This window comes from Lepeophtheirus salmonis, chromosome 1 (genome assembly GCF_016086655.4).
Source record: "Lepeophtheirus salmonis chromosome 1, UVic_Lsal_1.4, whole genome shotgun sequence".
Classification (NCBI taxonomy): domain Eukaryota; kingdom Metazoa; phylum Arthropoda; class Copepoda; order Siphonostomatoida; family Caligidae; genus Lepeophtheirus; species Lepeophtheirus salmonis.
In genome coordinates, this window is record NC_052131.2 from 17,683,794 (window position 1) to 17,755,882 (window position 72,089).

A 72,089-nucleotide genomic window follows, 5' to 3' on the forward strand; every position below is an offset into this window, starting at 1 on the left:
TCATGAAATGGAGTTCAAAACTCTAAGCAGGATTTACTTAAAGATTATAAATTTTATTTTTGATGGTCTCTATAATAGGTTATTTAGCATACCAAATTTTATTCTAAACGGATGAAAACATAAAAATAAATGAAATTTTCCATTGAATGACCTATTTATATATCATGTTCCTAATGTTTCATTCTCAATAGCAAAAAGGTTATCTTTATAAAAATCAATGAGTTGTGTCTTTCCTAATTGATTTGGCCTTAGAAAACTCCATAGTTATGAATGTAAAAGTTCTGATGATTTTATGTACATTTATTATTTCGTATTGTAATTTATGTTGTCAGTTTGGCAATGATGGAAATGTTTCTTAATTCTGCCGTTAATATTCAATTTCCAATGACCCAAATAGTTATTTGGGTATGTAGTCTTTGAACAATGAGGCTATTTCTTGAGAATTTCTTAATCTAACAAATATCTAAAACATCGCTATATACAGACACAGTCTTCTAATAATAAGTAAAAGTTGATATACTGCAAGGAGCATTGAAGAATATACATCCCGACAATATTTGAAGTTACCAAGTGAATCGCTTCCATCTCTTACTTTTAAAATTGAACCCATGATTCTCTTCTTCCACGACATGGGCATACCTAATATTTTTTAAAACTTGTCGCAAATTTTGTCAGCTTCCTCCTTATAATTTAATGCAAAAGACAATCTCAAATGCCATGGATTGTCTGCAGCTCTCTATAGTGATCACAATACTACAAATACTATCCATCTTTTATGAGCACAATCAAATGTTCAATGTAAATAATTTTATATATATCAATGATAGCTTATAGAAATAGAAAAGGAAGTTCATTCCTCATGAATTGAATAATAATAAAATCAGCTTAGGAAAAAAATCACTCTTCTTGTTGCGACCTCAAAAAAAAAAAAAAAAAAAAAAAAAATGACCTAAAAATGCAACTGATTAGCGTAATTGGAAATATAACATTAAAAAAGAGCATTAGGGTACACTGATATTTGGAACTTCTAACAAATAGTGGTGAAATTTTGTGTTACATGAATAGTTTTCTCTTGTCTTATTAAAAATAATTGCTATAAATAGCAAAACTGCCTTAAATATAAATAAATTAGCATTTTGATAAGTGATGTATCGTAAACCGAAGCAATGATATGTAAGTAAAATACATTATTGAAAAGTTATCCGTTAGCTAAACAAAGCTTATGTCATAATATTAAAAAAATTGTAATGTTGAGTCATGACTTTAGTTTTTCACCTTAAATATTTTGAGGTTACAGGTTTTTGATTTTTTGAAATTTTAACCATTTAAAGATAAAACACTTGTATCTATATGTTTTTTTTAAAGAAGTGGGATTTATGAAAATAATAATGTTATTTATTAAATTAAACAAAGAATAAAGTTTCAATGAACATACACATTTATAGTAAAATATATTAAAGGTACGAAAAATACTATACATGGTAAAAAGATACTTCCGGGGAAAAGCTGAGTGACGTCACCAAGAGGTCCCAAAAGCCCCAAAGCGACAAGAAGAGAACCCAAACATTCCCTGTTCTCGATGAATATATCAATTGAGGTGAGTCTGAAAAGTCTAATGTCAGTGCCTACCAAAAAAACCTTTTATAAGTACGATAATGTGAATAGGACCATGAAGGACTTGGGTCTCACGTCCTATGTACTAACCAATCATCTAGGTGGTTTGTTGGTTCTCTCCAAATCATCGGCACACCAAATTTGAGCATGGCATTTTTCCTTGAGACCAAGACCTCAGAGTTTCGAAACAAGTCATGCATACTATGTGAGGTGCCCATTTTTGGTTTTGGTCTTCAAGCGGTACTTTAAAATAAGCTCACTCTTAACGAAGTGAGTTATGTTCCGTCTTTGAGGTGATAAAGTGAAGCATCTACAGATATAGAAGAATATATCTGGGTCGCTACAGCACTTTCGTCTCCGTGAGGATGTAGACTTGGCTAGCTTATACACTTATACAGATGTGTTCGGAGTTCGTAAACAGCTATGATGGTAATTTAGAAAGTATTTAATATATAATCTCCAACGTTTACTAAATCCAAATGAGAGCAACACAAGAAATAATATCCAATGAGAGTTTTACTGGTATAGATTGGATTAAATAAAGGATATATTGATTGCTAAAGGAAGAGCTGTCACATATCGATATATATATAAACACGTTAAGTACTCGAGTCAAAGAGAGAGAAAGATACATACATAACAGGAACAGGTGGTATCATTATAGGTTTTTTTATGTAATCATCCACAAATATTAAATATCAGATATCACAAAAACTTGATGTGATGTGGCAAATCTAAGCATATATTCGGAATTAGCACCCCAGATCCCATAATTATCCGTTGTCAAAGTCCACGCAAGAAAAAAAAATGTTGACCAATGTTATTTAGTTAACAATGTTAATTTTTACAATAATTTGGTCCTATATTTTTCAGGACTATCATTTTATTGTCAATTTATAATTTCCTACAGCTTTCAAAGGATATTAAAAAAAACCAGATCTGTTGTAGACAAATGAATAAATTATCCCCTTTTGAGAGCAATCGTCAACCGCCACAGCCTAGAATCTTTTATCGCTGCCAACAAGTGGTCATATTCAAGATTAACTTATTTTTGTTTTCTGCTTTTCTGCGACTCTTTCATATAAAAATCGTAACAAGATGGATGATGTCTTTTTTCAGATATGGTGATTAGATCTGTCTAATAATGAAATCCTTCATCCTGTAATGTTTATTATAGGAAAATGTTGCTGAACAGAATCTGGCACAAATGAATGTTATTAAGATGACGCTCGATTAAAATAACTTTTCTCAAATATGCGGACAAAATATATTTTTTATCTACAGTTGCACTTCTGTAATTTACATACAAACTGCAAGTTATTTTGATGAAGGTCTCTTAAATGGCACCCACTGCACAAGAAGAAAGTCCTTTAAAGTCTCAACATTGGATGTTGAACTCTACAAGCTTGTCACTTTCCACTAGATACTTGAATCCAGAGGATTCAGATCTGATGCTTTAGGACGTCTAATAATGAGCCATGCATCTTGTAATGGTTATTATATTAAAACTCAATCAAATGAAAGGATACGGTATATTTATTTTATTTTACCACATTAAAACGCAGAGCCTATGAAAAATGTTTTAAACATTCATATTATGTTTAAAAACAGGAGCTTTCCCTTAGATCGGATATGAAAGTAAGTACTTTTGGAATGAATATGTTTTGAATAATTTTTTTGTTCTTGAAACTTTTATAATATATTATCACAATAAAATAATAGTAGTATTAGTAATTAAGAAGAATATAATTTTAAGAATTACAACATGAACTAAATACAGATTATTTATTATTATCAATATAATAGTTATTTTGAAATAAAAAGAGTAAGAGAAATGAGAACACAGGTTGTTGATTTTTTATTTGTTAAATTTTTTTTTTTTTTTACTTTTGAGCATAGTAATTAGTGTTTTTATTCTTTAATTTTTTAGGTGACTTATTACTTATAACCATTATTTATTCATATAGATATTTTGTGTGTCTTTTGAAAAAAAAAATCATTAAAATTTAGCAAAAAGTGTGAGATAAAGAGATAAAAACCAATGTTTTTTTTTTTAAATTTAATTTTTTTTCTATATATTTATATATAAAACTCTTGGTTTTTTTGTCAATAAATGATGATTAAATGCGTCAAAACTATTTAATTATTCAATATTTTTGTTAATAGAGGAGAAAGGAACTTTCAATAGAATTAAAGAAGAGAGAGAGAGAGAGGTTGTTTTGAAATGTGGGGTTGTTATGTTTTATTTTTTTCTTGATTATTTTATCATTAATGTTTTTTAGAAAATATATAGAAATATAAATAAAAGTTAAATGGTATTAATTTTATATATAATAGACTATATTGTAGATAGATATACTCGAACGAATAGTAAACTTTCCATCTCTTAAAGTGTATATATTTAGCTTCGTCATTCTTTCTTGTTGAAAGATAAGCTGCATTGCGGATGTAGAATATGGAGAGAGGATATATATATATATAAGTGTGTTGTAGAGAGTGAGAGGAAGAGAGAAGGAAAGAGAATTTGGTTGATGGCCAAAGTTCTTGAGGGTTTTTTACTTTTTACTTAAATGTCTTAATTATTTCTTTATATATATACGAGGGCCAATTATGTATTATAAAACCTGGACCAATATATACATATATATATTTCAAAAATGATATCATCAGCTGTCTAACAGAGAGAGAAAATAAGAGATGAATCCATAACGACCCAGACTACATATTATGATTTATGTAATTATGATAATATGTTTAGAAATGCGAGTCGCCATTTTTTTTCGTTTTCTTTTTTTTATTTCTATTTTCACTACTTCTTCTTCCTCCTATCAAAATTTGAATAATAGCTCTGGTTTTCCCGCTCCGAATTCTAATCGTTCTTATTCTTTTCCTTCCCCGTCCCCATTGACAAACAGAGACTATCAATTGGGAAAGGAAAGACGATCGTAGAGCTTTGCTCAGTGGAAATGGCATTAAGGGTCTGTAAATATCGTAGTTGAAGAGCGGATTGCGACTCTTCGAGTACAAGGGCCGCCTCCTTTAAATGTGTACTCGCCTTTTGTTCTCCTTCGGCCGCTACAACTTTAGCTCTCGCCTCTCTTGCTGCCTCAGCTTCTGCAGCCATGGCTCTTTGAAGTTGGACAGGCACACGTACATCTTTGATTTCTACTCGCTCTACTTTGACACCCCAGGGTCGCGTAGCTTCATCCAGAATATGCTCCATAACATGGCAAATTGTTTCTCTTTCGGAAAGGATTTCAGCGAGTGTTTTTGTTCCGAGTACGTTACGTAGAGATGTTGCGACGAGGAGATTCGTGGAATGTGTGTAATTGCCGACATTGCATACTGCAGCGAGAGGATTGGAGATCTTGTAGAAACATACGGCGTCGACGGATACAGTCACAGAGTCACGGGATAACATTTCCTGTGGCGGGACTTCGTAGGATACCGTTCGAAGATCAACACATCTGCAAAAGAATAATACGAAAATAAGTCATTATTTAAGGCATTGTTTAGTTAATCAGTGAAAATAAGTCATTATTTAAGGCACTGTTAAATTAATCAATGAAAATAAATTTGGGCATATAAATTGAATTTATTGATATAACAAGCAGGAATACATTTGCTCGAGTTATTAGGCGTCGGGGAACCGACTAAAGAAAGACAAACTTGGATTTTATAATGTTAACATTATAAAATAAACATAGATTAAGTGGTCAAAAAGAAAGTTGAAGAAAACAAAGGTGTATTTTTTCTATTATATTATTGAAATTATATTTAAAAAGATTTTTAACTTCCATGCAACATCCAGACAAACTTTGCTTTATGAATATAGGTTGCAATAAGTATTTATATATTCTATGTCCGAGACTCAGATATATTACAGAGTGGGGACTTAAAACTGGACTAAATTACGAAAACGTGATTTTGATGGAATGAAGAAAAGATACCTCAAAACCAATATGGGGCATGTCTAAATATTATATTAAGCAATATTAGATATGTGGTACTTCAGCAGCAATAAGAGGCTCGATACACCTGAGAACAGATTGAGAACTCTTACAAATTTGGATGAGAAGTGTGGAATACATTCTTATCCAATACTCTTAGGACTACAAACTCCAGGGGGGGTGAGGTAAGAGCAAGGAGCAGGCCTGAAGTAGCTACAGAATGTTGTGTATCTTCTTGATGATTTGGGGATATAACGGATTTCTTTATGTTGTAGTCAGTCAGGATGGAGAAGCCAACGGTGGCTGAAGCTTTTCTCTCTTTTGCTGTTTCTCCAATATTTTTACACTTATAGTCATAAAATAACAATGAAGCTTGTATATTTATGTTTTACCTATCGTTTATTTTCATACTAATTAAACCTCGTAATTAAAAGTAGGGGAATAAAATCCTTATTAAGTGCTACCACATGTTTTGTGTCCCCACTCGGTATGGTTTCGTTGCCTGCTTATTTTGTTTTTTGTACAACGTGAGAATGTCATATTATTAATTCTACGTAGATATGCAATGCATACATGGATAACTAGATTGCTCTCCCTACTTTGTATATATTGTACATGCATAGTTTTTCAGTTTTAACGTTACATTAAAAAATAGCAAATATACAGTTTTTATTTTAAGGAGAATAAATATTAAATATAACTTACATTTTTGTTCTCTCTCTCTCAAACCCATGCCCACGTATAAATATATACATATGTATTTTGAGTCATATATAAGTATATATTTAGCAATAAATTATGCGTATATACCCAGTCTTTATTTTATATACACATACAAAATAAAAAATATATATAAAAATGTGGAAAAATGAGGGAAGGAGAAGATGATGAAGATGTACAAAAAGTATGAAAATTAGATGAGGTTCCTAATTATGGCTCCGCTTTTATAAGTCCTTGAGAATACCAATAGAAATAATTTATAATATACTGGACTTAAAGATGAAATCATCGCCCTCTTTGGGTCACCATGGAAGTAAAGGTTGTCGTCATATCATTTTTTTTAAATCCTCCGTAAAATACAGATAAAACACATTCATTCCTTTTCATTTCGTCACAATGGAAGAACTATACTCGAATCTCCTGGAAATTCGGTTCACAGAGGAAGAGCCGAGATGTACCGCAGTTATATGTTTAATTAACAATCAAGGAAAAATCAGCAACCCCCACATCTGTAACAACACAGGGCTCACAATCCATTAGATCCAGGAAACCAGGAAGAAACTGGAGGATTCGAAGATCCTCAGGAGGACTATTTTGAGATTGCAGAGGTTACAAGAGGACTCCAGGGATGCAAAATTAATCTAGAAGGTACTCACCATCATTGAGCAGTACTGAACGAGGTCCTTTGTCACCATTGGAAAGGAACTTGATATCAGGTACAAGAAAGATAGGGCAAGTGCTAACAAGGATCTTAAATACCTGTCTTACAAGATAAAAACTGGACAGATTAATGGTCCCCAGCAGGCCAAATCTTAATATAATATATTATTTTGTCTGGGGCTACCTTGCGTCACATATTTGTAGACGTCCCCATAAAACTAAGGCAAGTCTTGTGGTTTTTATAAAGGAACACTTCACATCCATACCTTAGCCGTCATTATGTTTAATTAGTTTAGCTGCTAGCACCCATTCTGATTATGGAAATAAACACAAAAACTACAACGTATCTAGCAATGATAGGCAGGATATACCGTGATGCCGATCATCAATTATACTCCGAGTCCTACATGGACTTAAACTGCAATTAATCCTTAGAGTTACTCTTCGTCTTTCATAAAGTTGTAAGCATTTTATATTTATGTTTTTCTTCAAGAGTAAAATAATATTGGTAACAGCTTTGGAAAAAAAAATGTTCCGGCTGCAATTACAAAAAAGTTATATACATTTTAATTTTGTGGAAGTAGATAATTGAGACTCGGTATAAAGATTTATATTTATAACTTTGAAGTAAAAGGTTTTTTAATTTATGCGATTTTTTTATATTCACCATCATTAGAAGGGGCTATAGGTATTGGTTATCCAATAAATCCATTATCCAATGACTGAAGAAAAACCCTTTATTTTAGACATAAATAGTAGATAAGTATACAAAAGTTATTGAACCAATTATTTCCTATGTTTAAAAGCAATACTTATTCCTTGTACGAGTCCAAGTAGATGTATGTTACTTCTTTTTCTTCTTTAGATGAAGCAAGGACTTCTCTCTATGTAATTGCCCTTGGATAATTATTATATATAAAAGGAACAAAATTAATGTATTATTCAGAAAATCTAAGGACGTCTATTAAACAAACTCCTATTATTACAATTAGTAGTGTTAGATCAGTCCTAAGGACAGATACCTCAGTCCTTCAGTATTACGGTCCTAACTATATTAATAGCTATTCTTCACTCATAGCTAGTATTGAATAATATAAAATCGAAGAAAATAATAAATGATAGCTAGAGCGTATAGTAAAAAGTTATAGGGACTTAAACTTCAGCTATCTTGTCTCTTGAAAGAAGTTATGTTAAACAGCTGATAGAACATAGTTTGTAAATACGTCATTTCAGCTATTGTAGTAGCTATTAAAAAACTAAGATGTACCACTCCTAGGACTCACAAATTTTATTAGCACTGGAATGATAGGACCACCTTCTTTTTAGACCCACCCAATACTTAGTACAAGACATTTAATTGACAACGTATGTTTATATACATGAATGGATAATGAGTACCTTACAATTATTAGGGATTGAGTAGACATTATACCAATAAAGATAACTATATTTTACTCAACGAGAATAATTTATTTTTTAGACAAATTATAGTGACTCATGAAGAGGATAAATATTAAAATTGAGGACAATGGTTGGTATATTATATAGGTTGTATATAGTACTACGTATTATGTACAAGGAGATACTTAATGGGTCTATAAACATATGTAACTATGTATAAATGCCATTAAGAAGATATTCCATTATACATCATATCTACAATGTACATATCAATATTTAAAATCACAATGATATCCACGGTTAACCATCAGATCACCTCTCAACCTCGACTGTCAAAAGGGAAAGGAAAATTTTGAAAGAAAAAAACATATGGTAGCTGGTTTTCTGTATTTTGTTTTTGTTTTTCAACTGTTCATTATTATTTGAAACAGTGATTGGGAAGCTGTGGGTCTCAACTCCAAACGATAAACAAGGTTGCGACACCAATGCCAGGGAGTCACTGATTGATTTTGATCCGCAGGACCATATTATTAGATAAAACACGGTGAAAATATATCACTCAACTCTACGCTCGAGCCAGTATTGAACTTTTCTAGTTTCTGCTTGGTTTTTTTTGCACTACAGCTGTGGCTTCTCAAACTAGTGCTGCCAAATTAGCCGATTTCCAAGTAGGCTTAATCAATTTTTTTAATTGTTCAGTTTATGACTTTTTACTTTTGTCATGAAACTAATGTGTTTTGTCAAATTTGTTTATGAGCTATAATGAAAAAAGCACAACAATCATCCATTCCAGAATCTTTTAATTTGAAGGAATACCAAAAAATGTTATAATCTAAGTTATTTTTAACCTTGACGATACTCAAACAAAAAATTTCAATTCTACTCAATTTCTACTCATCATGGTAAAAAAAAAGGAGTAAAATGAGGATTGGCATCAGCTTGATGTATGCACACAGTGAAGGAAAGGGTAACAAGAATATTTCCTTGTAGTATGATCTCCCTGTGGCAGCTAAACAGAGTATAATAGACAAGAACAAGAGGTTCAACACGGTGAAAAACCTCAGCGGGATAAAAATAAGTTTAATTTATCCTTGCTACTGTCAGTCTGCCTGGAGTGGTAGAAAAAAGGATGATTGATATACTTAGTCTCTATGTATCTTGGTTTTTTTTGTAGGATTTATAATAAATTAGCAGGAGTTCAAGGAAGCGGATGCAAATAAATTTAACCTAAGCTCAGGAGTTCACCTGCACAACCTTTGGGCCGTGGTGTATTATAGCATAATCTAAGAGGTAATATACACGTTAAACCTGTAATAATTCATTAATACAACTAAATTGTTATTTCTTAAATGAAAATTTGTTTATTTTACATCATTGATTACTATACGAGTGCACCCTGTGACTTTTTTTTTCATATATACAGACATTCATACATATTGAGAGCCAGAAATGCAAACATTGCTTTATTAATATAGATAAATTAATGATATAGACTCATTACATATATACAAACAACATTCCAAAACTACCACATAAAATGTCAGGCCTTTCTTTCTCTTTTTTGGAGGAATGGATGGCTGTGTGGAGCGATAAAGATGTCTCTGCTACCTTTTTAGACATTACTGTACATTATTTCACCCCTAGAATAATCCTCTGCAAAGGATAAGTTTTTAATAGAACTAGAGTAAAATATTATTCCTTATGCAGAAAAAATAAATAATCCCATAATGAGGTAAAAGAAGTAGAATAAAAGACTATAGATAATTAAATAATGCCTTTCATATACGCCTTGTATTGATTTTATATATGTTATGTTTGTGAAGGGTCGGTTTTATATTGAGTGGACTCTGGGGCAAATATAAACATACATGAACTTTTTTTTTATAAATATAAATAGACAAATGCATAAAATTGTAGAGTTGTTTAAAATTACAAAAAAGTAAATAAATAAAACAAGTAGTGTTCTCCAGTTATTTAAAAACACAAGAAAGAATCAAAAGTGATTAAAAAAATGGGGAGAGGTCCCCTTTATACAATTAAAATATTAAATAGTTTAAAAGTCCATTGAGTCCATAAATATCACAATTGTTGTGTTCAGACCCACTGGAAGAGGAGTCCTTTTTGATCTACATGCATAAATTATCTTGATTGCCTTTCCTATTATAGCCTTCACTTTCAAGTCATTTTCTCTTCTCATTATAAGAGCAAAAAGCCAGTCAGACGACTAGAGACTAATGTAGAAACTATTGTTAATGATAATCTCCACTATAGATGAATGAAATCTCACTCAATCACAAAATAAAATAAATTGAACGAAGACTCCACAGCTTATTTGCAGAAAAAACATCCATGGTCCACTTTATTCGAATTACTTTTATATATCAAGGATGTCACCAAAATGTAACAAAACCACTCCTTGACCATGCAGTAAAGGGGTTTCAGTGTACTATTCTTGGGTTGATTGCTTCTTCTTTCATATTAAGACTCTTCCAGTGCTTTGCCACAAACGAACTTGGTATTATTTTTGTCATGACTTTTGGGTTTTTATCCCTTTCCACTGAACCAATTCCAATACAAAAGGGGATTGGCGGGCCTAGTCGTAGGAAATTAGTAGCACCAGTCAAGCGAGTGACCCTGCATGAAGAATTTCATTGGTAATGTTTCTTGTGAATCTTTACAGTTCACATGTTCATGTTAGCCTATGTTTTTGATAGTATTTATCGACAGTTCTAAGGCATGGGTTATGGTTGAATGGCTCATCAGGACCTAAGGCAATGAGAGAATCAAGGAATAAACTTTCCCCAGAAGCTGTGGTTATATACCAATAATTACCCAAGGTCTCTGTTGTTTTAAAAACTTTATACTGTCCAGAAAATATTCTATCAAAGAATCCATATCCAGTTGATCTTTTGAAAGCGTATTTGATTTTTTATGTCCAAACGTCTTTGCTTTTCAAGAGTCTTTTTTGCCTACTAAAGTTAAGATTTTTCCAAAAAAAACTTCGGTGTCGAACTGCCTGAACCCAGTCTCCACCTATTAAGTGAGGTAATAAGGTGGTCCTTGGAGATAAATTGTCGTTTATCTCCAAAGACAACGTATTTCTTGAGACAGTCTAGTTGACAGTTGAATTTTCGGACATATTTCATTGGAAAAGGTTGTACCAGATTTGGAGTTTTTTAATTTTGTAATATTCAAATAAGGATATCTGGTGACTTTCTTTTTCACTTTCTTTTTCAATTTCCACCTTTCCTTTTTATACTTTTTGAGATCAGATTTTTTTAAAATATATTTTCACTCTGATTTAAAATAAAATGTCGAGCTTGTTCTTGACTTTTTAAAGAATAAAAATATAACATCTTTTATAAAAAATATCAATACATTTATTGAAAGCATTCTTTTTTTTTTTGAAAATAAACGTTTTACTATTTTTAAAATATTTTTTTTTAAAGGTAATACTACAACAATTTTATTTTTTTCCTTTCTACAGAGTGTCCAGACTCTCTCTTTTTTATTTACGTCAAATTCAAAACATTAGAGAGTATTATCATGTCGTCGCAAGAACAACAAAGGTGAAAGATTGCAACCCTGCTTCCTTCTGGAATGTCTTTAAAAGACGTCATTGTGGTCAAATATGGCTCAAAGGCAAAAGTTTACTTTGTATAGCAGCGCCTGGGTAAGAAGGAGGATCTCAAAGAGGCTTCCATGAGTTGTTTTCCTAGAAAATTGACTGCTTAAGCTGTCGTCAAAGCCTCTATAGAGTAACTGGATTTTTCCGAGACTGAAATGACAGCGGACGTTTCAAAGTGCATCATAGAGGATGGTGGTATCTCTCAATCAATTATTAGAGACCTCCAATATCAGAAGCCGACATCAAAATCGACTGCAGCATATTCTGGCGCCACCTGGAGGCCGTTATAGCTGCCTTCGTGTGTCATGTTCAATATTAACTATCATTGCTGTAAATCTCTATAAATAGAACAAAGTTGCACTCCTTGGTATAATAACATAAATTCCTGCTTCTTTTCTAAAAGGATGTCTCATAAAAGTATTTGGGGCATTAACTATATGACCATGAGATACAATTTGAGTTATCTTAGAGGCGATATAATTTGACTGAATTGAGTTCTTTTGCCAAAAACCTATATAATTGTCGTGAAAGTCTTTAAAAAGTAACATTGATTCAACTAAATTCCTTGTTAGCGAATAAAAAATAATATTTGCATGTATGAAAAAACTTCACCCGGTGCACTGTAAATAGTTCTCTCTAACTCATATAACAATACAGTAAAAAAGTGAGTATAATATACAGGGAGCACTATTCAAAATGAATAAAATCACACAGACGTTTAGTTCAACTCATATTAAAAACGAGAAAAAAAGAGGGAAGCACTTTACATAAAATTACAACAAAATGAATGAGACTATAAATGAGGTTTAGCAACGAGCTAAAGTACTCCCTGGCTCATCAAATTATATTAAAAGAAAAAAAATATTAAGTGAATAGCTATTACTGTTGAGACTCCGTCCAACACTTATTTATTATTTATTTTTTTCGGTTCGGTCTTAAGTTATTTTTTCTGGACCAATTTGGGCCGATTTTTCGGTCCAGACTGCGGGTTAAGACTGTGGACCGATTTTTTCGATCTACCTTTTAGACGGGTTTGATTCGGTCTCACTTTAAGGACCGATTTTTATTCAGTCTCAATTTATGGTCCGATTTTTTTATCTCAATTATTATGAGAGACCAATTTTTTTTTTTGATCAACTGTCATTCTTTTTTTCCCGAAAAAATCATAAGCACACGATAAGTTCTAGAAAAAATACTGTATACATAGAAGAGACGACGAAATCAAAATTAATCTGAGCTATCTCTGTTTAAACTTCGTATAACTTCATTGTACTTTAAAAAAACATATGACGTCATGTTATAAACAATTTATTTGTAAAATTGATAGACCGAATTTTTTGTTTAGACCGAATTTTTTGTTTAGACCGATCTAGACCGAACTTTTCTTTTGGACCAATGCAGACCGAGTTTTTATTTGAGACCGGCTCAGACCGAGCTTTTTTGTTTGACCGAACTAATTCAATCTTACCAAAAATATAATATAGACAGTCGAGTGATAAATTGAAAAAAGAAATAAGTATTTTGTTCATGCTTAAGCTACCTAATTACACAAAGTCATAAAAAAAGGGAGAGCACAAAAAAAACTTTTACATGTATAAATAAAGTTTTTTGCTTTTTACTACATCATGTTTGTATAATTAATTTATTATATTTGCAAAAGTGTTCAACAGAGTTTTTTATTCATTGTATATTATATATAAATATTTATACAGATTTTTTGACACGTTAAAGGATATTACGCCTTTAATATATATTCTATCTAACAGTATATTTATAGTTTTTTTTATATTTCTATAACATATATAAAAAGAATATTATAAAGAAAATGAAAATAATAGTTGTGAAAATGTTTGCCAAGAAACTAAATTATTATAAAATATGTATGTGTATAAAATTAGGGTGGAGCTTGTTCCCAGCAAATCCTTCAACTTTGACAAAATACATTTAACTAAAGTTTTAAAAGTTATAGCCTTAGATGAGTGCAAGTCATTTTCTAGTTGATACAAAGATATACAGAGACACTTTATCAGAATGAGTGTTTTTGCGAAAAAAGATTAAAAGCACGCCCAGTTTTGTGACGTAATAAGTATAAATCTTACGTTACAAATATAAGAGAAAAACTACAATTATTGCCAAATACATATCTCTCATTCAACGCATGGATTAAGATAAATTTTATCTTCCTTACGTCAAATCTTCTTGGTGTACTATGGTATGAAAAAATGATGAATGATTAGTGTTGTATCGTTCATAGGGCCGTTTACCTCCGATTATATGTAGGTATACGGAAGTTATTGTTGTCAGGACGTCAACAACTAACTTTTTCTTATTTTATCGTCAAAAGGACTCAAACATAGTATTAATTGAAACTATATTATGATATGACATTTTCTTTGGGCCATTTCCTACTGGGGCAAAAGTCATCATAATTTATGATGTGAATGAAGAAGGAAGGAAGGACTCTGATATAGATAGAAAATATGTAAAAATATTATATACTGACAAACATAGTAGTTACCTACCCCTACATATAAATGCAAGGAAATGTCGTTATATCGTTTCCTTTTAGTGGAGTTAATAACAAATACGTAATAGAAAAATGCCCTGGAGTAATGGCCCATAACTTCTTCTTTTTTTTTTTTTCTTTTTTCATTGAACATAATTTGTTCACTAGAGGGCATGCCTTGAATATAAAAATACATATATTTGTACGTTACACTGATAAATGAGTGCTATAAGTGAATGGAAGAAAAATTGTAAATGATATATTGATGATGAAAGAGTGGGGGAAATTGGATCCCTTTTGAAAAAAAGGGGGAAAGAGACCTCTTTATAGTTTGATTAACAAGGGGTCCACTGCACATAAATATACATAGTTCATAGAAACATGTATGTTGACGGACTCGCAACGTTTCTTTTGTTCCCATATTATTATTATTCTTTTTACAATTTGACAAAATTGAAATAACAGGGTGCGACCTCTATTTTACAAACAACACTCTTGTGCGTTTTAAATGGATTTCTCTTCAACTAATAATCCGATTTAAAAAACAAAAAATACATTCAATATAATCGCCTTTGGCGTCAATAACGGTCTCAACTCCACCTCGGAAACGGGAGCAGTTTCTGTTTGATAGTCTCCTACTGGATTCTGGACTTCACCTCAGGTTTTGTGTTGAATGATAATCTGTTGACATGTCCTCAACTGCACACTACATAAAGTCCACGGCGTTTGATGTCTGGTGAGCTTGTAGGTCACAAACACTTGGTCCAACAAATTTTTTTTTTTAAATCTGACCTGATTATGTTATTGATTCATAATCCCCTCCAGACTTTTCCAGTTTCTTCCTGACTCTCCAGACAAAAAAAGTTAGCCATGTTTAAGAAGTTTGTCGTTTCAACATTGTCTTACCAGAACGAATTGCAACAAGGACACTCTGCCTTTTCCACGATTGTGGAATAATTACTTTGTAGATCAATACCTTTCATTTTTTAACTTACGCCAAATAATTCTGCCTATCTGTCAAAACAGGAAAAAAAACGTCGTACCGGCTATAGCAGGTGATCAAAGTTATTTGTTAAACAGCACCTTCAGGTTGTAGAATTTAACATTTGATGAACTTTTAAATACTACATTTTCATTAATATACTCAGATAATATTTAGAACTAGATTTTAAAATATTTAAAGAAAACTTTGAAACAGCCATAAAATACAAATCATTAGAACTGAATGTTAGCATCAATTAAGCACAAATTTTGTTTTATTTATTTATTTTTATTATACGTTAAGAGGAGAGTTTTTGTAGCAAAAAAAATTAAAGAATAAATATGAAGAATACATAAAGAATGGCTTTTTCAACCGTTCTCTATTTATATATAGTTTATTGATACTTTAATCGATATCAGAACAAAGTTTTATTGTTAGAATGTAAAAAAAAAATTGTGTTATCTTAATTTTCCGTGCATGGTCAAGAGCAGCATTATATAATCCGAAGGATGGGATGAGGCAATCAACATAGATACAAATAATATTATCCAATGGCATGCTAAAAAAATAAACTGAAAGTGAGCACCTTTTTGGATTTGAAGGGCGCGGGACTACCTCAGATTCTAAAGCAATGGAGTTTACCATTCTCAATACAAAGGCTCTTATTCCACAGAAGATACAATGTACGAGCCGCTACAGCCCTACGAAATGAGGAGTATTTTACTAGTAGTTGCAGCAAGATATGCAGCTTTATCACTGAAGATACCTTCCCTGGGACTCGACGATTCCTAGACGATGGCTGGGAGAGAGATAAAATACTTCCCAACTCTCTCTTTGTAATATCATAAGATTATAAGGAAGATTTTTGAAAAAATTTACAAACCCTTTTAGTCCATTTTATGTTTTTGATTGTTTGGATGTTGTTGGTTTTTTAATGTCTCGCTGAAAATTAAATTTGACATTGTGATATGAATTGTATTCTATTATTATCCAAGTATTACTTTTGGATGTGTTTAAATGTACAAAACCTAGAATTTTGATGTAAATTTAACCCCGAAGCTAAAAATTTAAACTATAATGATTATGCATGTATCTGTATATACGCATTACCTACGGGTTTATGTATTAACATATAACAATGAACGGTGAATATATATATATAAAGTGAACATGGTCACTCTGATCATTTGGAGAATGTTTGGGATAAGAATAGCTTGGATGTAATGAAGTTTTATTAAATTAGTTGCGAGAAGGTATACAATGAAGGAAATAAACCCAAATAGCAATTATATGTAGGAATTACTACAATATCGATTCTACATTCTACGCCAAGAACAACAAACACTTACACTAATAAAGTCACAATAAATATTTATTGTTTTTTTTTCGTATTTCATACACATTTACTTATTTTTTACTAATGAGTTATATGTTCTCTTTTCAAGAATAAGGACGACAGCTTTGGAAAAGAAAAAATAATATATTTATGTAGCAACTATAAAAATCCAGGCCCTGTTCCATTATAGTATTATTTACATCTATTATTATGATTAGTGATTAAAATTGCTTGTATTTTGTGGATATTAAAAAAACAAACCGAAAATCAACATGGTAACCCTCACAATGTGAGGAAGGTTTTGGTGGAGATCAGCTACAATCAGTTGTGACGAGGGAGGAGGGGGAGAAGGAAATAAACAAGGCCTTTGGCAAGAATTACTCAGATATTTTGTCTCAATTCTACTTTGAGTCCAACACCCACTCTCAAATATAACTCCGCAATAAATCCTCAGGTTTACTCTCCATCTTTGATGAGTAAACACGAATGTTCAATCAGGTTTGGAATATCAATAGTGGAATGTAGTAGAAAATGAAGTTTACTACTCAGGAGTTAAATAATAACGGCAATAGCTGAGACAAAAAAAGAAGTCCTTTTTCATAACTAATTCCAAAAAAACGGGTGAGCTAAAAAATACACACAATTTTCATCACTAATTATGATGTTTCTAAAACGGTCTCTGAAAATATATCAGGAAGATATCTGGAATTTTAAAGATAATGATTCTATCATTAACCTTATAGCAAATGATTTGCTTTCAACAGGATAAGACGCCTGCTCATACACCTTTAAATATACAATCCTGTTGTAAGAATTTTTTTTAATATTTATAGAACATGAACAGTTGACATTTTTCTTCAGTAGATCTGAAGAACATATACTTTTCCCATGTCAAAGGAAGGCTTTTATCTTGGTACAAATCCCAGGAAGAAAACTATGTGAGCCAGTTTTAAAGTGTTAAGTAGATGGTCAAAGGTTCACATTTTGTTTAAATCTTCAAAATGTATGAAATAATTTCTTTATTTGTTTATTAATTTACATTAGGAAAAAATCCAAAAGCCACCCTGTATCTTTATTTGATGAACAAACATAAAAAAATTACAAACGACAGAAAGTTTACGCTAAAAATGGATTTGTATAATAATATTTTCATTATTTTTTTGACGTCTTAAAAAATAAGAGGAATATTAAAATATCAAAATTCACCTCTAATAGATTGAATGTAATAAAATTAATACAAGTCATAATAAATTAGGGTTTTACTTTGTTTTAAATATCTTACTAACTCATTTGTTGTGTAATTTGGCTCTAAATGAGACTAAAACACATTTTTACGGCTATATAAATACAAATTATCATGGTTAATACCGCAAAATCATTGGAACCTAGAATATAGTAGTCAAAAAATGTGTCAAATAAAAATTAAGGAATATTTGTTGAATAGTAAGAAGGGGTTGAAGGGGGAAATTATAGCGTTCTATATTTTTCATCACTTATTTGTGTAAATTGTTATTTATAATGTACTTTTAAGATTTTTCTACAGAAACACTTTTCTGTATAATTCAGACACGTCCATAATATTTAGGATGAGAACGGAAGAAACATAAAAATAAATATATTTTTTGTAAATACCAAAGGATTTATGAACTTTTTATCCAAAAAATTTAAGCTTTTAAATTATTTTTGCTTAGCTATGGAATTTTTTCCCAAATAATTTAATATTTGAAATTTATTTTCAAATTTTTTTAATTGGGTTAAGTTGCATTTATATTTAAAATAACGGTTATAAAAACGTAATTAAATGTTAATGCAAGTTATGGGTTCCGGCTCTGTAGTACAACGTTAATTTATATGTTTCTATCTACTGACAATGTCATTTTTCAGCTTCATAACAGCTAATTTTAGTTTAACCATTCAACATATAATACACTAATCATAAAAGGAAAGGAATTATAAGCTCAACAGCTGCCATAAAAACTGTTGATATTTTGAGACTACCATTGTGAAATAGTATGATTGCTACTCATTACCAAACTTCTGACGTGAATGTGTAAAATAACATGAAATATTGCCAAAAAGGAATCATAATATGTTTAATACTATTAGTAATAGCAGTATTTCAATAGTACATAAATATATTTCGATTTTTACACAGTATTTTCTTATTGATATTTTATTATTTTCCTTTCAACTTTCTTTTCTTTCTTTCTATCTTTCATTCTTTCTTTTAAGCATATCAAAGCGAGGAAAAGTAATGAAATAAGAAACGGATTTCTTCTTTGATCAAAAAGAAGAGTTAAATCAATCAAAATATAGTTCAGCAACGGATACGTGCATATACCTGAATATATACAAAGTATTCACGTAGGAAATCGTGAAAGTAGTACAATATACAATATTGTACCTACTGGGTGTATCAAAACTATTTCCTGTTTCGGAATCCGGACTTAATCCAGCATGATGCACTTCATGAGAGTAATTTTGTTACACACTTTGTTATGTAGGTACTTTTTAAAATAGATTTTATGTTTATTACAGCTTTATGACCTCTATTGGCCTTAATGATGGCCTCTGACTTGGGATTGAAGGTAAAGCATCACCTCCTGATCAAATCCTTGTCTATATTGTCCCTAATCTCAATGACAGAGGCTTTCAGGGGCTCAGTATGGGGGTGGTTTTTTCCACAGGCCTTTTACTCTACATTCGTAAAGAAGGCAAAGTCCAACATTTTCAACTCTGGTGAGTATTTCTTCTGGAGAAAGGACTAAGTCAATTTGGCAATATCTACGGGTATTGCATACTGTTGGAGAACCGAATTGTTGTAGGAGAAGCTGGCCTTGACTCCTGGTATTTACTGGGACCTCAATGGGATGATGTAGTCCGCTGTCCTGAGACTTTACCCGGCAGGGATCCAAATCAAAGCTTCTTGGGGCCATTTGATGAAACAAATTTATGGGGAAATCACCTCCAGCCTTCCTTTCCCTGCGATTAGACAGCTATAGACGTTTTTTAGGGTCCACACCGCTCTGCTTGACAATGTTCTTTTTGTAACTCCAACACAGAGAAATTCAACAATTGTTACGCAATTTACTTGCTCCATAGTTCATCTCCCGTACGAAGATTTAAAATCAGTCAATGCAATCTTTGCACTTTAGAATTTAAGTGACTGAGAAATAGTTTTGATACACCTAAGTTAGGAACAATTGAGTAACGGGTATTGCAAGGCATCATTTTTTTCATATTATATGAATATATGAGGAATAAACAGTTAGTTAAGTTAGACTATTTATCCCCTTAAAATTGATATTTACTCATCTATTACTTTCTTTGAATCCTAACGCGATAACTTGATGAAAATCGATATTTATTAATAAAAAACTTTATGTGCCTTTTATGAGTTACTACTCATTATACCATAAACACATTTATTTTTAAAAAGATGAACTCTTCTTTTCATTTCTTTTTAATATCATATGCTGAGCTTAAGCTACCAACGCTCGTTGCTACATTGTATTGCATTAAGTATGGCTATTAATACCCCAGTCTGCTGTAACTCTTATAATTCGAGGTTGTATAAATTAATTTCAAAGTTTGAAATTGTGTCAGAAACTAGTGAAACTATGTTTGTTACTCTCGTGGTAAGAGTAAGCTCAGAAAGAGCCGTTCGTTTCTAGATTTCTACAATTTTTTGGGAAGGAATAACTCCCGTAGAGATTTCTGACCTCCTCAAGGTGACCAAGAATACAGTCTACCTCTTCAAACTTCGGCTTGCCTGCTGTGACGTGTTTGTCTTCCTCCTTTGAGGGTTAAAGGAGGATAAGTGCAAAAATGATTACTATTGATTAAATACATTTCAATATTATGACTCATAAACTTAGCAGACTTATTAATACTCAAAGGCAACTGCAGGACTTTTTTTTGAAAGGGGGCTTGTTTTTCGGAATTTTTTTTTCCGAAAAAAACTCCAAACAATTGGAAATAATTCAATTTCCCTAATTAAATTTTTAAGTAAAAAAATTCCAAAATCGACAGCTATTCACAAAAATAATTATTTTTTGGAAAAATAATTAAAAAATCCACTGCTTTTTACAAAAAAAAATTGAATCTTATAACAAAATATTTAAAATATTATATTTTTTTTGAAAAACAAAATAAAAAGTCCACAACTTTTTTGGAAAAAAATTTAAATATGAAATTTCCTAGTAAAAAGGAAAAATTTCTTTATATATATTTTTTTTTTTTTGGGGGACTCCAACCCAGCCCTATAGACGCCCCTAATATTAAATGCATATTTCTATCATCAACTGATTGGTAGCTCCACCTAATGAAATGCTTTATACAAAAATTTAACAATATTAAATAACTACGTGGCGTTATTCTTATAATATGTTATTAAATATCCCATTTCCCAAATTCCTTTCTTTAAATAACTTTATTACTAGGGGCTAGTACCTGACATTATCCGGGGTTAGTAGGCGTTGACAAATAGGACTATTTTGCTTTAATTAATATTGAAGATAACTCCACACCATCTCCTCAGTTAGACTCTCATTTTATCCTGAGCAGTATACTCACACTTACTTATGCAATAATACTTTGATGCCTCTTCTCAAGAATGAAAGAATAATAATAATAACAGGCTGATCATTATGTTTTAATTTGACGTGATGAGTCCGGGAGGACTTTAGTTGACACCTGGATGAGCTTTATTTACACACGCTCGTTGATAAACTTCGTTTAGAGACACATTCCTTACTTTACAATGTGCTTCCCTTTTTATTAACAGCCCTTGCACGCTGTTAAAAATGAGTTCTGAACTAATGTTATACACTATAATATAGAGTTGTATAAATTATGAGTTGATTCATACTGTGCAGTTCCTTTATTGGTGACCTATAAAGGAACTACACAATATGATTTCTGACTAGAGACTGAATATATTTCTTAAATCAAAAGTACATAGTATATCAATAATAAAACCTGTTCATTCACATGAACTCATCCAAAAATTTGGTTTGCTACATATATGTCTCACGGTATGTAAGAATTATAAACAGAACACTAAAGGGAAAAATATATGGGAGGAATAACAGCTTAGCTGTCATGACATTTTCTTATAGCAAGCAGCCGTAAGAAGAAATAAATAAACACAAATCCTTTTTCTTATATAGCAAAGAATTACTTCAATGTCGATCCTCAATCCTACTCCTACTCCAACAAGGACTTAACCTTATAATTCCCGAGCACACACTATTATTGTTACTCTTTTCACAAAAAGTAGTCATTACTTTAAATTAAATTCTGCCTTCAAAAATTAAATAATAATGATAACACAAAATAAAATAGCCTGTTCAGATTACTAACTAGAAACAGCCACTCCCGATTCTTAAGACATATTTTAAATACCTTAAAAATTGTCATTTTTAAAATGACAAACACTCAATTATAGTGTGTCTTTTCATTATTTAGGTTCAGTATTGGTACGGTCTGGTTCAGTCCTAAATATCAATGCTAAAAACTTATCAAGTTAGGTCTTTGATAATGTCACTAAACTTTTTTTAATTTTTTTAATAAGTTGTAGTACTGACAGTCCGAATGACTGATAGGACCGGTCTTGAGAATGGAGTGACCGAATAAATAAGGACAGATACAACACTTCTCAATTATAATATTATTTCTAAGATAAAGTATCTCACATATTTATCATGCATCAAGTCAATTTAATTGTAAAAAGGAAGCAGAGAGACACAAAAATATAAACGTTTGAGAAACACTCTGTCATAGTCTTTTAATTTGTCTAAATGATATATTTATTATGGCCTTATAAATATTTGTACATATGTGAGTATATACATATTAAGTCCATGACAACACAACGCTCATTTTTCTTATACTTAATTACATTAGAACACGCAATATAAATTTGAGTACTCAGTACTATCTCTAGTTAACGAGTTATATTCGTGACTAAAGTTCAAAAAGGAAGAAAATAGTAACGACTAACCTTGCTAAAATAATATTCCTGACTACAAAAATACATATGTGAATATGAAAAGATAAATGTATATTATTATAAGTATATTAGGGCTATTGAACCCTTCGTTAGTAAAATAGGATTTTTATAAATTTTAATAAAGGTCCGTTAAATTTGTGGAAAATAGATTTATGGGCAGAAAATTTGAGTATACTCCTAAAACAAACTAAAAAATCAAAAAAAAATTCAACGTTCAATTGTAGTATAAATGAATTTTCATGGAATTATTCATAAATTTTGCAATTTTTAATACAGTTTTGGTGAATTTGATTAATTTGTTTTTTTTAAGTCATTCTCTTCCTATTTCTTTTTCTTTTTTTTTCAATTTAAGGTAACCACATTGTTACCTTTCTAAATTCACGTTACGTTAGGGATTGTTCGTATCTTAATATAAAAATCTTGTGATTTTATACATGCTACAACTATTGATTACTTTTGTTTGATTATGTTTTAAATATATCTTCACAATTTGTTTATCTAAAGTAGGGATCCTCAACTTTTTTTGAGTAATGTACCACTTGTAAAATATTTATTTAACCCAAGTGACCCCTTAAAAAATTTCATATTTTTAATTTTTTTTTTGAAAAAAAAAAATTAAAAATCCTTAGCTAATCACAAAAAATTTCAAAAATCCTTATTTATTCTCAAAAAATCCACTTGTTTTTTTTTTTGAAAAAAACGAAAATCCACTGTTGCTCACACAAAAAAATAAAAAATAAATAAAATATTAAATTTTTTGGAGAAAAAATTCAAAAATCCGTAACTATTCACAGAAAATTATATTAAAGTTTAAACATTCAATTTAAAAAAAAAAAAAAAAAAATAAGCAATAAATTTTCTAGTAAAATACAAAAATTCTTGGGTGCTACAGCACCAACACCTCACCTCCTGCGGACTCCCCTGAGTTATGTACCACTTGTAAAATATTTTCTTTCAAAATCTCAAGGGGGTATGCGTACTCCCATTTGAGAATCAGTTATCTAAAGTGTTAAGAGTTCAGCATTAGTTGTTCTTGTTTCGTCTGAGTTTAACTGCGGTTAAATAATATTTTATAAAGTACTGTGGAACATGTTCAAATTGGCAGCCTCCTATAGCTTTAATTATGAAACTTGAAGAGAGAAATGTTCATCTAGAATACAAACAAAGGCTTAAAATACATAAAGAAAATGATTCTATACAATGATCAGCAGATACTTTTGAAGGGAAAATATGAAATATAACTAATTCAAGATGAGTGTCAAATTATATTGATATTCGGAAAACTTTTATTTTTTTATGGAATTTTTAAGGAGGAAATAAATTCTGACAGGCCATCCCTAGTTGTTAATAATTTGATATCAGCTGTTGTTATATACATCCTACACAACCTCATCTAATTTAACAACTTCATTTTTGTACCAGAAATTTGTAACAACGTAGAGCGAGACATATGGTACGACTGAATTAATATCAACTGCCTGTAATATAATTTAGGGAAGATAAATTGAATAACTGCTTTAAAGAGAATAACTTTCTACATTAAAATTGCATTAGTGCAGGAAAAGTATTATAATTATTTTTAAATTCTTATATATTTATTTTTAAAACAATTTACACCGAACATATGTGAGAATTCTTCTTTTAGATGGAATGTTAGCACATACACGACTTTTTCATTAAATTCATTTAATTATACAACACGATCATTAACTACATATTACAGAACTGTTAAGCATAATGGCTTCTTTGAAGTATTAATTTTAATGGTTACTTACACTATTTATAGATATAACTATCTAAATTGTTTGAATAAAAAGGTTTCTTTTATAATAATTAAAAATTATATTCTTCACAGAGATTATACGGTTACGTTTTATTTTAGTTATATTGGGATTGTACAATACATATCCAATGTGCATTCATATCTTTAAAAAAACATACACAGATTTTAAATAAATAATGTATATTCCATCTGAAAGACCCGGAGGTCAGTAAGTGAAAGGCAATGAAGTAATATCCTTAGTTGAATGATTCATTCAGTTTATGTAAATCTATGGGTTCGTATAAGTAAAGATCTAGAGAAAGAGTGGACATCAATGATTCAAATTTATTTAAAAAAATAAAGGACTTAAACGTTTCCAACTTTGTATGATAAAGAGGAAGCATTTATGAATACAAAGAAAAAGTATGCTCGTCTAGTCTGAGTCATAATGAGAAGTATTTATTTTTCGAGAGTGTGCGGAGGAGCGGGGAATGAGAAATTACGGGACTTTGGGGGCAGAAAATGAATTACTGCTATAAATAGAATATATTATGTTCAAGTATTGCGATTAGAAAAGGAAAAATGTTTTATACGTGTGCTCTTTCTTCTTTTTTGTTCATTATTTAATAAGTCGTGTTTGTGTTAACATCTCCCTCTAAATAAGAATTCACGCTCATCTTTGGAGTAACTTGATTTAAAAATAGATAAATATGAATTTAAATATAGTTACAATATTTTCCATGCACTAAGGCTATTTTGAATTTAAAAGGTTCTCCTCTTTATAGCAGTAATTTTTTTTTCTACTCCCAAATCAAACAACAGGGTTTTAATTCTGTAATATACCATAAGTCTATCTCCCGCCTTCTCCTTACACTATTAAAAATATCCATTTTCTATATGTAGGTCACTAGTGGGTCCTGAAAATTTTTAAAGAAAGAAGTTCATAGGAACAAAGTATCATTAATATATTAAAAAAGACTCATAGCATATTATCAACAACTTGTTAGATAAAAGGATAAACCGTAGTTGAAATCTGGACACTCATAAAAGAGGAGAATGTATCATTCCTTCCATCAGCTGACAAATTGTCTGTATGGAAACCTACGTAAAAATTAAAACAATTAATCAAAACTTGGCCTTATAAAGAGACAAAAAAATTGCTCGGAACACAAACCAACAGAGATCCAAAACTTGGCAACTAGGCAGTCTATTTACAACTTAATGATGGAATTGTCATCGAGACAAGAATGAACAATATGGTACACCGGCATACATAGTCTTTTTCAGAGACCATTCTGGCCAAACACAATGCCAACCTGTTCGACTGATTGCATGTCGAGACCAGATTGATTCTTAAGGCTCTCTAGATTCCAGTTGATAAGTATTTGAACTCCATAAGTCCCAATTTCAATATTAACATTTGTCAGAGCTTCCAGTGGCGCATCAAGGTCATTATCAAAGTCCATGCAGGCTACATTAAAGATTAGCAATGGCAACATATGTGCCAACATCTGTACCTAGTGTAGTTAATGTAGCTCTCCTAGTTTCGCCCAAATTAAACTTATTGAAATGCTGGATTCAAAAAGTTTCATTTTCAATTACAGCTCATCACAAAACTCTTTGATAATTCTTAAATATATGTGTGTTCACGGATACAAGCTAAAGGAAGAAGGGGAGATAGAAAGCTCCCCTCAACCCTCCCCTTTTGGGGAATATAATTATCTGAAAAAATAAAAAAATGTCATGTATTCCCCGTTACAGATTCATCTTCCTTCCATTCTACCTGAGTGCAATTAAAACCATGATAATAATAACAACTCCATCTATTATGACATAGGTATATGTATTACAATTGGCGTGGGGGGGAAGTTTAACTATTTGTACAATATACATATGTGGCCTGCCAACACAAAAACAAGATTTTTTTAAAATTGAGAGTGGATTAAATTTGTATTCTCTGATAAATATTTTGTCAATTACAATCAAGAGATGATTCTTATAAACCCTGTAGGTGTGTCTCAAATTGTACTTAAATTAGCCAAAATGTATCACTACAACAAAATGATTGAGAATTGTATATATTTTCTTTCAATGGCGCAATATTGGGACTTAAATAATGCTACAACAATTTGATTATTAGTTTTCCTTTTACAGATATCTCGTTGTTGTTTTTTATTGTTACCGCTAAATTCAAAATATTTAAGTTTAATATCATGCAACAAGAACAATAACGTGAAAGATTGCAACCTTGATTACCACTAAAGTGTCTCCAAAAGCAGTTATTACTGCCAAATATGCTTGAAAAGCAACCGTTGACCGTATCAAGGAGCGCCTGGATAAGGGTGAGGATCTGAGAGAAGCATCCAGAAGTGGTCATCAAAAAACCATTTAAACAGTAGCTGGATCTCTCTATGACGGTGATGACCACGGACGTCAATGTCTCAAGTTGCACCATGTCAAGGTGCATCCCAGAGAGTGGCTGTGTCTCTCTATGACTCCAAAAAGTACACCATCTGAAATCTGACATGGTGCACCTAATTTCTACTCCAATCAGAATAAAATTAAAATTAAGATAGGAAAAGATGTCTCAAAAACAGAATGTGGTGATGATTTTCCTTGAGTTAGTTCCAAAAAAACTCTTCCAAAAATCCCTCTTGATATGTTTTTATTTTAAGTGAAGAGGTTCAATTAAAATATGAGGAAAGTATTCAAAAAAAAATAATAATAATAAGATGATACTTTTTCATTAAAACTTTTCTCATATCCTCTGTCTTTCATGCTCGTTTTTATTATTATTATTATTATAAACGAATAGGCTTGAACTTATGAAATTGTATAACCATGTATTTTTATACCATATGTAAAAATTAGTGTTGGGGTTAGGTCTGCTTAGACCGTTTTAGGAGATTGGACAAATCACTGGGGAGAAATTATTCTTCTGAACTCAATGTGGATAGGTTCGATAGTCGGTCGATTCTAGAGACATTGTTTATATGGACTTCAAAGACAATTCCAATGTCAGATGGATTAATTGTAGTACTATAATATTTACTTATACTTAATCAGTGCAACTCCATCGAACAATTATAGAGTATTAAAAATAATCGATAAGGCCCAAATAAAAATTGGTCTCATTTAAAATTCGTTGTAGACCAATTTAGTGGATAAATTGTTGATTGTGTCATGTGTGTTTCAAACATAGAAAATACATTTATAGAATTGACAAGGGCACTTTGCTTAGTTAGGCAGACGTATAATAAATATTCTGATTTTAAGGAGTTGTATGTAGTTGTGGTGCTTGGTCTACTAACAGATATTATGTTAAAATCCAGAGGGGAAAATCAACCTATTAAATAAATGCTGGTTTTGGCAGAATATTAAAAAGGTCGGAAACTCCGGTGGGGCTTTATAATTGTAGTTACTATCGGCGAATTAATGCTGAGTTTTAAAAATATCAGACTCCAATAACAAAACTATGATTACGATGCGACTAAAGTATATCAATGTTAACAACCTAAGGAAATGGTTCAGTCTTTTGTATTTTCACCTCTATATATTTATATCTCTACAGAGTGAGGGGCCAAAACTTTTATGGAATCAAGAAAAGACGACTCAAAACCATATTTTTATACCCTAAATTTAACCATATTTTTTATTTAATTTGTTCTTCTCCAAGAGCAATAACAGTCTTAACAGATTGACAGCTCTTGACGACGAAGACCATCTCTCTGGTACACTATGCTGTTTGATTGGGAGGTGTGGAAAACATTATTCTCTAAGACACCCAATACAGCAAAGTGCCTTTGAGCACTGATACCGGCGCAGAGGAGATTGTAGTCGCGATGCCTTTTTTATTGTTGCTCCGACATTTTGACACTTAGAAACATGGAATAACAATAAAAATAGTTTACGTCCGTCTCAGCACTCGTTTGATTGCATAAATATTAAAATATCGGATATACAAACGTAATTAAATCCTATGACATGTTTAGGATCCTCACTCTTTATAGTTTCAAAATTGTAAACATCGACCTACAATGACGTCATATGAAGTCAATTGTGTCACAGGGATAAAATTAGTCCATAGATTGAGACCAAAAAAAATAAGTTCCCAACTTGGGAACGATTGAAGGTTGGTCAACGGTCTGACATCGCAGTTTGAAAATAATCCCTTGATTCCAAACCGAACCAAAGTTCGGTCTTGGACCAAGTCTCAACACTAGTGAATATATACATATCTTTTTCTTGATTGAGTAAAAATGTCATGATAGTTTCTTTTATACATATATATTATATATGTTCCCCAATACAAAGATACTCTTCAAAACATCAAGAATGTGTCTTGTTATCAGAGAAAAAAAGGTAAAAAGAAATTGGAAAAAAAGGGAGTGAAAAAAAATATATATAGAATGCATCAAAATAGAGAAACTTATATAAGACATTGTGAGTGAGACCTACGATACGAGCAAAAAAGACGGGGTTTGTCAATACAAAATCTACATCAAAGATGCATTAAATCCTAATAATATATTGTTCGTTTTCTGTTTGGAATACCCGGCAAAAGTTTTGAGATGCTTTTTAAAAATTAATAATTCAGCTTATACTGCAACAACAATTGGATTGTTTTTCCCTTCAACAGAAAGCCCACGTCTACGTTAAACTCAAAAAGTTAGAGTGTATTATCATGAAGCAAGAACTACAAAGGCGAAATATTACAACCTTGATTGCCGCCGGAATGTCTCCAAAGACAGTTATTACGACCAAATATGACTTAAAGGCAACTGTCCGCCGTGTTAAGGAGTTATTGTTTATTGAAGGGGCTTATACTCCTTGTGTAGTTAAATTTTGATTCTACTCCAATGAGAAGCACATCTTGAGAATTATAGGGTCAGAGACAACCTCAAGATGGAGGTGTATCGATCAGGGCTTGACCCGATATATAGGAGCTTCTACACATTCAATGCAAAAGAATGATTTATTTGCATTGTATCTCAATCAACAATCATTTATTGATCGACTCCCTCGTCTCTCTTCTTTATACATTTTCTTGCTTTCCAATCCATTTATTGAGCGATTGTCATGACTTTGTTAAAAAGCTCTAATAACACACAGTTTGAGCCAATTTTTAAAATATCCCCACAATTATAAGTCAATTGACACTTAATCATTGCAATTCGTGGCAAATAATTAAACATTGTATCTTTTAAAATTAGAGTGACATGAATGGAAATATATAATATTTCAGCATGAATCATCATCAAATATATTCACAATTTTTTTCGGCAATGTGTCGTTTCTGTCCTCCAAAATATTCTACAAATTATTATGTTAATTTTCCGGTCTTACATGAGACCAAGAAAAAAAAATAGATCGTCATCTTATTTATTTACTTTATAAAATTTGGTATTGTCATGAATATAAGATGGATCATGACCGATATCGAGAATTCCATCACTATTTTGATTTGTATATCTTTAGTACATAATTTTACAAGAGCCATATATGTACAATTAATATCTAGAGGATATATATTATAAATGTAAAAAAATTTTAGACCCATTTCCTCCTAATATTGTCTCAAAACTTATCTTTTAAAAAATCTGTCAAGATATTAGACTAATTTACTCTGTTGTAAAACTATTTTCAAAAGTGCATTACTTGGTTGAAAAATATTACAAATGGAAGGATCAGAAAGTTTTTCAATGATTATATGATAAGTAATTATCTTTTTGAGATAGGAATTTGTTACATTATATATTGAATATAATATATATCACTTTGAAGTCGTAGAAATACTTGCATTTTTTTCTTTATCTATCGCAACCAACCCTTTTTTTTTGGCTTCTTTAGTGCTTTTTTTTTCAAAAAACACTTTTCACAAACGATTTCTAAAAATTTGCTCACCTTGAGAAAGCTGAAACAAACACGTAAATGTTATAATCATTTTCTAAAATCAAAAAATACACATGCAACCAATAACAATAAACCACTCAGCCAGAACTAAAAACTAAATTAAAGAGTATTCATAATAATAATAAAAGACTCAAGGGGCGTTTATCCCATTCTTCTTCTTTTTTTTTAGAATGTATCTATTATGGCGTTTAGTTAAGCCACTATGTATGAGAATATCCAAATGCACCTGAGGCAAAGTCTAAATCTAAGGAATTTACCCTAGAAATACAAAAAAAAGGGCGGGTTATCTTGCTATAGATGCTATGACTACCTTTCTAATTTGTTTAAATCCCTGTTTTTTGTATTAAGTGTATATTGTATAATTCTAAATTTGTAGACTTTTAACTCTTTTGTAGAAGAATCCCAAACAACTTTCATTTGGTTTGATAGCCAACCCACCAAGCCCAACAACTCAGTAATATACTTTTATACAGAGGGGGGACCCAAATTTTTTTATTAGCATGACTAAATTACGAAAAACGTATTTTTTATTACATCAAGAAAAGACAGCTTCAAACCAATTTGTGATATGTTTAAATACTGTATTTAGTTATATTTGATATTTAAGTCCTCTTTCGCAAGCAATAGCAGTCTAGACATCCCGGCAAACAGATTGGCAGCTCTTGACGATGAATTCCGTGTCTATGGTGTGCCACGCTGTGACAATGGCAGATTGAAGCAAATCTAAATTTGAAATAGAGGTGTGACAGATACAGTCGAACGGGAACGCCACGTAAACCGTATCTGCCGCACTTTCAATCCAAATTTAGATTTAATGGGCCCTCACTATCCTATTCGTCACTTTTTTTTAAAGTTTGGATGAATTGATAAGAGCCGCGACTGCTTCAGCCAAAAATGTTTTGTCTATTTTACCATTTAAATTACAGAAAAATTGGCTTTTATGAGTATGGATGTGACCAGAGAAAATTGCGAACAATTCTTTGACAATTTTAGTTGATTGTGTGCCTCTTTTGTCCCATAGTGGTGGCAAATCTAGAATCTATATATATTTCCTGTATACAACTCCAGGATCAGAATCAATGCTAGGCATATATATTATTTTTAAAGTCCATGGTATTGGGTATAAAAGGAGTTTGGCTAACCAAAGTAGCAAATATCTAAATTTTTCAAATATTGGTGTAATTGTTTCAATGGTTCTCATATCATAAATCATAAGATTTGCTTTACTCTGAGCTTCTGTTTCTTGTATTTCAGAGTTTTCATTCACTCCAAACAAAGTTTTCTTCATTATATTTTACCTTATTACGTCAATTGTGAAGCTCAAGTCAAACATTGGAGGGTCTCACAATATTATTATTTTTGAAAAGCACCCCGCACCCCCCATGAGGGATAAAATGCACAAATTTCGGATTTTATAGATCAATTCGAATCTTGATGTAGTAATAAACTGAGCTCCACTCCTCTTCTGAGTCACAGGACATATTAATTAATACCTTATTATACATTATCTTTTTCAAGACATGGCCTAAATGAATAAGACCTCCACCTAATTGATTTTTTTTTTGCCCCTTAAGTGCTGTAATATATTTTCTAGTACTTTCATACACAATTTGGTTGTCATGGTAACATTGTTAAACATTCATGACTGAATGTTTGTTTTTCCATTTTCTTTGTTTAGTTGTTCTTTAAACTCTTTTCCCTGAGTATGATGACAAGTTATTAGATTAAAGGTACAAAGAGAGGGACATTTGTGTCAACATGGTTTGATTTGATGCTTTGATTACTCAAGCTGGTGGCATGCTTTGTAAGCCGAAAAAATTTGTCAATTTACGTTTATTTATTAGCTTAATTTGTTTTTGATTCCATAATGTTGAGGAGCATAGTATACAAAAAAAATCCACCTGGTACTTTGAGCCGTATTGATCATATCAATTTTTAGATGTTTTTAAGGCCTTTAAATGTGTAACTTTCAAAATTTTAGGGAAACAATTGAATTATTAGCTGAAAGTAATCTAAATGAGTCAAAATAAAACAACCTACTATAGCCTAAAGATAGTACCTTGCACTGCCCAAAGTTATTAGTCTTCGACGAATACAATACTTTTGCTTTAATTGTTATTGAAAATAACTCTTCAACATATCCTCAGTGTTAATCTCCGTTTTTCATCAGCACACATTCATCAGGAATAGTTCCTCATTACTTAACTGCTCTCTCATAAGAAATGAAATAATCTCTAAATTAATTATGCTGTCAAATCTGGTCCAACAGCCCAAACGTTTTAATCGTGTCAACGATGGTTACAAAAACTCTTTTTTACTCAAGTCTACAATTTTTGAAAATCCTTCCTTGGTGGTTTTAGGGTATAAGTAAAATTGATAGACAACATTCAAGATGACTTATTTATTAAAGCCACACTAACACGATTTACAATACGTTAGGTAGAGATTGAGCGTTCTTCGTTTTTGTTGCCATTATAATTTATCGTCGATTTAGAAATCATATTTTGATTTTCTCCTGTCTACTTTTGAGTACATTCTAGAATTTTAAATTAGGCCAGTTGGTCTAGATCAAGTAGTTAGAATCAACTCTGGGAACGTTTATAAAAGATTAAAAACATTTTTAGGAAGTAAATGGTTACAATCGTTTTTATTTTATAAATTCATATAATTACAAATTTGCAATCTAAGAGTTGAAATATGATGGAATGTCAGGGATATCAACAATTTTAAATGGTACCACAAGGCCTAATACAGTTTTTTTCATTCAGCTTCATAACCTTGAAAAAGTGCAAGACAGAGAAAAATGGAAAGCTAAGCTAGAGAATATAAACTGTGTATATTCAAAAGATCTACTAATGCTAAAATCATAATTTGACTGTAAAGTCAATATTACAACTCCGGGATCGTTTATGCGAGACTAATATTTTCTTTATCAAGTAAAATGGTTTCTCAGGTGGGGAACCGAGGAAGTTATTGAGGCCCATGGAGGTCATATTGAAAATGCCATTGAAAATGCCATATACATATATGCTTTTCAATAAAACCCAAAAATTCATCTCATTCCATTTGTTCAGGATCTGGATGAGGTTAAAGTTTGTTCCAATTGTAGCGCACGACTCTGTTTATACTTGTAGAAATGGTGCCATTTTTTACTATTTCAATACAAATGACTAAAATATATTATTACTCTGAATCACATTATAAATTTCAACTGCCCACATTTACATTACTCATAAATACATAATAAACGTGTAATTTTCATGGGCCAAAATGAAATGATACTATCAATTAATAGTTGGAAATGGGAATGACCAATGTTGTAATTAAATAATACATTTTATGATAAAGAAATTGCAACTTTTACAAAATTGCAACACTGGTATTGAATATTTACATATAACAAAAATACTGACAACAAGGGCTGATATGAAGCCCTTCAATCCCTAACAGCACCCTAAAGTTTAACTTCGTCACACTATATATTCATTATAAGCACAATCACTCTACATATTATGTTGCGATATATATCAAAGTTTTCGAGATAGAGACACTCAAATATATCAACTAACCCATTTACTAAGTAAGGATAATTTATGGACCTAATAAGGTAGCTTGATACATCCGAATTTTCACCATTCCAAATTAAAATACAAAGTGAAATGTCCTATAATTTGTATTCATTCTGCTATCCTACTTGGTTAGCCTAAATCTACATAGTAGAAAGATTTCTTGATGTTTCGAACAAGCTTTCATTATGTAGCAACTCTCAATTTATTCGTTTTTTTTGTTTATTTGGTTAGAGAACAAAAGGCTTGTTGTATTTTATTGGCATATAATATCAATACACTTATCATATACAAAAAATACACAATAGTCCAACTAAAATAAGAATTACTTACATAAGGATAATCAATTCTACTCTGAGTCTAACAAGGTCTTACAATTATAACTTTGCAACAAATCCTTATGGTTTCTCTCCGTCTTTTGTGAGCACTCACAAATGTTTAATCAAATTTTGACTATAGTAGAAAAGTAAGTTCACTACACAGGTGTTAAGACAACAGCTTAGGAAAATAAAATTATGTCTTTCGCTTAGTAATTTAAAAAAACACTCAGCTCCTTTCTCCTACACTTATCAAATTTACTTTTTTAGAGAGGCGTGATTTTTGTTGAATTCGAGGAAAAGGAGGGGATGAGACTTTTGGTATAACTCAATCATTGTCAACATCAGCTTCTTTCTAATATGATTTTGGAGGGAAAAATAAATTGCATCTATAATGAGTTGAACCTTCTACATTTAAAATAGCATAAGTAGAGGGGAAATATTATAATAATATTTCAATGCATGTGTCTATAATGCATTATGCATTTTTAAAACAATTTACAGCAAAGAAAGTACAAAATAGTGTGGACTAAGTCCTAATTTAGGACGACTTAAATAATCAAATTTTATATAAATGAAAAGCCTTTTTCATCTTATATTACGGAAAATATGGAATTATAAGAGCACGTCAAAATAGGAACAACGAAATAAATGCCTTAAACCTTACTGTCTACCATGAATTTATTTACTTAGCTGCTTCATATATCTGCCCCAAAAATTTGTTAAATTTAAATTATTACATCGTCATACGTCATATTCATATTGTAGATCCAAAATCACTTTTACAATGGAAATAATGACTTATTTCTTTATAATTATCCTATTTCTCTCGTCCCTAATCGATCACAAGAAAAAAGACCCGATTTAGAGATTTCATTGGGATTTTTAGTACATATTACATTGATTATATTTATCTATGACATCAAGTAGTATTCAATGCAGATGTAAAGTTGTTTTCTTTTTCTTAAAGGCATTAATTGATAAAGTTTCATCAAGACTCTTTTGAAATTTGTCGATTTTATGGAGTAAAACTATCGACTTCAAGCCCCAAGATAGCGGTTTTTTCAATAATGATGCAATTTGTAACGTCACTGAAAATTTTCTATTGAATGGAATACTCCTGAACGTTTATAGTTATTTTATCCATCTATTGCCTATTTTATTATATATCTGACCCTAACAAGTATTAAAAATAGGTCATTACATCGTTATACAGGCTTATTTCCATATTGTAGATAAAATGGACTATTAAAATGGGAAAAATAATATATTTTTCTCCAATTATTTTACTTTTCTCATCCCTAGTCAATCCAAAAAATAATAAGTGTACAATTGAGCCATTTTATAGGAGTTTTGAGTACATATTACTTTGACTATATTCAAATATCACTCGTTATCATTGATATCAAGTAGTGCTCAATGTAACTGTTTAGTATTTTTCTATTCAAAAATAAACTTGAGGAATTCTCATCCAGATTTATACATGAAATATATTATATATTTCCAAAAATATTAACAAAAAGACGCCAAAATGACGTCAGTGAAAATGCTCTTTAGAGTTGTATAAAATATGAGTTGACCTAAATGGCTGTGAGATTTCATTCATTTTTACGTTTTATAAAACAATATACATATACTCCGTTTTTCTTAAATATGTGACCCGTACGCTCAATGTTATTATTATTTCTTAGATCAAGTATCTACGCAGTCTTAACCTACGTAGTACGTTGACATATACAAACTTTGCTTTATATACATTTATAGATCATTATAAATGGCTTTTTAGGTATAAATTTATTTTAATGTATGACCCACAATCAAGCAAGACTTTATTTTATGTAGTAAAAATATCAACTTAGACCCCCCAAAATGACTTCTCATTCAAACGGAACAAAAACGATGGGACCAAACTTTCCTTTTTCTCTACGTTATACCCATCCCTACAAACAATTAATCCTTGGAACTCCTTTCGACCAATTAAAGGAACATTTTAAATAAATACATATTTACAAATAGGTTATATATTGCAAAAGAGTTTCTATAAGACAAAGGAATAAAATATATTTATTTTATTCCTTTGGTCCTTCACGAAGAAGACCACACAGAAAGTGTACAAAATACTCTTTTGGGACCTGAATGCATTATTGTGGAAGCAAACATTATGTTAATTTTCCAGCAATAAACGCGTGAGTTGAATCATTTTTTACCTTTTCAATTAAATTTCAAGGGAAGAAATAATATATTTTTAAATTTAAAAGATAAAATAATTTGTCAAACGTCAGTTTTATGTTTATTTTTAAGCATTCCATGTACGTTATGTATCTGTCTTACGAAGAACTTATTTATAAATTTATTTAAAATATATCGATGGTTAGAAATAAATATGAATCCTATTAAAAATGTAATACTTCAATGTAAGAAGGACAAGGAATCACAATAGGACTGTAAAGCCTTTGAAATGCGCATATTAAGTATATATGTACAAGGATAGGATAGTGTCACAACTGGCTTCCCGAATTTTAATTTTTTTTGTTCTATTTCATAAACCATTATTATTTAGATTTTTGCAGAGTAACATTTTTCTCTTTAATTTCATGGATCATTAAGATGTTGTTTTTCGTTTTTAGAAAAGAAAGCAGAATGATGTCCTCTGTTGCTGGGTTTCAAAATGTAATCGCTCTCGAAAAAAATATATATAATTCATAATGAGCTGAAAAAAGACAATTAATCTTACAGCAATATACTATGTACTCTGATAAAAAGAAACCGTTAGCTTATCATTCCGAATTCAATTTGATCCTCAAAAAGTTATTTTTTCCACATGTAAAAAATGTATCTTTGTTTTGTTTTGGTTTTCTGCCTTTTTTCCTATTTCAACTTTTTTTAGCACAATACTAAACACTTCCCAACAAGAAATTTATAAAAAAAAAATAACTAAAATCTTTGACCTTAAGTAGGAGCTAAGACTAAGCAGAAGATTGATAATTGAGTCTATCCAGAGACAGCAAAAAGGCTCCTATTTTCCCCAAACGACTCCAACTTTTCCCACCAACTTATGGAATCCTGTAGGAATCGTGGACTTATTTGAACGAGCGGAGTAGAGGATAAGTAGTACTTTTGAAATGATTAAATCGAGTTTATAAAGTTTTTATAGAAAGGGATGAGATCACCAACCAATGAGTTTCTGAGATCAATTCACAAAGTATCATGTCATGACAATATCCTTCATTTTTAATTGTTAGTTTGTGTTTGACACACCAAAGAGTTTAGATATCTGTTGATGTGCTGAGATTTTCTACTATTGAAAAATATGGATAGAAAAAAATAATTGTGGATAATTTTTTTAACACTTTTATAGTTATCATTTACAAAATATTAAATTTTGTAGAATAAAAAATCGTTGAAAAGTTTTTGAATTGATTTTTCTTTCCACAATCAAGGAGCACACCAATATCTGTCAAAAACAAACTATCAAATTATATCTTTAATATATTCTCCTTCCCCATTCAAAACAGTGTTATGAACACTCACCTGCCTAATATCTCATAATTCGAGTTACAGCTGTCATACAATCATGCATGAATTAACAATACACATAAGGTAAGGCAAAAAAAAAAAAAAGATTGCATGACAACTACTAAAATAAATAAAAATATCCAACTAAAAAAAACACACGAAATGAAAGTTAAAAAAAACAAACAAAATAAGAACGAAGAAAACTTGTAATTATATATTTATTTCAATTGTAGTGGTTCTATTTTCGCAAAAATATGTATGTATTACCTATTATCTTGCATAATAAAGAATTGGCTATATAGATAGGTTTGTAGGTGTGTTCTTTGCAAGTATACAGTTTGTATTCACTTTGTGATACTTTTTTTAGGTGAACTTGAACCATAAAGTTACAAAAAGTACCACACGGTTGATGTTCAATTGAAATTAAGTTTTTCTCTTTTTTTTTGTGTCTTCAACGTGATAAAAACAATCATTTGGGAAAAGAAAATTGCAGCAGGCTAAAATAATTATAGGTTTCTCGTAATGTGTATATTTATGATAAAACATATTTAAGATTGAATTCGAAATTAAAAAATAACGATTTCTGTTGGAACATAGTAGAACATAACATATTTTAACTATGCTTACAACTTTATTTTCTAATAAATGTAATTCCCTAAAGGGTACTTGTCACAAACCCCATTCTATTAGTGTTGGATCAGTCTTTTTCTACCACCCCTCTCAGTCATTTTTTTATCAGTCCAATCTTTTCTACTAATCAAAGATCCTAAGGACTAATACATCAATATTTCAGTCCTAGCTATCATTTTATTTTCTTCACTTGTAGCTAGGATTGAAGAATATAGAACTTATTTATAGAATATGTAAACTGCAGTCTTTTTAATTTTTTTAGATCAATTCAACACTACTTCCTATTCTTAGTCTCAAATTTTGTACACATATTCGCTTACTACTTAAATATATGTAGAATGTATTAAGATTTTTTTTTAAATATGTCTAACAAAATAGGGGGAAAAAATTGTCCTCTATTCTTTCATTTTCAATTTTTTAAATTAAATCCCATGAATAAAGCTACAAATAGAAATGTTAAAATTACTTCATATCTAAAGAAGAAGAATAAAAATACTGTTAAAATCATCATAGTAGTTAGCAAAAAAAAAAAAATTATATGAATAAATATTCATGGAGATATTTAATGTTTAAACTAGTTTGAATACTGAGGTGCTTAAACACCCCCATCAGCACTAATGGGTTGAAGTACGGTATTACGTAGACAAACAGGCAAGATAAAAGCCAACTTGAACTAGCTCGTCTGGTTTTTTTAGTAGCCACCGGATAGCGTGGATGTTGAGCTCTGCTTTAAATATTGATTTTTAGGGACGCATAACGACTTTTGTGGGTGAAAATCCATTCCTAATTATCAAAAAACGTTTGCCCATGATTACTCTGGCGATTCTACGTATCATTTCCCTCTTTATCCAGCAGATAAGATACTGATCTACCAAGATTTTGAGACATCCCTATGATGTGTTACCTGATAATTTTGAAACTGTTGATTGATAATCGGATACAAGACGTTCTATTTTTTTGATAGAAAAATATCGATAATAATTGACAACTTTGGCTCATTACTGATTGCTAATAATATACCAATTTCATTGACTTGCATAAACTATATCTATCGAACACTAGAGTCTAAAATCTGTCAAATAAGCATCTCACTGTAACTTTTTACTTACTACGTATTAATTTTAAGTTAATTTTTTCATTTTGCATAGAAGTCTGTAATTTCTTCCTCTTTTTTCAGCGTAAATTCATTATTTATCATCCTTATATGAGATAGTTAAGTATATTATTTTGAAATATTCATGTAGTTATTTCTCTATTATCATTGTTTTCCCTCTTTCAGATCGAGGATCTCATCAAGTTTTGTTTGTTTTTCAATAAAAGCTGAAGGTTCTAACTTACATAACATTATTTTATTTCATTAGAAAACCACACGAAATACTCTATATTCAAGGCCATTGTTAATATACAATATAAACCCAAGACACGATGAGATGCGAAGTTGAGACACTCAAATTGTTCTTTAATACATGGACAAACACACGTTAAAATGGATAGTGATGTAAATCGTGTGTATTTTTGAACCGGTCCAATTTTTTTGGAATTTGCAATCTGAAGAATGAATTTTCTTTCCCCTAGCTGTTGTCATTATTATTTAACTTCCTTTTCTACTTCATTTATTTATATTCAAAACCTGAATGAATATTGGTGTGTGCTCATAAAAGACGAAGAGTAACCTTGATAAATTGTTGTGAAGTTGTGATTGTAAGTCCTTGTTGAGCTCGGAGTAGAATTGAGGATAGACAACGGAATATTTCTTGGCAATGCCCTTGTTGATTTTCTTCTCCCTCTCATTCCTCATCACAACTAGTAGTAGCTGATATATTGATACGTCATGACACCTAAGCTTTCAAATTGTCAGGTTTACCAAATTTATTTTCGGTTTCTTTTATTTTTACGGTTTTTATCTCAAGAAATGGAATATCTTGAAGGCAGAAATTATTTTCACAGAGGTCAGAATAAGACATTTCGGTGCTGTGTTAATGAAGATCCCTTTGATTGTGTACGCGTTAAGATTTGAAGGAAAACTAATGAAGGGTTATTAATAAAGCTCTTTACATTCTTCGATGTCATTTCAAAACAATCTAGATACATGATTAATGTACAGGCTGTTAACTAAAAAAGTAAAATGCATATTGCCGAGGCAGTACTAAATTAGCCTTCCTTTCTATAACCACATTATGTTTGTATCAGCATTTTAATTTTTTGTTATGTTGTTATTTTCATCTTTTTCCCCTTTTGCTCCTATTTTCATCAAATCATCTTTATTTCAATGCCCTAAGGCGTTCATATTTACATTATAGTACATATTATAAAAGATGAGTATTTTTGAAGATATTTGAATCAAATTCATATTAGCGTTTGGATATATGTATTTAGATACAGGGTGCTGCTAGCTGTATTTAAAAACCACCACGATATTTTTGTATAAACTAATCATCCAATTTTAATAAAAAACAATGACAAGTGAGAGCTGAATCGAACAAATTGATGTCAATAACCGCCTCAACTCGACCTCAAAAACGTGAGCAGATCTTAATGACAGTCTCCTCTGGCAGATTCTGGAATTCGTCTTGGGCATCATCTCGTATTTTGTATTGCAGGAGGATCTAATGTTGGGTCGCTTAACTGAGCCCAACATAAAGAAGTCCATGGGATTAAGGTCTACTTCCAACAAAGTCAAAAAAAAAATATCGATGTTTTCTTTCCGGTGTGGTATACAGCTGAGTCTTGCAATCATCTCCAGACTCTTCGAGTTCCTCCTGACTCTCCAGACAAAGGGCATGTCTAGGTTTAAGAAGTTTGTACTCTCAACATTGGCTCGTACGACGCTGATCGAAAAAAGGGCACTCTGTTTTTCCACGGTTGTGGAATAAATACTTGCTTGAACAATGCTATTTTTTTTTAAATGACGCCAAACACTTCTGGTTAGCTGTCAATTTAACATAGAACGTCCTGCCTGAACAGTCAGGGGCGCTCAAAATTCCTTGTTAAAAAACGGCCGTAACCTAAAAATATTATGTTCTTACTCGTTAGTATTCCCAATTTTGAACATTCATACGGAATCAGCATGTAAGGCGCACAATGGGAATCTCTGTAAGCACTGTTAAGCTAGTAATGAACACAAAAAAATCTTAAACAAAAATCCAGAAAAGGATGAATACTCTTTTTTATATATCATATACATATATACTGCCCGATATTTTATAGACATATTTCGGTTAATTATATACTCTGTATTCATATCTATGATATAAGTTGAGACACTCAGAAATGTTAGCAAAAAATACGAACCTTCATTCAATTTATGAGACTTCATTTTGGGTGCTCTCGAATATGATCTATCTACTTGATACTTTTTCATTGTGACGAAGCATTTTTTGTTACTTTAAGTGCAATTTGCTCCACTTCCAAAGGATTAATATCAGAAGCATTCTTGTATTTTTATAACGAGGTATAACTCATTCTTCTTTATTATTTCTTAGCTATGCAATATAAAAAATTATTCCCACTTTACGTTTTAAATGTCATGGAATCGTAATTTTAATACATACCACAAATCTTATAAAGAAAATGGAAGAAATCACCTCCTAAAGGAGTCCTTCTACTTCTAAATTTATAGAACATGCTTGCTAATTTTATAATGGTAAAATTAATCATTTTCTTGATGGGGCCCAATATATATCAAACAAAAATGGTTTGCCTTCAATCTAACTCTGTATCTCTCATACAATATCTCAGTCACTCGACCCCTTATCCATGCAAGATCTTTACATTTTGAGAAAAAATCTTTTTGGGACACTTTTTTAATTTGACAGAAAAAAACATTGTCTCTCCACCAGAGTTTTTCCATAAATGTTTCCAAAGAGTAAAGTGTTCGTTATGGTTCTGATCATTGCATGAAAAAATCCAGTCAGTTACAATTTATAGCAGACAATATTCCCTTCACTGAAGTATTTTGGCCCATAAATTCTCGTTTTTTATTTATTGATATTATATGTATATTGTATTTTTCTACATTCAAGGACCTGTAATCTCCAAATCTGTCAGTTTCTCAAACTCTTTACGAAAAAAATTAAAAACTATCGCTCCATCAAATCTCCCTACCACACATTGTTATTCTTTAAGAGCTCCTCGAGGAAGATCAAATTAAGATGTTCATTGAAAATCATGCCAACATAATCAAAGTTTATTTTTATTGACATCTCTGTCACAAATTTCAATTGAAGTATTTTCTTTCTCGAAATAAATTAATAATTGCTCAATGCAAGTATAGTCCAGCTTCAATTTAGCAAAAAATAATAATAATTCTATTTTTTTTTTGTTTTGTTTTGTTTTGTCAACAGCCTATAGATACCTTTTAATAAAAAATTAGCTAATTCTACGAATCTAGTTACAAACTTAGTTTATCTTCTGCATTTAAAATTAAAAGATGGCTGATAAATAAAAACTGAGCTTCAATTTTTCTAATTGATTAAATGCTTTCCTGCTCCTCACCGTCTATTTGAAGTATGTATGTAATTAATGAAAATATCAAATTATTTTTTACTTTTTAACAAAAAAAAATATATTAAAGAAGAAGCTTATTATGAAAAGATCGCATCTTTTTTCTTTTGGAATAATAGTAGTTTTTGGCACCGGGGAAATTTAATGTGAGATTTGCTTTAAAAAAAAGTATTGTTTTAATCTGTAATGTATGTGACCTGGCAAAGAAGATTTTATTATCATTATTGTGTCTATCACTTTGTACCTTTCATAGCTTTCTTCTTATGACAAGCTTTGTAAAGTCGAAAGAAAAAGTTTTTTAGATATTTATTATTATTAAATAACTCTGGAAAATTTCTTCTTTTTCTTACATGTACAGATATGTAGGGACATACTAGTGTTGAGACTCAGTCTCAGACCGAACTTTTTATTTGTTCCGTGTTATGTGATTGTGTTTAGAGCAATTTGGACTGATATTTCGGTGTTCTAGATCGCGATCTCAGAACAAAAACCACAATGTATTTTTTTTCCATATCGTGGACCAATTTTTGGTCTCAAGAAATAAACCAACTTTTTCAGTTTCAATTTATAGACCTATTTTTCCGCTTTCAATCTATGCACCCATTTTCCTTACTGTCCTGATTTACGAGTTATACAAATATTACATATGCAACACATTTAACTTTTATATTACATTATTGTAAGTTGATGTTCACAATTTTGAAACACACATGACGTCATCAACTATCCATATACAGTATCCGTCCGGACCGAATTATATATAAGACCGATCCAAACCATTTCTTCTTTTTTTTAAGACCCTTCCAGACCAAAGTTTTTTAATGACCGAAATAGTTTGGTCTGCGAAAAAAAACGTAAGGGCTTCACAACGATCTATATATTTCAAACTACAATCCAACACTTATATACAATACCTACATCAAAAATAAAAGAAAAGAGAAGAAGAGGGGGGAATTGAAGGTTGGGTTTAAATTGTTGAGATAAAATCAAATTGTTCATATCTCTCTACCTATTTATTCTTTTTGTGGAGGTGGTTTGGCCTTTTTTTTCTTTCTCTTAAGCCTTTTTATTGAGTCATCAAGAAACTATTCTCCCCATCTTCTTTTTTATTTTTTCAAGTCCTTATTCCCTTCTTTTATTTCTAATACATAGTGATGCATAAAATAGGTTCTGCCACTATGTAAAAATGAAAGAAACCATAAATGAATGGGTAATCCTGACAGTTTGAAGAATGTTTAGGAGGAAAGCAGCTTAGTTGTCATGACGTTTTATTAAACAAGCTGTTACTCTCCGTCTTCCATGAGCACATACATTAGTTATTTCTTAATTATGCATAATGTATTTCCCGTCTATACGTAAAAATAAAAGAAACCGAAAATGAGCATGGTAATCCTGACTATTTGGAGAATGTTTGTGAAGAGAGCAGCTTAGTTGTTACAGTATTGTATTAAATCAGTTGCAAGCATCCTTGAGATATCCAACTCCATATCTTTCAAGGACATGAACGAGAATTAATCTAATGGTGTCCCTAAATTATACTTTGAATCCAACAAGGACTTACATTTATAACTCCAGAGAAACCCTCATTGTTACTCTCCGTCTTCCATTAGTAGTGATAAAAATCGTGTTTATTTTGGGGCAATTAAAATAAAAGAAACCAAAAATCAACATGGTAAGTAGGACAATTTCAAAAATGTTTTGAAGGAGAGCATCTTGGTTGTCATGACATTCCATTAAATCGGCTAGAACAAGGGAGGAGGGATAGAGAAATAAAAAAAGACATTTGCATGAATTACTCCGATGTCGATCCTCAATTCTACTCTGAGTCCAACAAGGATTTATAATTATAACTCTGCAACAAATCCTCAAGGTTTTTCTCCATCTTTTATAAGCACACAAATGTTGAATCAGGTTTTTGTATATAATTGTATTTAGTAGAAAATGAAGTTCACTCCTAAAGAGTAAAAAATGAAATCAGAAGAGGAAAAGAAAATTAATTCTTCATTTTACCTAATTTAAAAAACGGGTATTCTAAAAATACACTGGATTTTCATTTCTATTCATGAGTAAACACACTAGTTATTACTGTAGACTTTGATGTTCTGTGTTCAAAAAATAAAGAATAACATTAACAGCTTTGGAAAAAAGGAAGTTTGTTCAGATTTCCAACTAAAAAAAGCCGCTTCTACTTTCTAGGACATATTTTATACATCTCTGTTAATACATCCCCAACAAGTACAAAATAGTAGAAAGATAAATATTAATTACAGAAAAATTTATTTTTTTGTACGTCGATAAACAATGAAAATTATCTTTGTAACAGTCATTTAATATTTATATGGCCTTCCAATAAAAAATTGAGAATTTTTTTTTTTACATCATCTACATGATTTAGTGTTCTTATTTGCCAAAAAAATATTCTAATTATTTATTAATCCTTTTTAAAAAAATGGCCATTCATTGAGAGTCTCATAAATTTGTCATTTTTTATCACAATGACAAAAATAATAGTTTTTTGTCATTGTGAAGACATACAACTTCATCAAAAAAAAAATCACATTTAAAAAAATTAATACTTTAAAAGTTATTGAATAATTGCTATTTGAAAATATATATTTTGAAAGCTATCAAAGTTTATTCACAAGACACAAATAACTAACAAATTTTGTCATTATCTACAACTGTTGCACTTGTCTCAATTTGATCATAGGAAAACGTACTTAGTTTTAAAAGATTTAACTTGATTTTAACAAACTAATATGTAGACCACTATCATAGTAATAAAAGGTAAGAATAGTTAAGTTGACCCAAAAAAGGAAATATTGATATGACTAGAATCTTTAAAAAGAGGGATTCCCAACGTGCTATGAAATCTCCCGTCCCTTGAATAATGCTGAAAACAGGATGGTTGCCATGGAAATTTAGAATATAGGAGCCAATAGATAGACAATGTTAAAGAAATACGTTGCAGATTACTAACTGACAAGATGGTCACATATTGTCATTTACTATTAAAGTTTAAAAAAGTCATCAGCAAACACGTGTAACCATATATTTTTTGACATATTAATTAATATTTATGTACACGTCAAGAATCACTCTAAAACTTATGATCAAATTATTTTGTAACCATGACTGCGTACGTCAAATGACCAATAATAAGTTTTCTATAATTCAATGATATAATTAATCAACATAAAAATCATAAAAGTTTAATATATATAATTATATTTATAGGTATGTGATCAGCTTTAGAGCTTCTTTGATTTTTGTTTCTTTGTTTTTTGAGTATTTCAATCATTTGTTATGGTTTGACACCATTTTTGAATAATAAAAAAAAACAAAAGTCCATATACAAAAATAAACTGATTTTCATTTAAAACCATATTTTGGAGATTTTCTTCAGTCAAGAATGAGGCTTTAGTTTTGTTATTTCTTTGAACGCCAAAGGGATTCAAGTGAAAGATAATACAACTTTTTTTATCGCAAGAAGAGTATGGCTGTGCAGGGGGTAATATTGATTTACTGAGAATTGAGACAAAGATATCAAAATACACACTAAAGCAATTTCATTAGTGCATCCATTTTGTTAAATAATTTTTCTCTGTTTCATGTACAATGTGAGAGAAAATAAACTTAAATGACTTTGATAATAATTTACGACATCTGGGAAACCTTTTTTGAGTATGGCTAAAGTAAACAAATAGAGTACTTCTATTTTTTCTTTTTCCTCCAAGTTTTGCTCAGATACCGTAGAAAGTGAATTCCCACTCTTCTTCGGGTTCAAAATGACCGAAAGGAGTTTGCAGATATTGTTAGTATGTCCATGGTCACTGTTTATGTCGTAAAAAGAGAATGAAGGATAAGTGCACAAAACAACCTGCCACCATCACGGTATTAGGGGTAATCTACAGCGATGGGATGAGGATACCCCTCTACTTTTTCAAACAAAGACAGTCTGTCGACATGGAAGCCTACTAAAAGATGTACAACATCTTACACTGGTTGAAAATCAACTATTCCAAAGGTAATTATATGTGGCAGCAGGATGGAGCCCCTTGCTATACAGCGAAGAAGAACCAAGCCTTCCACAAGTCCAAATTTGCAAAATTCTTTGCCTCCGACTTCTGGTTCCATCATCTTCCGACCTCCACCCTCTAGACTATTATTAGTAGAGCACTGTGGACAGCAAGTCCATCAGCACCCACCACAACAGTATTGACTAACGCAAGCCAGCCATCAGGGAAGTATGGGAGGTCCTGCCCATGAAGGATATTGCCTCAGCTTACTCCTCATTTCATTGACGTGTCGATACTATCATTGCAGCTGAGGTAAAGTTATTTGAATACCTCCAGTAATAGTTATTAAATTACGAATTTCAAATTCAAAAGTCCAATAAATTATAAAGTATTGGCTGTATAATAGAGCGGGTTTTTTTCAACTTTTTTTCAAATTTTGATTACTTCCAATGCGGAAAAGTTTTTATATGCTGTGTAAATAACCTATGTAAAATTCCATTGTACAGCGAGTTCATTTTTAGGATGCACATCTCGACAAAATTAAGAAAAAAGGCTTGAACTCTTAACTTAGTAAATATTGATAGTAAAAAGACATTTGTAGTTATTTAGAATTATATTAAGTAGATAGACATTTTCTAACATATAAGAAGTTTTTGTCTAAAATTGTCTTAAGGAGCAAAAAAAGAGAAAAAGTTAGGAAAATATAATAATTAAAAAGGAAAGATCAAATTTGTTTTCTCGATTTGCTCCACTGGGTAGCTATAAAAATACTTTAATAATAATTTTTATTGGTTAGAATAATGTCTATCATAATTAATAAATGCAAATCAATGATTAATGCTGTATTTTAATGTTTATTGAGAAAATAATGAACTTTGTTTCTTTTCAAACTTTGAATGAAATATGTGCTACCTAAAGATGACATCGTAAGGAAATTTAGCACAGGTTAAAAAAAAGATTATTTCCAGCCACCCTGTATAAGTACACAAAACAACCTCGAAACCTTTATATATATATATAATTCCATTGTATGTCAAAGTGTAATTTAAAGTCATAATATGCAATTATACATAATAATTACAACCTAATTCAAAAGAGGAAATGTTCAACTTAATGAAACTTGTTACGAATATAAATTATGATATTGCGACAATCACCAGTTGCTCTTCGCCTACTACTTCTCTCTCTTTCTTTCTTTTTCTCTTTTACACACACAGAGAGAGTATTGTAGGTAAACTTCCGTGTAGAGTCATACATTTGACTAATCTAAGTATATGCACATATAACCATTTGTCCATGTTTTGTAATTATCAACAAAAAAACTATTTAATCAATATGTCATTTTAAATATATTACCAAATTAATGATCATTTAGACTGCTCAAATAATGGTAGTGAAGAAAAGGATTCATATAGGTAAATGTATGGTCGTGTGTCTAACAAACTACAAACGAAACTTTTTTATAAAAATATAAAGGAAAGCATAAATATACTCATTTTTTTATGAATATAAATGAAGTTTGTCTTTTTCATATAGTATGAGTTTATTTGAGAAGAGAAGTAAAGAAAGCTTTATTTATGCTATTATTATGTTATATGTAATATATAGTAGATACAATAATGATGTACAGAGTTTTTGAGTTCTTATTTTCATAGATAATAGTTATTTCTAGCAATTTTTAATTTAATTTAATTGTACGAATTGATAAAAGTCAATTCGTCCATTTTTTTTTTTTTTTTTTTTTTTTTTGCCTTAGAGAAACAAAAAAGGGAGAAAAAAGGTGTACCAACATGGTGAGTGGGAGAAGGATGATAATCATTTTTTTTTTTTTGGTTTCTACCTTTTTTTTATTTTGGGTGGTAGAAACTCGTTAGTTGGTTCTCCTTTTTTCTTTTCTATTTTTATTCTCTTTCTCCTACATTTCTCTTTCTTTTTGGTTCACTAACTAACTACTCCTGGGTAGTTTGTTTGTCCAACAATGTATTTTACAAACCCTGTTCTGAAACCCTCATACAATTATGCATATGATTATAATCATTAGTTAAGTAGAATAAAATAAATGAGCAATGCTTGATTGATTACCTGTAATTATCTATACAAGGCAGTATGAAAAATAGACCAGGCCCCGAGGCTCCTCCTTTTTTGAGTCTTCCTAGTCGAAAAATAACTGCTCTCTCGTACTCCTGGACGACCTTAATGCAATAACAAAGGGAGAAGGGAAGAGTAACGAGGGCGAGAAATAAGGAAATGGCGCTGAGGAGAAGCGTTCCAAAGCGGGAGATATCATCACTTCGAGAATGCACTCCTGGGATCGCTAAACTATCCAAATTATTCATGGGATCAGTATTCACGCTTCCTTGTTGAGGCGGAGGTGGGGGCGGGGTCTGTCGGACCATTCTTACAGTTGATTGTTGCTGCTCGGGAAGGACTTTGGATCCGTCCAAGAGTTCCACGTCAGGAGGATACGGGGAGGAAGAACTCGCGGCACTAGGAGCACTTGGCAATAACTTTTCACTTGAACCAGCTGGGATTTGCTATATATATGTATATGTAGAAGAACGAAGGAATTTGTAGATGACACGGGAATTAGTAGTGTTGATGGATTAGAAGGGACTCATTATCCAATCTCGTACTCTGCAGATATTAGCTATTACATTTTTTGCAAAATTTAAAAAAACTACTTCAAAAAAGAACACAAATCAAAGCAAAGAGATTGGATAATGAGTTGTAGAGTAGGTGATCCTCTCTGGCTGAATCAAGCACCTGTATCAAACTTCCGTGATTATCGTCCATCATATGAAACCCCCCTCCGACAGCTCAATCACCGATCTTTAAACTATCTAGAAGGAGATATTTAGAGCCTCTCGACTCAGCATTAGATTATTGATCATTTGCATCACTCCTCCGGATTGTTGCTACCACACAACAGAGCAAAGACACAAAAACAGCACACAAGGGACTCTAAATATACATAAAATACCTCTTCAACTTTGAAGGGAAAACAGAGTATGTATACAAATATTTAATTTTTTTATTGAGTAAGAAATCACGTTATATAGTTATCACTTTAGTGATAAAGTATTCCCGACAACTGCAGTCATATATTTAACCTCTCTGAAGCACGTAGCGCTACTGACAAAAAATATATATATAATTTTTTTAAATATATTTTCACAGAAAAAAAAAAGTACACAAAAAACGCTCATCTCTTTACAGCCATGACAGCCTCTTTTTTCTCTACCTCTCTTTCACTTGTTCTCCGTCCCTCTCTTTCTTTGCCAAGGCCTCTTCCTTGGAGAAGAGTCTTTCACTTATCCTTCTTCTCTCCCTCCTCTTCTTTGGGAAGAAAGTATATATTATAACAACATATATGTGATAGGGAATGCGAAAGCTAAAACCATGAAGAAAAAAACAGGAGAAGAAGAAGAGAGATTTTTTTCTTTTTTACTAAAAAGAAAAAACTCGTGGATGCTTTTATATATATATCTACAATTTTTTTCATTCCCAGCCTTTATTCTGGGTTTCTTCAAAAGGCAGATTTATGTACTTTTTTTAGATTATCAGAAAAAATATGCGTGAATTATTTCTCGTACTCTTTACAACATATATACATAAACTAAAACGGCAGAGAAGGGTGAAAAAAAATGTGTAAATAACATATCATATTTGCATATGAATGGAAGTCTCCTACAAAACTACTGCTACTAATACTAAGATTTAATGGAAATTATTTATCAATTAGGACCTTTACAATAAACAATGTAGCAAAACGTACCTAAAAAAAATAAACTCACGAGCAATGAATGTTCGGAGAATAAAAATTCTTTTTTTTATCTGCGAAATGGAAAGGAGATGGGAATTTTTTTTCCTTTTTTTTTTCCTCCTTTTTTTTCTCTTTCTGAACCTATTTATTTTTTTAAATTATCTCTTGGGTAATGGCAAAGTGTGCTTTATTATGATTAGTCTTATCAGTAGTTGTACTTAGTTACTCACATTGGAAAGCAAATATCCTTGTCCAATTCTCCTATTGCTACATTTCTACTTTTACACACACTTATTTGTCGGATTCTCTTGCCCTTCTTTTTAAAAATAATAGATATGTTAGGGAATGAGTTTATTTTCATGGATAATTTCCTGGGCAAAACATATAAGCCCCAAACAAACTATAATGTTTTACAAAAAAAAAAAAAAATCCAGGAACATGGGCTCATAAAATATTTATTTATCTATGAAGGGATAAAAGAGAGAACACACATATAAAAAGATGTATTGAATCTATTAGAAACAAAAAGGAGATAGAGTCATAAATTGAAAAGGATTGATTCTCTATACTGCTTAAGAATATCTCATAGCAATTCTATAAATCTCTTGTAAAAACATTATCTGAACAAATAAAGTTGTTCAATCCGACCAAAAAATATAATATATACAGAGGTATCCGCAGGAATATATATCTATTTTTTTAGGAGGGGGGGGGGCATGGTTTTTGGAATTTTTTGGAAAAAAATGCGAAAATTAAGCCCAAATCTCAAAAATTGAGGGCTGTGGACAAAAAAATTATAAGATTAAATTTTTTCAGGGGAAAGATTTCCAAAAACCTATAGTAAAAAAATAATAAAAATAAAAATTTAATTTTTTGTCAATAAAAATTTGTAAAATCCAAAGCTGTTCACAAAAAAATCAAATTTTTGGGGAAAAATTCCGAAATTAAATTTTAAATATCAAATTATGTGAAAAAAAATTTCCAATATTAAATTTTTCGAAGAAAAAGTTCAAAATTTCATAGTTCCATAGAAGAAATTTAAAAATTCAAAGCTGTTCTCAAAAAGTTAAATTTTTTGGAAAAAAAATTCTAAAATTAAATTTCAAAAATAAATTTTTTTTTGAAAAAAAATCAAATGTTACAATTTTTGGAGATGAATTTCAAAATTCATAGCTATTTTCTTTGCACTATGTGTACAGATTAAGGCCGTGGTTTGATGTAGGAGATAAAACCAGAAATGACAAAATTTCTTCAAGGAACGATATCACAACACATAAAAAAAGATTACTTATTATTATTATTATTTTTGGAGCTAAGAGGCAAAATTGTAATCTTTTGTAATCTGTAGGCTCACATCAAAAGAATAGATAAAAGTTAGTACAACAAAAGATGGCTCTAATTTTGGAACATTACTCTGATCATTTGAAGAAATAGTTGTGTTGTTTTTTAGTCGTTGGACTTTTAGAAAGATTAAATTTATAGTCCACTAAAATATATATATATACATATTTTTTTTCGTATATGTGCGTTGTCAACATAAAAATAAACTATAATGATTTTTCTCAAAATTGGATCTCCGTTATTTAGGTAATAGTCCTCCGTTTATATCAATCAATTGCACTTAAAGTGTCAAAACTTCATCATCACAGAATTACAAATTGATCTCATGTCATTACCTTTATGGAACAATTCAGCCTGTTCTCCAAAAAGAAACAAAAAAAAGTTTCAAAATCATCTTGTAGTTGGACAAATAAGTCAATCACACATAGTGATATTCATTTCTTAAGTACTCACAGACTTTCATAGTCATATTATTCCTCTAACAATTTTTTAAATTAATTATATATTCCTGTCTTTTGGAAACGGAGCATATGTATTCATAACTTATTATTTTGTTTCTTTATCGAAAAGAATAAATTATGAAATGACGTATCAAGTCAGAGGAAGGAATCGACAGAGCACCGTAATCCATTGAAAGACCATATTAGGGCAATATTAAATATCAAATAAAGTTTTTATAATATAAGTAATACTCAAATGTATTTCAACTTATCTCAGAAATTTGAATATAAAACCACAATACAATATAATTTTGAGTGAAAGGTATCCAATAAAAATGATAGGTAACATTATTATTTATATATATATATATAAGGCGCAAAAAAACCATAATTTATCTTTTCTTTGACTTTGGTTTAAATTTTGTATACAAAATATGTGTAGAAGCAGAATAAAAAGATCCTAGAAAACTTTTTGTAGGAAGTTATTCTGTAAAATTAACTTTTTTAAAAGATTCTATACTTTTAATTGTTTTACTAATATTTTTCGAATAATTAATTGGGAGCCTCGCTATTTAGGATTATATTTGAACACTGATAACATAAGGGAATAATTAAGTTTAATTACATTTAGTACAAATGAACTCAATCCAAAAAAGGAATTTATCTTTGAGCGCAGAATCCAAAATTGATATTAGTTTCCCTCTCAGTCATCTGGATTCTGAAATATCTGGAATTATAGTAATTCGTGACCATTATCGTTCAGAGTCCTTTTTTACCCTTTACACAATCACCAAATCAAAAGGTGGAATGGAAAAGTTATATAAAGTGTTTTTTTATTATTATAAATTATTTTTATTGATTCTGTATCTTGTTCTGACCTCAACATGTTTCCATTTTTAGGCTGAAGAATGATGAAAAACGACACTTTTCATTGAGATTTATAATCATTCTGAGAGCGAAAAATTTGATATTTAGATATGCTTTTAATTTGATAGTTGCTAAAGCCTAAGAGATCATTCTTAAATTATTAGGACAGAAAGAAGTGGACTTCTATGTTCTCCCAGAGTCAAGACCAAAGGAAGATCGGGGAAATCGAAGGAAGATACTTCTAACTTGTTATCCATTTCAAGAGATGTTCGGATTCCGAATTCTTCGAGGGAAAAGGGGATAAAAAATCATCTGAGGAAAACTAACAGACTTCATAAGTGGAGGCCTTACTTAGGACGGTGATTCCAGGATCGAAACAATGAAAAAATCCATTCACGATGAGTAGGGAAGTTTAATATTTCAACTATAATAATAATATTAATAATAGTTTTATTTGAATTTGTTGTGATATTAATTATTACGGTGCATGACGTCATGAAATTGCATTGAAATGGTAAACTATATGATGATAATGTTGACTCTTTGCCAGTACACCCCCATAAAAAATGGGATCACTCAAAAATAAAAATCGAACAAAAATCCTGGAGATGCGTATTATCTTTTTTTTATAATTTTACATTGAATAGTTTTCTTTAATATTAGCTATGATATTCCTCATCACTATATATTATGAATAAGTTATAAGGGTCTAAAGAAGAGTATCGTTCTTCATCCTTTTTCAGCCTAAAAATGTAAATATATTGAGTTCAGAACAAGATACAGAATCAATTAAAACACTTTTTAATCATAAAATACAATTTTATTAATCCTACTTTTAATTTGGGGATGTTTTTAAGTGTAAAAAATGACTGTGAGCGATAATAATCCCGAATTACTATAATTCCAGATATTTCCGAATCTAAATGACTGAGAGGAAAACTGAGATCAATTTTGAATTCTGAACTCAAATATAAATTCTTTTTTTGTATTGAATTCATTTGTACAAAATGAGTTTTCCTCAGTGTAATAAATTATTAAGCCATTTTCCTTCAGTCACTCTTCATTTTCTATGCGAGAAGTTGGGATAGAAAGAGAAAAGAAATAAAAATCAAATTTATAGTGAGAGTAGACCAAGAGTTATGGTCTACTCTCAATTACTTATCACATAACAAACGAAGAAAGAAGATCAACTTAAGATTTACTTGTTTTATTTGAGTGACGAAATTCAATTTTTTGTATCAAGTATTTAATAAGATGATTACTTAAAGAAAAGATACGTTATCAAAAACTTTACACTTTTTACAATATTATTATTAGACGGGAATAAAAATAAATTTCAGGAGATGGAGTATTTTATCCATGAAAATTATCCTTTGAGTAATTTCTTATTAAGTAATAATATCTAGAAAAGAAAAAATGAAGTTTTCTCCTTGTTCTCTTTCAAATTCCAGGATCTTTTTATGCAGCCTCAACACATATATCAAAATGTTTTTTTTAAATTAATTATGTAGTTTTTTTAATTTTAGAATTCCTCCACAATTAAGAATTGTTTCAAAACAGTTGAGGAAAAAGTTTGGGCAAGGAAGGATTCCAATAAACTTGCAAAAGAGACAAACAAGCAGTTGAACAACATTATTTTCTCATAAATATTTTATGAGGATCGATTAATACCCTAAAAAATTAATTTATGTACCATTTTGTTTTTGTCCATTTGTTGAGTTGTCATGGAGTGAGTAATCAAATTGTATTAATTTATCTATCATACACTTTTGTTTATCTCTCTTTCGAGTGAATCTTACATCGAGGGATTGATGAAAACTTTTCTCACTTTAACTAATCTGCTGTTTCAGCTACTATTAATCTCTCTTCGATGAAAAGAAAAAATATCTTAATCAACAAAAATCAAATCTGAATAAAATGTATAAGAAAACAAATATAACAACAAAAAGAGGAATTTGGAATGATGAAGGGGCTGGGCGGAAAGGGGTTAGAGGGGCGTAGGATCAAAACTTTTGACCACTTCAAAAAAATAAACATTTCATCTTTACAATTACGATAACTATTATACCGGGTTTTTGCAACATAAATCAAGGTTTATTTTAAATACAGTGAAATTGTTCCGATCAAATTCTAACAAAAAACAAAAAAAAAGGAAATAAACAAAAAAACTAGATCTTCCTAATTGTTTTAGAAGCCGAGAAAATGTCATCTGAACGTGACCAACGAATTTTGGTCCGTCACTTTTCGACGCTGGCAAGAAACCAATGGAGATTGACAACTACACGAAACGTGTTATTCCAGCTGGATGGTGCGCTTGCAAACATGTACAAAAAGGCTAAGAAGTGGTTGGAGGACAATTTACCTTTCTGGACAAAGAAAATGTGGCCCCTACTCACCAGATGTCTTTTTGGGTACATTTTGAGTCCAAGGCCTGCAAAGTCCGTCACCCAAATAACAACAACCTCAAGGAACCTGTCAACCAGAACTGGGTTGCCATGTCTGAGGACTACATCTGCAATGGTTGCAAGACCTTCCGTGGCCAGCTAGAAGCCGTCATTGCTGCCAAGGGCGGCTACATCGAGTATTAGTGTAGCCAAGACATACCCTATTACAACTGCTTGCTGAAATACATTTTCACAAAGTTCTGTGAGATTCTGAATTTTTATGCAAATACAGTCGTGCGATAGAGAAGTGACGAAAGTGGGATTGCTGTCGAAGATAAATACTGCCAAAAATAGTTGGAAATAACATTTATTATAATTATACTAATTGCAATTTAATTTCTGAGTTTTTCATTGGTGCAATTTGTAAAAATCAGTTAATACTAATATTGAGAAAGCAATTTTTTTCCAATTCATTATCATAATTTAAAATTTCCAAAATTATTTGAACATAAATAACTCTACAGATTATAACGTTAAAAGGCTAAAATTTATTCTAATAGATCTTATATTATGCAAGTATTAGAAAATAATATGATTTTCAAAACTCTGTAAAACCAAAATTTAAATGTGTGTTATTATTTCAAAACAAAAATTAAACTTTTATAATTAAAAAAAAGATTATTACCCTTTGGAAAAGGGAAATGGTGTTGTTGCAATATAAATGTAATAACTCACCTTTACAACATAATATTTCATATTTAAGTCAATCATAGGCTTTTATCCAAATTTATAGGATGAGTTGAGATACTTCATTTGATCACTTTCAAATACAATCTATCAATTTATTCTATTGTGACAGAGCCTTTTTTCTACTTTAAGTTCAACTTGCACCCCTCCATAGGATTAATCAAATAATCCTAAAAAGGATTTCTTTTTACTAGAAAATTTAATCCCGAAATTTTCCAGATTTAAAATATCTACCCTGTATGTATCGCTGTCTTATGCCATTAACATGAAAATGTATTTCTTTGTCACCTGTCAATTTGTTCATTCTCGCTCCTTATTAGTACATATTATAAATGTAAACCTGTCGCTTAAATAATTTATTGTTAATTTGAGAATATCCCTAATAATTAATAAGGAATCGCCCAAATGGAGTAAGGATACTCGCTAACTATCCGTTCATTTTGAAGTATTTTTCTTATAAGAGGAAATATTGAAAGATACAATAAATATATACTATTGAGTCTGACGTATATATCAATTTGTCATATGGCGTTTTGGGCCTGTTTATTTGAAGCATCAACCTTTTTTAACCCTCTGTTGAGGAACTGGGAAATTATACAGCGAACGGTCGTTGTTTAACAACCACATTTGAGCGCATACACTGAAGGTCGATATTTGTTGTTTTGGCGTTATTTTAAAAAATGACATCGAACAACAACGTATTCTTCAATAATGGTGTCCTTGTTGCAATCTGCACCGAACGAGACAATGTTGAGGTTTCAAACTACTTAAACCTGGAGAGGTCCTTTTTCCATAGAGTCAAGAAGGAACTGGAAGAGTCTGGAGGTGATTATGAATCAAAAGCAAAGCTTGCTGATAGCAGGATGAGGTCAAACTGCCAGAGGGATCTGGATTTTAACACAAATTTGCAAAAACAAAAAAATATTGATCATGAGCCATCCAAATCGATGAGGGGCATGTTCTGGGATCTCGACTGTTCTGAAAGGGTAATTAATCACATGATATACCTATATTGTTGGATCAATGCCAATACAAATGAGTACATTAAGGTCCAATAAGAACATCTCAAGCCATGAATCAAGGAAGTTGCAGCTAAGAGGTCATTCGCTTGGCAAAAAGGCTCTTCTCCATGACACAATGCGAAGAAAATGTTGACGAGGTTGTCATAACTTTTTTTTTTACTTTCTTGTGCCCAGTTCCAGTTGACCTCTAATTTTACGAGATTTTAACCACATGGACTTCTTTTTATGGGGTACGGTTGGGCGACACATCTACAGATCCTCCTGCAACACAAAATCCGAGCTGATGTCCAGGATCAGGGGAAAGTTGAAGAATCTGCAAAAAAAAAAATGACATCAAGACCTGTTCCCGTTTATGAGGTCCAGTAGAGGCTGTTATTGCTGCCAAAGGATTATTTTGAAAAGTAATTATCTTTTTTATTCAGCTTTCATTTGGCATTGCGTTTTATATCAATCGGATGATTTGTTTATGAGAAACCCTTTTTTTTTTAATCGTGTTGGTTGTTAAGTAGTACCCTGAGCTTTATTAAAATGCTTCTCATTCCTTTCAATCTACATTTTATAGCCAATCATGATCAAAATGCTCCTCAAACGTTCAATTTGAATATATGGAAATTTTATATTATACCAATGGTTTTGTCCGCAACCTTTTTACTTCAGTCACTTTACCGAACACCCTCAAAGAGGTTAAGTAAAGATAGCTATCATTTGCATAAGAATTCTTTAGTATTTCATTTATAAGAACAAGGTGTCGCTCAGCAAAAAAATGTATATCCATTTGAGCTCAAACAATATAACTAAGTCAATAATTAAAAAACTGTCAAAATAGTTTCTTGTAAAAAATATTATCTTTCTAACGCGATTGAATGCAGCTATACAACCCAAGATACACAATACTAAATCCATCTATTGGAGAAATAATTACCTTTCTTTACTAATGTTTTTTTTTTTTTGGTTTTTTTTTGCAAAATTAATTTTCTATTTCGATTGATAAAAAAGTATGTTTAAATTTAAATAAATTAACATTTCGATAGTGAACTGGGATTTTATACAACCCAAATTACATTAAATGGCTTTAAATTTGTTTAATTAGATTTGAATGTTGGAAATATCATTTATATGCTCCTGAAACATGTTGCAGAATTGATTCTTGCTACTTTTATTGTTACAAAAATTTAATTTCTCGGAAATATTCGTAAATTTTCCATTTTTTAATCAAGAATTGATAAAATTGATTTAATTTGTTTACTTTTAAGTCGTTCTTTTGCTTTGTCTATTTTCCTGTTTCAATTCAAGGTATACACGTAGCTTTTATCTTATACATCCCACTCAATTTCTTCAAAGTTAATTAAATTATATATTTTAATCAAAGGTTGTAAAAATTATATTTCACAAATATTTTTATCCAAAAGGAAATTTTATTAATTACAAATTATTTTAAATTCCCAAATCTAGTGTTTTTTATGATTAATTAGCAAACAAACAGTGTATCGAGAAACATAATTTGTTCCATATTTGAATTAACGTTTGACCCAAGTTCATAAACTACTTAAAAAAAGGCTGTTCACTAACGGAGGGATAAAATCACGTTGAAAGACTCTAAAAAATTATACATGTAACATTTAACCCTTGACGCATTAAGAGAACACGAATTTAATTTTTAATTCGGTTTTTAGATATTTTATTATTCTTTAATGTATTGTATGTTGGTATGCATTATATATTTTAAACTCTAATCTAACTTTTTTTCTTACAAAATCTTATAAATAAAAATCTTTTGAATGAGGTCAGAGCATTCATTTATAGATGGGAAAACGAGGGAAAAAGAAAAAAAATGAGGGTAACCCCTTCTTTTATTTATAACAATGCAAGCAAACTCACGTATTGAGGACAGGTTATCTCATTCAAAATTGTCTCAGATTTATTAAAATTAATTTTGTAGTATTTTCATATATCTCAACTATGTATTATCTTAAAATATATGCTTTGGAGTGAGTACATGTCATATCCCCAATGGTGTTGAAATAATAAGTAGTGACCTAAATCGTGTGTATTTTTTAGTGTACACATTTTTTTGGAATTGTAATATGAAGTATGAATTTTCTTTTCCTCAGCTGTTGGCATTATTATTTAACTTCTGAGTAGTGAATTTCCTTTTCAATGATATTCAAAACCTGATTGAAGGTTAGTGTGTTCATATACAAGAAAGAGAGTAACATTTCAGGATTTCTTGCGGAGTTATAATTCATTGTAAGTTATTGTTCGATTCAGAGTGGAATTGAGGATGGACATTTGAGTCATTTTTGTCATTCTCCTTTGTTTATTTCCTTCTCCCCACCTAACTCATTAGAGCTTATTGTAATTGATCTAATGAAACAATATGAGAGCTAAGCTGCTCTCCTCCAAATCTTTCTTCAAATGGTGAGGGCTACCATCTTGATTTTTGGGCTTACATGCCCAACATACACACAATTTACATCACTGGTCATAATGGCCAACCTTAGACGGAGAGACGTGTCCCTTTCTACAAGTTTTATCTCTATTAAAATTCTTGAGACCTTCAAGTATTTTAATATCCTGGGATTTTCTTTTTTTTTTTTGCATTTCCCAAAGCTGTTATTTATAGAAAAGGAGGTCCACTTTCTTTAGTACGAGACAAAGTTGACATCTGAGACTTGCTAAGGATCTCCGTTACGTAGTACTTGGCCGTCATAGTTTGGTTTCGTGGAATCATGGAAGATCTGACACTGCTTGGTGGTTGATAACGGCCAACCCTGAATTTTCAGAGGAAATTTCAAATAGCTCAAATGGACTTTCATCACTGAAGAGGATACATTTCCAGTCAGAATTGAAGCCGGGCCTTCCTTTGGTTTTCTGAAAGTTTGGGGTGCTGACTAGGTTTTTAGGGCAAAGCATTCAAAGAGTGTCTCAGGTAGTTGTGGACAGATTACTTGGATATTGGATAACCCTTTGAAGTCAATCTTGATGCAAGTTTTCTTGTGCATTGCCTCTTTTTGGTCAAAGATTTTGAAATCACCAGTTTGAGAACTTTGCTAATTTTTTCTTCCTTCCTCTACCCTTCTGATTTGCAGGGGCTGGTCCATCCTTCCTTTTCTTATACCAATTATCAATGGACCGGAGAGGAATATGTAACCTCTGAGCAACGTATTTCTAGCTTGATCCACCCTCTATCATGCGAACAGCCTTCGCCCTGGTCTCCAAAAGAGTGTTCTCTCACCATTTTGGATATTGAATTTCAACTGACACCCTGTGGTGTTTTCTGAGCGCTTTTATACTTATGAATGATACAATCATCAAAAATTATTGCATCAGAAAAATTCATATGATTGTATCAGCCAAATTTCATTTTATTCCGACAAAAAAAAAAATCTTTTTTTTACTATAGAACGGACATTTTTAATACCGCTAATAATTTTTGGACATACTCTAAAAATTCTATTTATTTACTTCCTTGCCAATTACCCGAAAAAAGTCTTTGATCGACGTGTTTTTGATTTGAAAATCTGTAAAATATTGAAAAAAAAATATTTTTTTGTGTTCCCTTAAAATTGTATTGTTAAGTCGAGATACATAATTTTAATTAAATTGAGTATTGCAGATAAAAGAATATATATTTGAGCAATTTTTTTAAGACATTTTTCATATTACCCACATATATTTCAATTCGTGTATTTTTTTTTTTTTTTTTTTTTTTTCATTTACAAGTCAAAACTCATTTTTTGATACCAAGTATCCAATATACATACTATTATCAAATAAACTTCCCCATTGAATTTATGCCAAATAAGAAATACTATTATATATATTTATCATTTTGGACTACAAAAAATGTTTTTTAAATTTCTTAAAAAAATACATTTTATTATATGTTTATCATTGGTGCCAATTTTTAAATCTTTATTACTGAGTATTTATTCATTTGAAGAAAATATGGCATTCTTATATCATATTTGACATGAGTTAGGAATGTTTGTACGCCTAAATACGCTAACTAAAACAAAATGTGCCCCGAAATGCCATTGATGATTTTAAATTATCCTAGTATAATATTAGAAGTTATTATTGCAAGTCCGTCTAATGCGTCACGAAACTTCTTATTGATTATTAAGCAACTTAACACGTGGGGAGAAAAAAGATTAGAGCACTTCTCCTCTTTTTTAACATACCTACAATTTCACTATTTGTGCTCATTTAAATTGTAGCAATCCAAGACGAATTAGCTGGGTAATACTATCTCCCCTTTCCTTCTAATATTTAATACTAGAGTGTAGAACAGAAAATGTTGCTAGGCAAGAATAAATGAAGGAGGTGGCATATTCAAAAGTTTATTTTTATATATCTAATATGTAATTTGGCCTTCAATGTAAAAATATTCGAATAAAGAGTTTCTACTTCTTCTTTTTTGTTTCTATACAAGACAAAAAGGCGTATGTATTGTACATATATTTCAAGTTGAAAAAGGAATACACTAATTACATCCATGATTAATTACTGAAAAAAAAAAGGAGTTGAGAGTAGCCATTCTAAATTACTTCCAACTCACAAATGCTTACATATGTACATGAATTATATAGTGCAAACATGCTTGTAATTGTACTTAATATAATAGCAGACTTAATATAATCATCAAGCAACAAATTAAAACTAAAGGAAAACGCTTGAAGTATCTTCTTGAAGTAAAGATTTATTTGAAGTTTGATACGGGAATTGAACTTGATTTTTGGTTATAAAAATAAATATATAGCCTAGTGAAACTATGGCTTTTAAATTTGAATAAACTACTATGTATAATTCAATAACTTAATACAGAGTGGAAACTCAAAACTTGGACAAGTATGACTAAATTACGATATATAATTTAGCTATATTTTAGTCCAAACATCCCCTCCTTTACAAGCAATAACAGTCTAAATAAGTTGGCGAACAGATTGGCAACTCTTGAAGATGAAACCCGTACCTCACTGTCATGATCGCAGCAAATCCATATTTGGTTAATAAATGTTACAGACATTCTTCTCCAAGACGCCATCAACTTTAAAGCCCATGGGAATGAAGTCAGGACTGGAAACAGGCCAGAACTTAGCTATACTGTTTTTGTATAAGTTTTGGTTCCTATTTTCTTTATGGGGCTGTGATTGACTTTTTGATGTTGTAGACAGTCTTTATGGAGATGCTAAGGGTCTCTGCATCCTTCTTGGCAAACACAACGCCGAAAAGAAGATTCTACACATGTTGCTTTTTTTGTTTTTGCTCCGACATTTTTACTCTTAGAGACATGGAATGAAAACCAAACTTGTTTTCTGTCATTTGATTATGAAATAAGACCTCGTAATTAAATGTTACTGCAAGTTTTGGATACCAACTCTGTATGTAACGTGAGTAAAGATTGCATTTTGTAAGATCACATAAAGAAAGCATATAGTATTACGAATTTAGCTTTTTTATGATTTGGGGGATGAATTTATACTTTAAAGAGGAGAACTTACTACATTAAAAATAGCATTAGTAAAGGGAAAATACATTAAGCATATTTAAATTCATATATAATTTTTTTTATTATACATTGTCAAATCAATTTACACCCAAGTTAAGAGAGAATTCTTATTTTCCAGGGAAATGTTAATACCCCCAAAACCTATTAAATAATGAACAAAAAAGAAGAAAAACACAAACACATATATCAACCGTTTTTCATTTTCTAGTCAGTGAACTTATTTTTTTCTTAACAAAAATCCCTTTTTTAAATTTGAGTCAGTAATTTATTGTTTCATGGATAACATTATAATATGCAGGATATCATGTAACGGCTGGAACAACAGGAGCAGGAAAACACATTGACAATGGTCAAAATAATTCAAAAATATTTATTGTACAGTTTGAGATTAAAATATTATGTGTCAAATGCATTGTTTTGTTGCATTTCTTTTTAAAAATGGAAAATTGATGTTTGATGAAAAAAAAAAGATATCAAAAATTATTCAGAAAATAAAAAAAGATATTTCAGTTAAACATCAATTTTTAAGAATAAAATTTATATGCAAACGAATTTCCCGACAACTTTTTACAAACTTTATTTACGAATTTAATATTTAATTGGAACTTCATTTTTTTGCATCTGAAAAAATGAAATTTCAATTTTCGCAGATTTCATTTCTTTGCACATAACTTTTTTGACTTCATTTAGAAAACACGGTTGTTGTTTTTTAATTCTTACCCCTGGAGCAAATGCGATGAAAAAACCACCCCAAGGTCATGCAAACTCCTATTTAATGCAGTAACCCGTCCGTATAGCAAATAAAATCCCAAAGGGAACACTCATATAAAAGAATTAAAACAAACACCACTTCCAAACCCAAACATAAACAAAAAATAAATTAAACATAAACTCACCACAATGAAAATAAGATCCTCTCTTTAAGTAAAAATCAACACACATAATGTCATTTCACGACAGTTTGCGATTACTGTCAAAATCACAAGCTTCTATAAAAATATCTCCAGAACGACCAGTGACAATAATTTTATAAATAAAAATAAAAAATATTTCTTCTTCCATTGCTGATCTTGACTAAAACCCCATATATTTCTCCTCACGCTTTCTAGGACATCACATCTCGTTATAAGATGTACAGGAGATTCTGGTTCATCTCCACACAATCTGCATGAGTCATCCTCCACCTAGCGCATCCTCTTTAGATGTTTCTTCAAGGGAATATGACTAAGCATAAAACATGAAGCCTTTTTATGTTCTTCTCTCTTTACATATTTTCCATCCCTCACAAAGACGAGAAAAAATTACTTTCTTTGCCGACAACTTGGATCATCACGCCACTCGTTCAACCAGACATAATTACTTTTTTTTCATATTTCAGTTTTTACTGTAACCAGTGGGACTTCCAATGTAGATTTTTCAGTCATTTTACATTACATTTTAGCTAGTGCATCTACATATTCATTGCCTGTATTATTGTTCTGGCCCTTTACCCATGACATGTTTAGAGATCCTTTCAATCTGCCTATATCATCCAATATTCTTTCTTGCTGTCTAGCTAAGGTTCCTCTTCTTCTTTTTTTTTGACAGACAATCTATGGCAGCCATACTATCAGTATGAAAAAACACCAGACAACCTGAATGCTTTTCCATCCCAACAAGAGCTTGCAATGCTTGAAAAATTCCTTCCAACTCCACCTGAAACACTGTGTTATCAGTTTAAATTTCCATAGCTGTCAAGAATAGATTCGTCCCCATACCAGCCATGCCCAACTTTATCTTCAATTTTTGATCCACCAGTGAACACATTTACACATCGAGGATTTGCAGATGCTCTTCCTTCATAATCCCAAAAGAGGACAGTTATAAGGTTTATGATTAATTTTTTCCAAGGGTGCATCACATTTGTGGAGTATTTTATCTCAATCTTGTTAGAGAAGGGTTTGTCCTCCTTTTGTTCTTGACTGTGCAATCCATGTGATTGGAACATCATACATAATTATTAATCTGGTTCTCATCGCATGTCTTTTAAAACTAAGGTGTAAAGATTCCGTATTAAAAATAACCTCCATTGCTTTTGTTGGTGTTGATCACATCATTCTACACATCAAGAGAAAGGATAGTCTATTGACCTTCGAAACTTAGTGATGTGTCGTTGTTATTCTATGATCCAAGGTGTCCATACTGCTGCCCCATAACGTACCACTGACTCCAAGAATGCCTCTCGAATCCATTTGACGTATATAGGCCGGAGGCTCCATTGGTAACCAACTAAGTTTATTGCAGCAAAAAGTACCTTTTCAGTTTTTTCGACGATATGATCAACATGAGGACCCCATCCCAGTCGTCTGTCAATTATAACACCACGGTATTTGTATTCATCCACCCACTCTATCGCTGTATCATTTATTTTGATCTCAGGAAAACTCACTTTACGTGCCCGGGTACATAACATCCCCTTAGTCTTTGACCCACTTTACTTGAGATCCATTTGAGACATGCAAAAGTGCATCTCGCTTATTCGCTTTTGAATTATATCAGCCATTGAAGTCAGATCAATCCCAGTGATCACCAAGGCTATGCCATCTGCAGAACCAATAGTAAGAAATGGGCCCGGCTTAGGTTGAATAATGTGCTGAATTGCGCAGTTCCATACGAATGGTGATAGAATTCCCCCTTGAGGGCATCCTTTTGTTGGATTGAATAAGAAACTTACTCCCTGTTGAGAACAGATGATTTCTCTGTTTAGCAAGTAATGTTTGTACCATTTAATTGTGCATGGGTCAATACCATTATTTTCCAAAGATTTATCCCTGGCACCGTAGAAAACATAGTTATTCGTATAGTTGTTTTTTGAGACGCCAATTACTTTTAGATAAGTAATTCAACCCCCTATCTAGTCTCCTTCAGCTACAAAAAACGATTTTATGTTTTGGGTATATAATAAGCCCTCCCCATTTACAAAAAATATAAATTATTGTCGAGAAAAAGTAATAATTTTTCTTCACTATTCTTCGAAACAGTTGATAATAAAATCTGTTTTTGAGTGATACTAGTAAATTTTTTTTGATGAGCATTATTTTTTCTTTAATTTCTAGAGTTTTTTGTTGCTTTTCTACATAGCATATAATTTAAATTACTGATTATTCAGCATAGTTGTTATAATTTTATCAATATAAAAAACTGCCTGAGAGAGAAGAAATTTGAGATGTTTCTTCTCAGTACAAAGGGGACAGTTGCATAAAGCATTACGATTTCCGTCTCTGATATTGGAAATTATTACACATCACATCAAATATGTTATTTAGCCAGAACAGGGACCTGAATAATTTTTTAAGAGTTAATTTCCCGTATTAACAGGTAACCCTGATCAGTGATATATACCATTAATCTAAATATATCTTAATGTACTATAATACATTGATATTTAATGATTCAACATCATGGATAGTCTAATTAATTATTCATCAAAAATGTTTTTAGTCTATTTTGTTTAATTTATAATTCAAATGGGATTTTTCTTAACTGTTGCAATTAGCTACAGGGGCAGTTTCATTATTTTACAATGCAAATAAATTGAAAACTTGGGGGGGGGAAAAAACTATCGAAGGGTATAACCTATAAATATATTCAAATAATAGCAGACAGTTGTGGGTAAGTTCTGTTAGAATTTTGTAAAGTTTAAATTAAGGCAGTTTTGAGTAATGGAGACCAAAGAAATATTGTTGCAATTGTTACTGGGTCTCTCCTAACGCAGATTGCTCCAACTATACTAAGTTTTAGAGTTTTCCTCGCTCTAAAGGCGAAATTAATAAGATAAATAAAAAATTACAAAAAAAAAAATAACATCCTAAAAGTCAGAAATCTAAAATGTGACCTAGGATTGGCCTATTTTTATGCCTATTGAAGACCCTCATAATACGATTTAAAATTTTCATGTACTTTAAAGGGTTTTTGAAAAAATACCGTACAATAATTTATAAAATAACTTATATATGCCATTTTTGTCTTCCTTAATCGAATGCTCTTTGAGATGAAGTTTCAACCTTACAAGATCCATGGAATTTTTTTGTGTTTTATATAAGTAGGTCCTTTTTTGGAAGTTAAAATTTATACACTCTGTGACGTCATTGATGGTGTTTTTTTTTTTAAATTATTCTTCTATAAAGTAGAATAAATTTTGTAACTAAGTACCAATATAATATGTTCGTATTATATTGCATTTCAACGAAAATAGAAATATTTTCGTTGTAAAATATGTGTCTATCTTATAGTAGTTAGTAAACCGTCAACATTTTGAGGAAAAATTCCATGTACCGACAATTAAGGACCCCCCTCGAGGACTTACAATCCTAAGATTGTACGGGACCAAACAAATAATCACGGAAATGACACTAGCTCAGATAACAAACTTGAAAAGGGCAATAGTGAGAAACGACGGTTTCGTAATAAGCGATGGTCCTAGGTCAAAGAATGCTCTAAATAACATTCTTACTTTAGACTCAATCAGTGTAATGACGACAAGAGCCTTTTTTTATTACGGGGAAGCCATTTATAATTTTTTCATCTATCAGCATCATTCCCCATCTTTCCTTTTTTATTTCTTGTATCATTATAATTATGTCTTCGTTCGCTCGTTCGTTTCTTTCTTTATACTTTCTTTACTCTTTCCATCGCCTCTCACTCCCTCTCTCTCTCTATTTATTTTCTTCATATTCAAACAATGGACGATATTATTTTTATTATTATTCATTTTTCTTAAGCTCCGTTTATTTTATTCTTTTTATATATACAATATATAATGTATTTTGAGACAAGTTATACAAACTATGTATGTAAATGCCTATACAAAGTATAAATAGTCTTCTGCATCGATTATCTTTTCATTCCAGGCTTGGATCCATCCCTTTTCTAAAGAGACCCTAAGGAAAGAAGATACAAGAGAGTTGAAATAGTAATGAAACATACAGATTGGAGACTCAAAACTTGCAGTAGCACATAATTATGAATATATCCCTGTTATTTCTAATTACGAGGTTTCATTACGTAACAAAAAGGACATATTGAATAAAAAATATAGCTAAATATGGCATGTAAACATTTCACAAATAGTGTTTGTGCTGTCCATTCATGATTCTATATAAATCACATTTTTCGTAGTTTAGTCATGCTACTACAAGTTTTGGGTACCAACTCTGTATACCTGAAATATGTTCATCCAGTCACTCATTCTTAATCAAAAATTATTGTTCTTGGACATTCTTAGAGCATGAAAAGAATTAAACTATAATGTTTCTATACAAAAATCACATCCCTAACAATGACACAAGTTAAATGATTAAAAATAAATAAAAAAAGCATACACCCATATGTTTTCATAAATTAAAAATGATGTAAGAATACTTCAAAAGAAAATAATGAACATTATAAATTCAGAAAGTGTGTCACAGAACTTCCCCCCCCCCGCCCAGAGGGCCCCAGCACTAATTATGCTTATTCCACAAAAGTGTTGGAGGTCAGATAGTAAAAGCTAACTTGTAATTGGTAATTGATGAGTCCCCCTAGATAAGATATAACAGTTCTTTTTTAAAATCAAATATCTCTACTAGACAAAAGGGTTTTATGTAAAAGCTCATAACACCAACTGAATGCATTGGATCCCCAATCAATATTAATAACTAATGCAAGGAAAGTAGCTAACAATCACTTTAGACATTATTCATTATTATTCATTTCTTTTTTTTAATACTTCTGTTTCTAAAACACAGTTCAAGCAAATTACTTGAAATTCGATGGACTCCAGTACACTAATTTTATTCGTCTGCAAAACATGTAGGTATTGTGAGCAATATTTTTCCCCAAGAACCAGATCGATTAAAAATCAAATTAAAATTTGTTTTTTTTTTCAATGATAATCATAAATATAAGCTTTAAGTAGCTCAAAAACCCTTTGCACCAATAGTGATTGACTAAAACAGGTCCTTTTTTATTACTTTCCTAGTAATGTGTAACTTATTATGCTATGTTTAAACAGGCCAACTTTATACTCAGTTGCACCTAATATATAAACAAAGTGGAGACCCCAAGACCACGTTATCAATATTAAGTATACCTAAATAGCAAGTATACAAACTCAGGCTTATATTTTTTAAAAAGTGGAGGAAAATAAATAAAGAAGCTTAGTAATTTGCTAAAATCTAGATAATAAAAATCTATTACTTTGTATAAAATACTTTTGAACTAAAAGAGTTTCATGTACATATATTGGCTGGCTGCCTGGCTGGCTTGACATGTAATATCATATGCAAGTTAAAAGTAAATAAAAAGGGAAATTTCAATTATATAAATATTTTTATTACAATTTGGAACCAACAAAGAGGTCGAACCCTGTACGTACTGAATTTATATAACCACATATGTGTTATTAAATCCCAAGTCTCCCAAATCAGTTAACTAATTTCACTGTTATAACTAATAGATATGTAATGATAACTAAATTTCAGCCAATTTCAGTTGCTTACTAATATTATGAAAGAATAAATTATATAAGCAAATGACTAAATTATTTACTTATTTTAATGTTGAACTTTTTATTCATTAGGGCTTGATGAGAAAAGACATTAATATATCAATCATAATTATGATCCTAATTTGTTGTAAATAGTCTGAAATTAAAACTATTTACAAAATTAGTTCCTTTTTCTAATCAAGAGACAATTTATTCTTGGTTGACTCATATATATTATTTGTTAATATAATTTATTTTTCAATGGATGGACCTGAATTGTGTTATGCGAGTTTTTTATTATTGTACTTATATGTTAAAACTAAAGAAAAAATAATTTATCTGGGCCCCTACAGATAGAAGCTCCTTGTTTTCAACCAAAGCTAGTCTATACTATGATCCTCAATTCCTATTATTGATTTGGTCATTTGAAATAATAAAATTTTATATATATATTTATTTTTTTTGCTTAATAATTAAGTAAGCACAGATATCGGTGGAATTGGCATTATTCCGATACTGCCTCTGATACATTGGTACACTCATAATTTATATATTATAATTGGGAGTATTATGTCATGCCCTTACACGAAGAAATGTCTGACACCGGGTTGAGAAACGGCAAGTAGTAAAATTTAATATGTTTAATCCTTCTTTTGATGGTCGTCTCTGAAGGAGCTTGCCATGGGTCATTTGGTGGTAGAACTAATTATGTTGACTCATAAAGAAGGGTTTACTGATCTCCTTACGTACAGTTACGAAATTGAACCTTAGAAAGCAGTGAACTATAACGGATTAAAATTCTTCCGTGATCTTTCAAAGTGGGTTTATCTCCCAATTTTGCAACATTTAATAATTATTAATGATAACCATGCACTTATCAAGTAACTCAAACCAAAACCAGTCATAGACAGTCAATAATGTACTTAATGTCTGAGTTCGTAGAAATGGAAACAAAAAAGGGAGAACTGCACTTCCTCTATTTAGATGTTTTTGCACAAGAACATGAAAAAAAAAACATTTCATACAACTATGTGCTGTTTATTAAATAATTATCAGTACTCGAATTTTATATGAATTGGAAGGGACATTTTTATTTATTTGTAGAATTTTTTTTTAATGATTCGTGAAATTGATAGAAAATTTGACAACAATCAGTCTTTTTGACAAAATATTAATAAGATTCTTATTTTTTTCAAATACAAAACTTTGCCTAGATACATAATTTTACATTTTGAGTTTTTCTTCGATAATTTTTTTTAAAGATTTGTTTTGCCTTCTCGTTTCTTCTTATAAAAGAAAAATATTTTGTTTGTGCTCAATATTGAAAATTTGACAACAAAACTTTATCGATTTTCCAACAATTTAATATCATATTTTGAAAAAGGTATTTTTTCTCCTATAGGAAATTATTTTTAAAAGTAGGATATTTTATCATCTGTTTGTATCGTAGTAAGAAAAAAAGGATATTGGCTGGCTGAAGTATTAACTAAATAAAAAGGCAAATTTCATTTGAATAAATATTAGTTATATAACTTGAAGCCAATAAAAAATTCAGACTCTGCATGACCTGAATTTATGTAACCACATTTAACATTATTTTTTAAATCACAAGTATCCCAGAATAGTGGGATAATTTCAGGATTATATTTTGGGGAGGGCTTGATTTTTGAATCTTTTTTTTTTTAAAGTGGAAAATTTCAAAAATCCGCAGCTTTCACAAAAAGCTATATTTTTTGTTCATAACTATTCACAAATAATTAATTTTTTTCGAAAAAAATTCTATAACCCATAGCTATTCAAAAAAAATATTTTTTTTAGAAAAATATTAAATTTTTGCTATGTTGTATAATTTGCCCGAATGACGAAGAAAATTTCTAATAAAAACTCAAATTCGTTATTTTTTGGGGGAGGAGCAGCCCTCCAGCCCATCCCTTGCAGATTCTCCTGATTCCACTGTTATAACAAATTGGTATATTATAATTGGGACTTTTATGCCGTACTCCTCCAGGAACATATGTCTAAATTCGGGCTGAGCAAAGGGCAAAGACAAAAATTTTATGTTTTGAACCTTTCTTTTGAGTCACGACTCTGAAGAAGTTTACATTCCCCATTTCTGTATGAATGAAATATGTTGACTTATTAAGAAATACTTTCTAGCTGTTGTTGTATATGGTTTAATATGGTTGACCTTCCGAAATCGATCAAAAATGGCATTCTTATTTTGTACGGAAGGATGAGCTATCTCTTTTCAAGGATGATTATATCATTTGGGAAATCGTGTTGTTATTCCTGAGAAGGAAAGGTCTGCGTTTTTAAAAAGAATTAAATTCATATCATTTAGGTTCTACCAAAATGAAATAATAGGCCAGATCTTATATCCGGTAGCCTAAAATAGATTCAGATTTAAAATCAATTTCTTTATTATGTGCTTATTGTCTATCTCGTAGATCTCCAAAAGCCTCATTGCATCCA

General features: G+C 30.8%; 1 protein-coding gene across 2 annotated transcripts; it reads right to left on the reverse strand.

The window, feature by feature from the left end:
• Positions 1-3,132: 3,132 nt before the first annotated feature.
• Positions 3,133-50,274, reverse strand: LOC121119425 (band 7 protein AGAP004871). 2 transcript variants are annotated; one of them, XM_040714089.2, is made up of 3 exons: positions 49,800-50,274; positions 49,119-49,570; positions 3,133-5,081 (listed from the first exon to the last, which is right to left on the reverse strand). In XM_040714089.2, exons 1-3 carry the CDS (start codon positions 49,830-49,832, stop codon positions 4,484-4,486), a joined length of 1,083 nt encoding a protein of 360 aa, XP_040570023.1. In that variant the 5' UTR covers positions 49,833-50,274; the 3' UTR covers positions 3,133-4,483. The 2 variants fall into 2 exon arrangements, with proteins under 2 accessions (XP_040570023.1, XP_040570030.1); XM_040714096.2 differs by having other exon boundaries at positions 49,119-49,670; positions 49,800-50,173.
• Between the last annotated feature and the right edge of the window lie 21,815 nt (positions 50,275-72,089).

Coding starts and splice junctions, on each gene's coding strand:
- LOC121119425 (XM_040714089.2), bottom strand. CDS start 49,832: ATGATGGACGATAATCACGGAAGTTTGATACAG. Junction 49,571..49,799: donor ATCACGGAAGTTTGATACAG/GTGCTTGATTCA, acceptor ACATATATATAG/CAAATCCCAGCTGGTTCAAG. Junction 5,082..49,118: donor CCTTGTATAGATAATTACAG/GTAATCAATCAA, acceptor ATTCTTTTGCAG/ATGTGTTGATCTTCGAACGG.